Source organism: Molossus molossus, unplaced genomic scaffold (assembly GCF_014108415.1).
Source record: "Molossus molossus isolate mMolMol1 unplaced genomic scaffold, mMolMol1.p scaffold_m16_p_9, whole genome shotgun sequence".
Classification (NCBI taxonomy): Eukaryota; Metazoa; Chordata; class Mammalia; order Chiroptera; family Molossidae; genus Molossus; species Molossus molossus.
In genome coordinates, this window is record NW_023425403.1 from 55,862,770 (window position 1) to 55,924,754 (window position 61,985).

At 40.2% G+C, this 61,985-nt stretch overlaps 1 protein-coding gene across 1 annotated transcript; it reads right to left on the reverse strand.

The window, feature by feature from the left end:
• Positions 1–11,654: 11,654 nt before the first annotated feature.
• EFNB2 (ephrin B2) lies at positions 11,655–56,889 on the reverse strand. The gene is made up of 5 exons (XM_036250036.1): positions 56,110–56,889; positions 34,317–34,600; positions 17,661–17,753; positions 16,834–16,947; positions 11,655–15,365 (listed from the first exon to the last, which is right to left on the reverse strand). Exons 1-5 carry the CDS (start codon positions 56,229–56,231, stop codon positions 14,977–14,979), a joined length of 1,002 nt encoding a protein of 333 aa, XP_036105929.1. The 5' UTR covers positions 56,232–56,889; the 3' UTR covers positions 11,655–14,976.
• Positions 56,890–61,985: the final 5,096 nt, after the last annotated feature.

Consider the following 61,985-nt stretch of genomic DNA (forward strand, 5'->3'; position numbering starts at 1 on the left):
AGTAGTCACAACAGACACCCTGTGGCTTGAAAAGCCTAAGATATTGACCATCTGGCCCCTCACAAACAACTTTTGCCAACTTCTGCTCCAGAGTATGTCTAGTTTTCCACAGTAGCATCTTTTTTACTTACACCGGCTGAAGCACATGGCTTTGGAAGGCAGGTGACAAGGAGTCTAGAAATTTCTTTCAGACCAATAACTAATTGAGGGAGATATTTGATGTATTAATTGGCTAGGGCTTATGTAACAAAGAATCAGAGACAGGGTGGCTTGAACAACAGGTATGTGTTTTCACACAATGCTGGGGTCCAGAAGTCTGAGGACAAGGTGCTGGCGTGACTGGGTCCTTCTGAGGGCTGAGAGGGAGACTCTTTTCCAGGACTCTCTCCGTGACTTGCAGATGGCTGTCTTCTCTCTGCGTCTTTCTAACCTCTTCCTTCTGTGTCTGTGTCCCAATTTCCCCTTTTTAGAAGGAGATAAATCATATTGGATCAGGGCCCATCCCAATGGCCTCACTCTAACTTGGTTATTCTGTAAAGACCCTGTCTTCAAATATGGTCACATTCCGAGATATTGCAGATTAAGACTTCAACACATGAAATGGAGAAGGAACACAATTCAGCCCACAGCATTTGGTTAGAGGGGAATTTGTAGACTCTTTAGCTGTGCTGTGAAGATGGTCAGATTCTCCACCACTCTGTGAGAACTACAGTATTGCGGCTGTCCAGATGCAGAACCGTCACCACCCCACTAATTCTGGAACTCAGTGGCTATTTGTGAACATCTCTACATTCGTCCTTACCTGTGTTTGAAAAAGTTTTGCTCATTGGCTGCAGCTAGCAAATGCGGGATGCTGACAGCAGTGTGTTCTATGTACTCCTTTATGTTTTTAGAGCTACCGTGTATCTCGGTTTATTATCGTATAAACCAGGAAAAACAAGGTCTTACTTTGGGTCTGAGTCAGTAGCACCTTATATTAAGTGTATTTTGGCATTAGCTTAAATAATAAAGGCAGAACAGTGAGGTGCAAAGAGAGTATGTTCTTTTCTTACTCTGGAAAAAAATTTGCCAATGGTTTTCCTCTTCATTTAGAGACATCTAAAGATGCTGTATATGTAAATGTTGCTACTATTAATACGTTTCATGTCTATTAAAAGAAGTATAGCTTAAAAAAAAAATCAGCAACATGGGATGCCTAGTGGTCAACAGTAAAATCCATCACAAAGCCAAGTCCTGAGATCAGCTATTTGAAATATAGACACTCTGTTCAAAGGTCATTATTGAGTGCCTAATATCTTCTAGGCCCATTTACGTATGTTACTTCCACTAATTTTCACAACAGCTCATCCAGGTGGGGGCTAATCGACCTCTGAAGAAACTGAGGTTCCAGGAGGTTGAGTAGCTTCCTCAAGAGCTGGTAGTGAATGAGCAGCGGGAACCGGAGTCTCCCCACCATCCGTCGCCAGTGGATATGCACATTCAGCCCTGTCTGGAAACTGTCCCTGTGCTGGCACCGGATTTCTGAAAGAGCCCTTTACAAACCAAATACGGCGCCGTTTGGATGGAGCAGGAAGGCCGCCACCTGCAGACTTAACGCAGTGCGGGGAGCAGGGAAGAGGTGGGATGAGCACATTGCACTGAGCCGCAAACCACTGGATTCCAGGCTCAGAGGGAGACATCACCGGCTGGTCCAGCCGGCTCTTCCTGGCAACAGGATCTTTTCCGAGTGTGTTTTTATAATGTTCTGATTAAACCTCCTGCTGCTCAGATCCACAGAGGGAGTTATTTCCCTGCATGTGGAAACTGGCAAAAAGAAAGAAAAAGAGCCTGGAAGAAAACAAATGGATTCCATTTTCCCCCTCCTTGGTTATCACCATTAGCTATTGATTGTGTTTACTGAAATAATTAAAAGCCTCACCCAGTTTTTCAATGCCTCAAAACAAGACAACAACAACAAAACCACACAAATGGAGAGCGGTCATGGTCCTCGCTGTTTTGGGGAACTAGAGCCAAAGCCGATTCTACATCTGGACAGAGAAGGCATCATGTGAATGTTATAGAGAAGCTTTTGTTGCCAAAAAAATATTTCTATATCGACTTGCTATGAGCTGACATTTTATTAAGAAAAATGGGCATTGTCTTTAGAAGGCCCGAGTTAAATAAGCCATGTGTTTCCTGAGCAAGGCCTTCTAACCTCTAGAAACTGTTCATCAGATTAGACAGTTAAAATTTGGGGGTGGAGGGACTGAGATACTAAGCAGGGAGACTTCGTGGGTGTGGTTCATCCCGAAGCAAACTTTGCAGTTCAGTGAGGAGATGAAAAGGGCCTGCCAGGAGGCTGCCGGCCTGGGAGGGCACCCGCGGGGGCCCCGCCACATGTGGGCTGGATGGTTGGGAGGAAGAAGAAAGCAGAGGTGCATTAAACTCATTCAAAACCAACTTGACCATTTTTCTAAGGCCTGGTGCTTTTGCCAGCTCCTCTGCTTAAAGTCTCTGATCTGTCGGTTTAATTTCCATTCTGAAACATCTGTAATATATGCAGATAAGCAAGGCCCCAGTGGGCATTAAAGAGGCCTGGAGAGTAGGTGTCTGTTCATAAACAGTGGCTTTTGAGGATTAGGAGAGACTTGCCCAAGACAAAGTGGATAACCACACATGCAATCTAGGGAGATAGAGAGCTGCGTTCTAGCTCTAGCTCTAAGCAGTTCTAAATTACTGGCCAGGGGGAAATACACATACACCCATACCTCCTCATCCCCATTCCTCCTTCTTATCTGATTGGAATTATGTGAGTTTATGTCCTTTAATTGTAGATACCGAGCACTGTTTACAAAGGAAATACCCCTACAACAGGGAAAATGTCAAGCTATTATCAGTCATTTATACGTCCACAATCTTTGATGTTTTTGTGGGGGAAAAAGATTCTTGGGTCACACTCCAGCCCTTTTAGAACGTGGCCCTCTGGCTTTGGATACAGGAAGCTCTATTTTATTTTATGTTTTCTAGCTTCACTGAGGTATGATGGACAAAAAAAAAAAAATTATTATATGTTTAAAGTTTACATTTTGATGATTTGATATATGTATAGATTATGAGAGTATTCAAGTTCTACTCTCAGTAAATTTTAATTTTACAATACAGTGTTATCAAGTCTAGTCACCGTATTATTCATTAGAGCCTCCGCACTTTCCATCTTAGAGCTGAAAGTTTGCATCCTTTTACCAACCTCTCCCTAGTGTTTCACCCCCCGCCCCTGGCAACCACTTATCTACTCTCTGTTTCTGTGAGTTTGACATTTTAAAGAAGCTTGCACGTGTAAGTGGTACCATGCAGGATTTGTCTTTCTCTGTCTGGCAAGAAGCTCTGTTTTAAAATGGGACACCAGCCATGGCCAGTGTGGCTCAGCTGGTTGAGCATCATCCCATCACCGAATGGTCACTGGTTCGATTCCTTGTCAGGGCACATGCCCAGGTTGCGGGTTCAATCCTCGGTCAGGGTACATGTAGGAGGCAACGGATCAATGTTTTTCTCTCTCACATCAATGTTTCTTTCTCTCTCTCTCCCTTCCTCTCTCTCTAAAATCAATAAAAACATATTTTTAAAAACCAAAATAAAATGGGGCATCAAAGTTTACAGAACTAGTTTAGTGGAGAGCTATAATTTTTAGAACAATTCTTTATTTTCCTAAAATCCTATTTTTCTTAAAAAGCACAATTTTTTACCTGAAAAGATTATGTTCCTCCTGAAAACTGAGATTAAAGTACTGGGCTGTGATTGCTACTTTCACAGCAGCTTTATCTGAGGTGCTTTCTAGTTCCCCTGCAAAGCTTCTAGCACCGTTTTTGGCAAATGAGCAGTCATTTGGGGAGACACTCAGTAAATAGGAGGTGAACTAAAAAAAGTCCGTGTCTCTCGATGTTTACACAGAAGTATTAACACATCCTCTTTCGGCTTCCTGATCCCAGTCCATGTGCATATAGTAAAAACAGAGGCAGAAGTGAAGTGCATAAAATTCATGAGAGAAGCACTATCTAAATCTTACTAGATGAAGTTTCTATTAGACCCTGGACACACTGCGGTTTGCATTAGCAAGGTAACTGACTGTGACTGAGTGGCTTTTGCTTGACCATCCCCTCTACTAGAAGCACAAATATGTGTCTCCACATTATGATCTCAGGTCTGCAGTTCAAGGGAACTGGTGGTTCTGGACACATTGGGTCCTGTATTAGTAGAGAATATACTAATGAACACTGATACATATTTATGTATGTGACTTATTCCTTCCCAGAACTTGGCATCAAAGTGATGCATACCATCTTAACAATTGCTACTTAGAGGTAGTATTTTATTTATTATTTAAAATATGGTTTTATTGATTTTTTTAGAGAAAGATGACAGGAGAGAGAGAGAAACATTGATGTGAGAGAGAAGCATCAATCAGCTGCCTCCTGTACACCCCCTATTGGGGACAGAGCCCACAACCCAGGCATGTACCCTGACTGGGAATCAAACCAGGACTTCTCAGCCCATGGGATGATGCTCAAACACTGAGCCACACCAGCCGGCCAGAGATAGTACCTTAAATACAACACACACACACACACACACACACACACACACACACACACACTGCTGTTATTAATCATTTTCATCCATTTACCTCTTGTAGGTTTTACAGCTTATCACAGAGTAAACATGTAAACAAACTGGAAAAGGGAGGTGATGGAGTGGAGCAGAAGTTATATATTTAAACCGGAAAAAAAAAAAAAAGAGAGAGAGAGAGAAGAAAATTAAAAGGCAATCGGCAATCTCTACAAAAATTTCAAATCTGCATTCTCTTTAGTACAGAGATTCTACCACTAGGAATTTACCTTAAGGATAGTCTTAGTAAAGTAGCTCCAGAGGTTAATCATGTATGAGATAAGAGGTGGCATATGTCACGGTAACAAAGAACCCCCTATAACTTCTGGCTTAATATGTAAGTTTGATTTCTCAAGGTCACACGGCAGAGGCTCTGCTCCACACAGCCACTCAAGGACACAGGCTGACCAAATCTCCACCACCTTGGAGCTACACACAGCCTTTGAAACTTGTGACATCCTCAGTCACAACAGCAAGAGAGGAGAGGAGCTTGGGGAGCCTAGATCTTCTCTTTTATCCTTCACACATCCTTCCCATCCTGGCCCCTTGCCCTTAACTTAGTTGCATGTGAGGCTGGGGGAAATAGGGGAGTACATAAATTATCCGAGGAGCCCCACTGTCTCTGCCACTAACCATGAGATGCTCATGAGGTACCGTGTGTAGAAGCTTAAAAATCAAATTTTGCTAGTGGGTGATGAATTAAATAAACTGTGGTATATTATGTGGTTGTGCTTTTTTTCTAAAGTAGATCTGAATGTACCAATAAGGAAAGATTTCCAAGATATATTATTTTCCAAAAAAAGCATGATATAGAACAATGTATTGAGGATAATCTCTATAAAGATCATTTTTAAAGAAGCATGTATTTATATGCAAGTATGTGCATATAATCTTTTTCTGAACCAACAGACAAGATTCTATTTATGATGGTTATTTTGAGGGATGGAGGAGGGGATGGGAAAAGAAACATAATTTTCTGCCAATGCAGCTACAGTACTATTTTTACCCAACATTTTGAAAGATAAAAAAATAAATTTAACAGACTAGTTGATTATATCATGGCATTCTCATTAATGTTCTCAAGATCAATAATGATATTACGCTTATTTGAGGGTGATTCCTTCTCCTTAGGTACTAATATGTGGGAAGAAAGTTTCATGAGGTCTGCAACTACTTTTAAATGCTTCAGCCAAAGAAGTATGGTGTGTGTGTGTGTGTGTGTGTGTGTGTGTGTGTGTGTGTGTACAAACAGAGAATGCATGTATGTGCAAAATTTTAATTGTTGAATCCACACTGTGGATACATGGGAGTTCATTGTCCTGGTCTTTCACATTTTCTGTATACCTGAAAATTTAGAAATTTTCAGGTAAGGGAAATAAAATGAAACTAAATGACAAAAAGCAATCTACTGTAAAACAAAGAGCTGCACAGATCTTCTGTCTTTCTACTTGAGGGTTGATGTAGGTGGACTTCAGAAGTAGCCACATTAAAACGTCAGAAACAGACATCAACATCTGAATTCAAGACACATCAGAGAAAGCGGTGGTGATGATGGTCTGTGGCAGAACAAGTTCTCTAAAAGCATTTCTGTGCAGGCCTATAAAAGGCCAGGGCAACCTTATTAAGCATAACCAGACTATTTAAAATGCTTAATCACTGTCGTAATCACAGTACCTGCTTGGCTGGTAATGCCGTTTAAAAAATTCTGTAGCGTATTTCAAACACTTTTCTGGAATCTGTTCTTCAAGTTAGCATAAATGAGACTCTTAAAAACAATGCACAGGGGATGAAAAGCCAGATGACTCCAATTCATTCTCTCCAGGTCCTTGAGGTGGTGGTGACTCAAGAAGAAAGCATGTCCCCCCAGGCCATTCTTTGGGGGGCCAGTTATGCTGCCATTACAGTTGATGGCTGCCTCTCCCTGTGTCTTGAAGGATCACAGCACACAAAAGTTTATGAGTCCTGCCCACTGCGTCTCGCATTGGGCAGTTCCCTAAGCCAAAACCCTGTCCCTGGGGAGTGTGGCGAGGGAGCTTGGGAGAAGGAACTATCAAGGTGTCTTTTCCATTGTTTGACAAAGTAAACCATTGAGCTTCCTTTTTGGAAATGGGGAAGAGGGCTTCTGCCACGTCCAGGAGACATTTTTTATAAACACGTATATGACTGCTACAAACAGTCTGAACTTCTGACACTCCCGCTCCTGGAAAATGGGGTGTTCCAGTCTTCCTGACAGCCAGCCAACACTATGGAGAAATAAATTGATGTAACTTAAAGTGAGATGAACACAGTCGTTATTTTTATCTGAAATATTTAAGGGAGTTGGTAGGAGCTCCTTATCTTCGCTCTCCCTTTACAAGGAGGGAAATTGAAAGGCAGAGACCGGGTTCTGCAGGAGGAGCCCGCGCCTGCTCGGCTGAAATGCTCACACGGCCTGTAACTCGCGAGTCACCCTGTTGAACATCCAGACGCTCAGACTTCCTTTTTTTTCCTGCTGTTTTTGCGCTCAGTGCTAACTACTATTAGCAGATATAAAGCTCCCTGCAATTCCTCCCTCAGAACCAGCTACAAGAAAACTACCAATTATAGCCAAGAAACAGTCTTTCAAATACACACACACATTGTAATGTGGGCTGGAAACCAATTGGAAAACATTTTGATTTGCCCTTTAAGGCCAGAGACAGGCACTTAAGGCAAGCTCCTAGGATGTTCTGAAGAACAGTCATACTAAATTTAGCTTCTAACCAGCAGTTGGTATATATGTAATGAAAGATTTAAAAAGGAAAAAATTCAACCCACAGCAACAGAAGATATAAGTGGATAAAAACAAGGTTCCTTATAAACAACTGTTTTTTTTGTTGTTGTTTTTTTAAAGATATTCCAGGAATAAATCAGACTGGTTATAATCATTATTACTTCTTATACATGCATCTCAGTTGCCTAATTGTTATTCACGAACGTTTTTAAATTGCTGACTGAACTGTGAACTCCCTAATAGGAGGAATTCAGTCTTTCATATCATCTCTGGTGCTTAGTACACTACACTGCCTGGCATATGTTAAGTACTAAATAGGTTCATGTACAAATTAGTGTGTGTGTGTATGTGTGTTCACGGTACAGAAGCTTGTGGACCTGTACAGGAGCATGAGTCTGCTTGGGCGGGCTGGCTGCCAGCGTTGTGGACCAGCCTAATGAAAAGGCTCAGGGTGTGTGGCTGAAACCAGTGTTTCTGCTTCTACATCATCGATCTCTACTAACCTGTAAGTGTGCACTGCAAATAAGCTACACTGTCAGAGATAATATTTTGGATCTGCCATGTTTCATAAGCTACACTTCAGAATGAGATGCGTGTCATCAAGTTAAACCTTAGGAAATCTCCATGAATGTCCCAAAGAACCCTCGTGGGGGAGCAGCTATGCAGTTTGCCTGTGGTCATGGATGAACCAGCAGCTCCTGATGGAGGTGTCCCAGATGCTGGGGGTTGTATGCTTTCTCTCTGGGTCAACTGACCCTTCATCAAAAGGATGGACAGGAATACAAACAACACTAAATTACACAGTAAAACAAAGACATTTGGAGCTATGTTTATAGAAACCTCTCACATCTTGAGTAATATGCAGATTACCCAGATGATAAAACACTAAGAGACCAAATACTTAACAGATCTGAATGAAAGATGAGCCTTGAATAATTCCTGTAGCTGGTTTTTTGTTTTTTTCCTTTCTCTACTTGATGGATCCTAGAGTTAGACATTAATTTCTACCATTTCTTTTTTTTTTTTTTGGTCTTTTAATGTTGTGTTAATGAAGCCACTTAACAAAAATGATATACCTGAAGAGGAATCATGTAGTGTTTGGTTTCAATTGATTATAAGCGATTTTCTTTGGGGACATTTACTTCCCACACTGTATGTGGACTTTTTAAGATAGGCACCATAGCTTTAAAAACAAAACATACACATAAACTCTAGTCTCTTTATTAAGCACAAATGGCACTTAGGAAATAATAGCACTATGATCAACTAGAAGATGTTTTTCAGTCATACAGTTATTTGCCACAGAATACAGAGTCAGAGGCATAAATAATAAAGGAGGTATAAATAATAAGGATGCGTTCCAGATACCAGCATGAAAAGAATTAACTATTAAGTAAGTATATTAGGCTCAAGTCTACAAGGAAGACAAAGTGAAGCTGAGCTAAGTTAACTGGTGGCAGAAACCACCACCAACACCCAACCTGTTTCCTGGCTCATGGTGAGTTCTCACGAACATTTAAGTAGAAGATGGAGCTTGCTTGCACAAAACTGAAAATGTTTTTAAATAAAGAAAAAGGATGTATTTAACAACTATGCATAAAAGGCTGGAAACACAGGAGCACGGCTCCCACTTTAATATATATAAATTGCTAGTCATTGGATTTTCTAAATGTTGCTGCTAGAAGAGTAGGACCAACAGCAGAGCTCTGAGCTTTGATGTGCTTGGTGTGGGCTCATGGCAGAGGCAGCAGGTGAACAGTCAAGTGCAGCCAAAGTGGGGTGCGGATGGGGAATAATGGGAACCACTCTAGTGGTCTTCAGAGCCTTGCCTGGGGGATGCCAAGATACATAGAAGTTTGATCAAGATACTTTTGTACAGCTGCAAATGCTGATGGCTTTGCTTCAAATCCTGGAAGAAGGTAAAGCCACCTTCTTAGAGTCCCACCCTCTCCCGTCACCGGTGAGACGGAGGCACAGACCATGAGGGGTTTGCTGAAAGGCCATGGGGCCATCTGCAGCAGAAAGAGAGATGGAAGCCAGGTCTCACCTTCCATTCATTTAACATTTTGTCAACTAATGCTTTACACTTACATATGGAAGTTTTTTAACGAAGTGCTTGGTTGTTTTTTAAAACATAATTACCTTCATATGAAGAATTGTTTTTAGAAAGATTCTATTAATTAATTTACCATTGTACAAAAAATCTCGAGATGGATGAATCTACCTTTAGCTTTTGATGCAGTTTAATCACTGACTATTGTTTCATCTACCTGGTGTGCTATACTTCATTACAAATAAGTATAGTATTTTAATATTCCCCAATCCATGCTTCTTAAATGAGGGGTAGAACATACTCTTTTCCATTACAACACTGAAAATTTGCCTTTAAATACGTCCGTAGAGTAAATATCACAAACATTATGTCAAATCCACTGAGAACAAAAACAAAAGCAGAACACCCACACTGGTGTCCCTTGTACTGCCGCCACAGTTCTGTCTCCTTTCGAGCCACTAAAAGGCCTGTTTGCTACCCAACCAAAAAATAGGGTAATCAACCTTTTCTACCTGCATCAGGAAACCGACTTTGAAGCCTCTGAACTTTACTTTTTTGCTTTTGCTGATTCTTGTCTGGGTTAGATGTAGAGACTGACAAGAATCTGCACAGTCCAGTGACTGATATTTTATTGATTTTTGCCCCCTCATTTCTATAGTGAACCTTTATCACAGTGTTTGAACAGGCAACTGCTTTACCAAAAAGGGAACCGACCGCAGTGAGGGCTGCTGTGATCAGCCAGCTGGCGAGGACAACACTCAGCAGTGCGGTGTGGTGCTGTTGTGACAGCGGGCTCACCTCTCGGAGGCTCCAAGGGCATCTGGTTCTACAGCCTCTGCGGGAGTGTCTGCGTGAGACTCCTCACCAGTTGAAAAGAAAAACAACTGGGCCCATTTCGTCTTCTCTTCATCGAGTTTGGCTTACTTGATTTGGAAAATGTTGTTTCGGAAACAAAGTGGAAACAACGACCTGGTGTGTTTGGTCATTACATTGTAAGGGAGGCCCCAAAGTAAATGTTGAAAATGCAGTACTTCTGTTCTTTTTTAACCCAGACTAATCATGGGTGATCTCGGTATATTGAGTACAACATTCAACTTAGTGAGAGCGATTAAGTGCAGCAGAATAAAATGCTGAAGATGAAACTACTGTTTCAGCATCAAGGCCTCTGGAGTGTTTGTCTTCTCAGAAGGAGAGCATTTGACACGCATTTCTTTGGTACAAGTGCTGTGCTGGGCGGAAGTAGCAAAACCCCTCCCGCAAAGCCAGCCTCTCAGGAGACTCTCCCAGGGATTTGTGAAACATATGCATCTTCACGTACTGGCACTGTGAGCCTGGACAGTCTTCTGGATTGCCCCCTCACTTCGGTGGACTTTCTCATGCCCCCACCTAAATACGCCACTCCTTGTGGTGCGGATTGGCCTGAAATCATGTAGAGATCTGAGCACTTTTCCCTAACTGGTAGCTGCCTCTCCAGTCCTGCTGGTGATAGGATCTCCCCTGAGGGAGGGGAGCCTGGTGACCAGTCCTAACACCTCCAAGCCCTCCAGAGCCAGAAAAACACCCCTGACCATCAGCGCGCGGTCACCGCGGTCACCTTCCCCAGGAAGCCGGCATTGAAAATGTGGCTGAATTCACTGCTGGCCTCTGGCTTGCGTCAATCCAGTATCACAAAGCACACTTTTATCAATGTTAAAATTTTACAAAGAACATTTGACTTTTTCCTTCCTCTGGGATTAGTCCATGAAGAAAAATGAAGCTGCCGAGAGCAAACTGCTTTGCCTGAATGGAAACTAGATCAACGTGGATTACGTGTTGCGATAACAAAAATGTGTTCCCCTCCTCTCCTCCCGCAGCTCACTCTTTCGGTCACTACTCAGACTGTCGATCCAGGTGACACTACAGCCATTTTCTGTTGGGGTGGCTAGGGCTTTATAAAACTTGATGATACAACACTACTTGTCAAGTGTGAGTTCGGTAGTTTCATGGGGAAAGCCACGGGTTCACGGCTCTTTGCAAGAGTAGCACTACCACTATGCGCATGTCTGATGTATAAAAACGGGCACAGAAACGTCCACGGCAGAAGGGCCCAGATAACTGTCGTAACAGAGGAAGAGTCGAAGGTAAATTAAAGTAACAAACAAACAAAGAAAAAAAGAGAAAGAAAAATGAAAAGAAAAAAAGAAGAAAAGGAAAATACTTTGAAGGCGCTTTTTCCATAGGAAAAAAATATTTTATTTTTTTAAGAACAAATTCAGTTTGAAACAGACGTGGAATGTGACTTCACGGATTTCATTTTCTGGGGGCTAACTGCAATGTGGAACTAAAGCAGATTGAAAACCTATGACAGGCTATTAAAATAAAACAAAGAAAGAAAAAAAATATTTATAACTCAAGCATAATACTGTGTTACTTACAAATTGGACAACAAAATTTTAAATAAATATTCATGGTACATAATTACGGCACAAATATGCAGCAATTTGGCAACCTTAAACCATTTTTTTTCCTCATTACAGTGCAAAGGGGAATGACACTGCCGTTTAACAAGCTGTAGCTAAATACATTGCAAAATTCAGATTTTATACAAAACATCTTGCTTAGACTTTATAAAAAACCAACATTGCTCTATGTACACAATCTGGGTAAGAAAAGCCATTTCTGTCTTGTTTGCATGTGTATTTTTATTAAAAAGGTGAATAAGGCTACTGTAACACCCCAAATCCATCTACAGTAAAATCTGAACCTATTTACAGCATCTTCACTTAAACATTATGGTGCAAATTCCAAAGTCAGGTGACTACGGATGATAATACAAGCAAGGCATTTACAGTAACTTTTCCAAAGCTGAACCAACTTCAAATAAAGGGACAGTTGGTAGATTGTCATATTCTGCACCAGACACAAAACAGACGCACAGAACACTTTTCAATTGGTCGCAGGTAACTCTTCATCAATTCATCTGATTTTTCACAGTTTAGCATGTAACCAAAATGTAGCCAACCGAAGATACACACATTTGATTTCATTAAAATCACACTATTTCCCATTTTCCCCCTTCTTGCCCCTCTCCCCCATACTAAAGGTAATTTTTGATGGCTTACAAGAAAATCTTGTATGAATGCACATAAAGGAGAAGGTTGGGGTGATGGAAAGAATTACATATGTACTGTGGCTGGTCACCATGGCAACCTTCCACAGAAATATGATATAGATATATATAATATATATTGCAGATATATATTATACATATATGTACACATGTATACCACACACCCACTCATACATACACACACACACTTTGGACCAACATCATTTTCAGGTTCAGGAAATAGAGAAGAATAATTTCTGTTGCAACTCATTTTTGCAGGTATTCAGTGAAGGTTTGAGAACCTTAAAATGCTGTTGCTACATTTTTTTCCTCCCAATTCAGAAAGCAAAGTGTTACCATAGTAACAGGACTATGTTAAAGATGTCTATTTTGCATAGCACATAAAAAGTAGGTTTCCTGTTTACTCATTTTGTGTCCCAAAAGGGGGGGGGGTTGAAGGGAGGGGGAAGGAGGAGGGAGCTAAAGCCAAACTTTCAGCTGAACCCCCACGATGTGACCCGGTGGATTCTAGTGAACACTTCAGCCATAAGGCAAGGGAAAACACAGCACAGAAAATAAATGCCGGAACATCTTGTCATTGTTAAATATATGATGCAGTAACATCGATTTCCTGGTATTTGGGGCTTGCATTTCCTAGTCTACAGTTCCGTGAGATGCCTTCAGAGGACTTGGTTATTTTTGTATTTGCTCTCATTATTGTTATTTTTGGAGTGATATTGTTTTTCCCAGAAGTAGCTGTCCAATTTTTTTTTTTTTTCCTTTTAAAGCACTGAGCATTGGGACCACTTAATTGCCACAAATGAATTTCACATCTTATGGTGTATATTGTGTGCAATCTTAAAATATATATTAGTAAAAATCTTTCGCTCTATATCCCTTGTGTTCTATATACCTATTATAAATATGTCCTATCCTCCTTCTCCCCCTTGACGTCATAATTTATTTCCGTCTTAAGGACTTGAAGAGGTGTGCCATATGCGCTTCAACTTGACACAGAGCACCTGCGTGCGGCCTTGCTCAGTACCTACGCCGCGGTCCCGCGGCTCGGACAGCACCACCATAACCAAAGTGTTGTAAGGCTCGATCGGGGAGGAGGGGCGGGGAAGGGGCACTGGGGGGACAGGGGACTCTGACCTACCTTTTATATATGAGTATTCTTTAATAATGTCAATGATGATGGAATAACAGCCTGTTTGACCTTTGGCTTTTAAACTTCTAGGTCAGATTTGGCTCTCTGCTATTCTCCTAAATGCTTTCCCTGTGTTTAATAAAATGTGATAAGTATAGCAGCTGAGTCTGCTTTAAACATCATCCAAAGCAGACCGACTTTCCTACAGCGTCGGAGCTGTACATCTTATTGCCAGTACCACAACAGTCCTGCGGGATCTCAAATCGGCCCCGCTTTCTCCCTTCCCTCTGCAAGCCTCTTCCTCTACCAACAATGCCCCTTTGTTCCACCCAGTGAAGAGGGACTATTTTTTCCTGCAAGTTGCTATTTGATAAGAGTGAATTCCTTCAAATGCACCCTAATCCACTGTGTGTGTGTTGTTGTGTCTCCTACTTGCCTCTAAAATCTTAGCGAAACCAAAGTGCTGTGCTACCTAATTGGGTTTTTTCTCCCTTTCCCAACTTTGTTTCAGAGGCAGCAGCGTCAAACTGCGTTTGCAGACAGCCCTTTCCCCAGGCCCATCCCCTTCCACCAACTCCTAGTCTTCCTCGCTGACAGCCTAGCGTCTGGCTGGAAGGCTCCTTCTTAGCAAACACAATTTGTATTAATGTATTATATTATTACCCATTCAACTGTAGCTGTTGTTGCAAATGGATGGAGTAAGAGACCCCAAACGTTAATGTTCCATTAGGGATGCAGAATGTGGCGTGAGCGGAAACCTCATGTGAAATACGGCAGAGCCCTGGATAACGGGAGTGTGCAACAGTGAGGCCTAAAAGCTAGAGCTCTTTCCAAGCCCCACGTAGCCGGAGGTCTGTGTGACAAGTCGAGGGGCAGACCGGGGACAGACCCGAGGCAGACAGCGGCGTTTCCCGGCATGGCATCCCAGGGCATCTGGCTAGGATGCTGTCTCTCGTCCACCAACCACTCTGCCTTCCCTTGGCTGCTGTGTAGGCCTGAGTGACTGCGGCGCATGGCTTCGAGGATGAGAGGTGTGAGGCGAGCACCGCAGTCCCAACGGGCTTCTTCTGCACAAGTCTTCCAGCTGTCGGTGAGCATCTGTCTTCACCACGGCCAAAACGCTACAGACTAGGTAAGCTGTCCAACTCAACGGGGCTCTTCCGAGAAGGAGTGTTCCCTCTCCCCCGCTGTGCTTCAGTCCACTCGAGACACAAGGGGTCAGCCAACCCTCCGTGGGCTGGCGGCAGCGGGACAGTAAGTTTCCTCCGGGAAAGCGAAGGCACCGCCACGTCTCAGACCTTGTAGTAAATGTTCGCTGGGCTCTGGGGAGGCATCTCCTGGACTATGTACACGGGGTGCCCATAATCCCCGCTGACCTTCTCGTAGTGGGGGCAGAAGACACTGTCTGCAGTCCTCAACGGGATGATAATGTCACTGGGCTCCGAGCCGTTGTTGTTGCCGCTGCGCTTCGGCGTGGCCAGCGTGCTCAGCGACAGCGTGGCCGTGTGCTGCGGCGAGTGCTTCCGGTGTCTTCTCCGGTACTTCAGCAAGAGGACCACCAGCGTGATGATGATGACGATGAAAATGATGCATCCTGAAGCAATCCCTGCGAATAAGGCCACTTCGGAACCGAGGATATTGTTCCCAGAATGTCCGGCGCTGTTGCCGTCGGTGCTGGAACCTGCGTGGGCGGAGAACACACCAGAACCGTTATCGCGGCCCCGGCTGCTGACAAGCTGCTTTTAGGGCCCTCGGACACGTGAAAATGAAGCAGGGCCCAGGATGGGACTGGCAGCCAGACTTTGACAAACCAATTATCTCGTTGAATAGTGAAATGTAAAAGGCAGAAAAGGCAGCGGTCGATGTGAAAGGAGATGTGACTCGAGGTCGGATTTTCACGCTGCTCCCAAATCACATAGTTTCCTTTTCATACATCATCATCCGTCAGCGCGTGGACGGGCTGTGACAGCCAGCCCTTGATCTTGCTCCATGCATTAACCCATGTCAGCCAGCCTGCGGCCACAGCAGGCCGAAAAAGGAAGTGGCCGAGGCTCTGGGCTGTCAGTGTCTCAGGCTGCACTGTTCTGCTTTTCTCAAGACATGGAGGCTTCCTGACAAGCCACACCGCCTGCCTTCTCCAGACAAGCCTGCCTACCGGCAGAGCGGCACAAGAATGCCAAGGGAGTGATGGGGCCTGGGAAAATGTTCAACTCGAGTAACTCGTTTGTATTATTTGATTTACACTTAAAATATATTTGGAAGGCAGCAGAAACTCTCATGCTGAACAGACTGCCAACCCAAATGTTAAGCACTAAAAAATTGCCTGGCATCATTATATTATCCATTTATCAGTTTGTCACAAGAATTTGACACATCTTGTCACTGAAAGTTAGAAATAACAACTTCCCTCCTTGACGCTTGGAAAGAGATGGAATATTGCTGCAGATGCTAAATTCACATGACTACCAACCAGGCATACAGATCCCTCAGACCAAACTGCTGACGTCTGCTGAACCACCACCACATTAAAAATTCATTAGCATGGTAACAAATACATAGCTGTTTGTTCAAAGACTGTTAAGAAAGTGAAGTTAAATGACAGCCAATTTAATCTGGTATTTTAAATTTTGCCAGGGATCTGTTTAATATTTTATATTACACTGAATATGTAAAAAAAAAAAAAGTTTTTCATTGATAACCACCTAAAAAACACGGCATTAGGTAATATTTTAAGACGTTAACATCTAAAATGTAGAAGAGGATCAACCAAGCTCTTTGTGGATTAGCTATAATTAGATGAGGGATTAGAACGCAAATTATATATACATTAGCACCCGCTTCAAGCTAGTGTTGCAACCAGCATGATAAAGTGTCAGCCAGTGAAAAATAACATTGTTCTGAGAAAGCAATGCTAATAAGTGGCACTTACATCCAATGAAGTCTACTCTTTTGAATGCAGGACTTCTGTGGGAATGAATTATTTTGTTCTTACTGAGTAATAACTGAAAGTTAACTGAAAGCAAAGATGACTGACTTCAGTAACTACCAGTATTCCTACTGGTGTAGAAATATTTTGACTCTGTTCTACCTCTTGAGATACTCAGTGTATGTGGCACACGGACCTGCACACACAGGTCATGCTGCCATACCTGGATTTGGTTTGACAAAGGGACTTGTTGTTGAACTTCTCCCATTTGTACCAGCTTCTAGTTCTGGACGTCTTGTTGGATCATTATGCCTGGTTGACCCAGCAGAACTCGCATCTATGTGAAAAACAAATGGTTACTTACAGCACAGACATCTGATAAGATTTAGCTTTAGGATCTGGATATATATCTCAAGAGGCATGAATAGCAATGAACATAAGAATCTTTATGCAAAGGACTATGAGACACAAGAATATAATGTTCCTTTTAAAACGAAACGGTTCTACTAGTTATTTCAGAGGTTTAGATTGTGAGGCCATCTGTGGAAACTATAGGGATTCTTGCATTTGGCAGGCAGAGCATTGCAGATGACATTTCAATTTAACTGAGCAAGTTGATTGACTACTACACCAATTTCTAATTAGAATAATTCTTTCTGCACAATAGGTTATCTATAAGTGAAAAGGCTCAACAAGCAAGTCTTCTGTAGTCAAGATGCAGAATGGGGAACACTGCAGAAACTGTTTTCATTCTGGATATTTTAATTTTGAACCATAGAGGTGTTCTGCTTTTAAGAAAAAGATATATATATATCTATACATATATAGCAATAGACATTCTACCTGGTTGACCTTCACTTTTATCTCCAATAAAAGAAATCTGTTAAAGTGACTTGAGGAAATCTCAGTGGCTCAAGGTGCAGAGAAAGATTTGCTTTCAAAACTAAACTGAAGAGTGACTGAAGGTGAGTGATAGCAATCCTGCCGCCACACTAGCTCGGGGGCTCAACCAGATTACAGTGGCTTCATGAAGCAGCAGATGGTCTTTACCTTGTCCAACTTTCATGAGGATCTTCATGGCTCTTGTCTGGCACACCCCTCCCTCCTGGTTATCCAGGCCCTCCAAAGACCCATTTGATGTAGCTGATTGAAAATAAAATGGACAAAACAAAAAAATAAAGAAAAATCAGGAAATCAATAAGCCAACTTTACATGAACATGAAATGTCTGAAAACAATTTGAAAAATAAGAATTCACTCTTAGTCATAAATTTTCTGAAAGTATGGGATGCTGAAAGTCAAAAATAAAAATAAAAAACAAATAAAGAAAAATGGATACTGTCAACACTGCCACAGGTATGCTATCTGGTTTCAAATTTACGTAAGCATTTTCTCCTTCCTTCATAATCAACTGATTTAATAAGAGTATACAGACAAAAGGGACAGCATCTTCCAAAAACCTTACTGACTATTTTGGGGTCAAACTCAAAAGAGCAAAGTAGTTCATATAGTAATTTCAAAACGTGGTAATCATCACACAACACCTGCTTCCTCTACTACAGATTTCCTGCTTCAAGAACAATTAGCTTGATGCGCCCTGTTTGTCAAGCATCCAAGTCCTATAAACACTAAAAGACAGACTCCCATACCCCCTTTATCTTTCCACAGTCTTACTCGAGCTTAAGGAGTACACTAGAATTCAGTTTTTCAAAATCTGACCTGTTTACCCCTCATTCTGTAATCGGCCAGAAAGAAGGAGTGTGTTATTGTTACCAATGTCGACCTTGGTCAAACTCTTCAACCAAGCTCCCTGTTTTGGGACAGAGAGGGACCCACACATCCCACTGCTCCATTCAGGCCTGTGGCAAACCAGGCTCTATGGCGAGGGTTCTAGCAGCTGCTCACCTTGATCCCTTTCCATTTCAAGAGGGACAGAAGGAGGAAGGTCAAGAACATCTGACCACTTTCAGTATTTCTTTTTAAACAGTCTATGCTCTGTGTTCTACTCCATTTAAACACATTATTGTTCTGTCCTTTTAGGGCAGTGAGTTCTCTGAATTGCTTTGTAACTGAAACTGTAAAAAGAGAGGCTGCCAGGTACTTTGCTGAGGAACAGGATTTAAATTACAAGTCAAGTTCCAGAAGAGAATAGAAGTTGGGGAGCACTAGACATTTTCATTCCTCTGAAGTTCAAGGGGCAAGGAACAGAAGTGTTTCATAATACAGTTCTCAATGTAAATCATTCTCTACTTTGATTATCAAAGTCTTGCCTACTAACATTATACGTTTCAAAGGCACTGAAAAGGGGACAGACTTTCTGGTAAAAAAAATAAATAAACCCAAAAGACATTTTTTTATATGGGTTGTTTATTTTCCAAATGGTGGGTCAATAAACAAATTCTGGATGTGTGTACAGAAATATGCATGCCATGGATATGAGCTGGAAAACAAGACACGTATTTATTTGTCTCTGTATTCTTGAGTTATCGACTTTTACTTTCACGGTTTTCCTTAAAAACAATGGCTACCACTTGTGTGTATAAATATCTCTTTGCTTATCTGAGTGTTTCCTTAAACTTCTCAGTCTCACAATCATATCTCACCCTTCTGCTATTGCTGACACGGAGTTTCTCTTGGGAAACTGGGCAAAAGTTGCCATAATAATTTTGGGGGTAGAAAATAGATAGTAGTCTCTTGCAGATTGTTGAGAAAATGTTTGGCAAAAAAGCTAAAACAAATGCTTAAAAACTAAAAAATAGGAATCTAAATAAATAATCCCCCCCATATGTTCATTCTTCTCTTTCCCTTTTCCCTTCCCAAATATGTGCCTAAATTTCAAAGAACCGTTTTCTCTTAAAGACTTAGAATAGTATGGATATCTATGAACAGGCACTATTTCTGGATGATTACAGAACAATGCTATAATCTTCATTTAATTATTTACAGTTTTCTCATTTGATCTTTCTCAAAAATTAAAAAGTTATCATACAAGAAGAAATCTAGAAAATGAATGTCTTTGGGGTGTGTTTGTTTGTTTGTTTGTTTGTTTTTGGTGGGGAGGGGCTGCTGGTTTCAAAAGTTTAGTTTACGTAGTTCAAATGACATCTCAGTGCTTTCTAATTCATATACACATAAATGCACCCATAGGTAAAAGTACCCAAACCCAAAGTTAAATGACTAACTTTTTCTTGCTTAACACTAATCTGGCAAATGATAAAAATAGGAGCTGAAGGGTGGTGTATAGATTAAAAAAAAAAAAAAAAAAAAAATTAGGAAAATATAGTTATTTTAATCTTGAGAAGAAAAGGTCAAAGATTTAGGTCTAAAAGAAAAAGTAAGTAAACAGCAGAAAGGATAAGACAAGGTAGGGTAGAGAAGAGTCTCTGGCAAATACAATGAAAAATGACATCGGCTAACCATATCTACTCTGTCAAACTGGAAGCACAAGAGATGCCCATAATTTGAATGACTTTTTCTTTAGAGTTTACTTGTAGGTCAATGTCTTTCCTCAATACTAAATCCTTGGTGCAGAGAGCTCCCTTTGGTTTACCCAAAATGATGTCCAAATAACCCGCAAACACAAAGAACTGTAAAAGTATTCAAATTAAATTGCAATCTATAATATAGCATCCACAAACTATGCAACTGCACTGCATCTTTAATAGTTGAAATGTTGTTTACTCCTTGGGGGGAAAAAGCCGTGGTGTTGCACAGAGGGAAATCCATGGATGCTGCCTTGCAGGGGTCTTCGACAATTGAAGCTGCTGCTGATCTGGCAGAGGGTGGGGGTAAAGGGAGGATGGGGGTGAAGATGGGGAGCTGGTCAAGAGGCAGAACACTGAGTGAGGACAGTTTTTCTCCTACATTCTGCTTCTTTCTACTTTAAGTCAACTTGGAAGTTGTAAAGGTTACTGGAAGATATTGAAAAATTAATTACTAATATTAAAACAGTACCCAAATACTTGGCTATTTAAAAAGAAGGTAAATTTTAAAACAGATATTCTACCACAAAAAGATTTTTGTCCTAAATTAGGAATGATCTAAATTGTCATGGAAAACCCTGTTTTAAGATGTTACTACTTTTGAAACTTCAGCAGGTAGATTTTAAAGCAAGCATAAAATAAATCAGAATAATTTCAGCTTATTTTATATTGGATCCCACAATAAAAATTAACCTCTCTCTATCCTACTACTTCCTCGTGAGGGAGTGTAGGGGGTGTGGTTCTCTAATTCTAGAGATCTCCCTGTCCCCACCTTGAGAAATTGCAGAGCCAAGTGTGTCCTGATTATGTCTCTGTACTGGCAAAGAATGCTGAAATAAAGCCACGAGAGTAATATTCTGATTTCTCCTGCAATAGCCAGTCACCAAGAAGTTAGTGGCTGACTTTGAAAAACAACAAGACATTGCTAATGCTTGGGAATAAAAATCTGTTTCCATTTCAGGAGACAATTTTGCAATTATTTTTATTGTTGATTGGAATGTCCTGGGAATTTTTAACATAAAGAAAGAGTAAAAATACATTGTTACCTCAATATACATTGTTTTTCTTTGTATCTCTCTACCAGCATTATCTAATCCCACCATAATCAGTATTACTAAATGGATGAAATGGCATTTAATCATGTAGAGGCAGAAAAATAACATTGTTATACCTAAGCTTTTAGTGCCCAGACATTTTTTTCTTGGCCCAGGGAAAAAAGACTTTATAAAATTAAAAATTACTAGGAAAGTTTCTCCATCTAGTTAGAAAATAGGTTTAATAAAAATGCATGGGCATTTTATAGCCTGCTTTTAAAAGCTTTTGCTTCAGGGATCTAATTGCATGTAGTGAGTATACTGAAAGCACTATATTGTTCCCCCAGGACCTAGTTTTCAGTGGGTGGAGATCTCTGCTCAGCAAAAAAGTACCCCAAGTTCACACTGCCTAAAAGTTCTCTTCACATTTTAAAACTACACAGCCAACATCTGTGGTTTCCCATTAATTTGCACACGAACTTATCTGTAGTTCTTACTCAATGGGCATAGTATACTGGTAATCTGAGTAGAAAACAGAGAACCAGTGAGTAAAGCAGACTAAAAGGGCAGGAATATTTCTGGCTATGTTTTTTAGACTGTGACCGGGGAGAGGAAGTAATATTGCATTTAAACACGTCTTCATTAGATTGTTATTGCTCTGCACCCCAGGAGGTTAAGCTGCAGCACTGGATCTTGGCTGTTTTCAGTCTATCATATCAGTAACGTTGTGTTAATCAGATGGAGAATTCAACTGCTGGACTGGTGCCGATATATGGGCCGCATTCACAAAAAGGTTAGGAATGAGGGCAGCGCAAAATTTTCTACAGAATCATAGCTTCACTATGAAGGAAAATGCTTAGGTTATAATGGAAAGAATGAATCATCAATATATACTAATACTTTGGAGGATATTTCAAACTACTTTAAAATGTAGCTTATTGTGATGGGGCTGCGATGGGTTGGGGGGGGGTGGATGGACACTCAAAAGCAAATATCTTATCAGCTTCACCACAGAAGTCCGCCAAAGAGAGAGAGATAGTAAGTATACAAGATCAGGAAAATCAGAGGTCAGTTTCTAGCAAGAATGAAAACCTTGTCATTATATAAAGCTGCACATGACATATTCACTCATAAACAGTATTTTATGAAATTTCTTTATACCTACTATCTGTTTCTTGACCATGTCATCACATGCTGGCCCTACTAATTTTGACTTCTTAGGCCAGCCTTCCTACACATTAGGCTCCTTAAGCTTAACACAGTCTTCTGAAAACCAGAAGCTATTACTTGGCAAGCTTAGGAACTGAAAAATAAACATGACACACAAACTAGGTGACTGTTTCCTCTACCAGGGTTAATAACTCTTGGAGTGTCTAAAAGAAAAGAAAAAAATAGAAGTGAGATATGTAAGTTGAAAAACAAGGAAGCTGATAAAAATATAATTACTAAATGAGAACATACAACCCAAGAAACTAAGCTCTGTCTAGTTAACACTCTGATATCAGTTCAAATTCAAATGTGTGATGCAATTCAAAAGATGTACTATAGCCCTGGCCGGTTTGGCTCAGTAGTTAGAGCAACGGCCTGTGGTCCAGAGAGACCTGGGTTCGGTTCCCGCTAAGCCATGTACCTCGGTTGCAGTTTGTCCATGGCCCTGGTTGGGTCATGCAGGAGGCAGCCTCTCGATGTGTCCCTTTCATGTCAATGTTTCTCTCCCTCCCTCCCACTCTATCTGAACAAAAAATGGAAAAATGTCCTCAGGTGAGGATAAAAAAAAACAACAAAAAACAAAAGATGTACTATAGGAAACAGAGATTCAATTTCTATAACTCAAATGAATGCAGTCTAATGCCTTGGGTATCATGGTTCTCCTTCCAGACACCAACTTAAAAGAAAAAATAATCTAACATAGAAACGATAATGTTCACTGAATGCCAAAAAATAAATATATTTTTTTAATTAATAAAAACTTCTGAAACAGAAACACTGTATAATGTGCCAAAGGGAAGAAGAAAAATTCACTTCTTCTAACTTCTTCCTCTTAATGTGTTTTTCTTTGTGAATTTTCAGTGAAAGAAATGAGGAATATACCATCATGACTTTTAAAGGGCCCTGTTATTTTTGCTTGTCGTATTATAAAAACAAGCTCATCATTCTTTCAAATAACATGGCATTTCATCCCACAATGTCTGATCTTAGGGTAAAAGTTTTATAAATACTTCTTAAATTGCCTCACAGAAGAAAAATACGAAGGCAGATAGTTTCAAAAAGAAATATATATCCACAAAAGCTTTTATTGTTTTTAATTCTCTACTTGATGAGATAGCTCTTACTGGCATTTGATGAACTGATTTCAGTGTGTGGGGAACGGTCCAGTTAAAACACTGGATAAGCTACTAGTGATATAGGATGTGTGTATTTCTCACACCGGAAACAAAGTTCCAGGGTGAGATGAAGAATCATTTAAATTTAAAGCACATCACTATGGTTGTGTTTTAAAATTTTAAAGCAGTAAATCAGGCATTAAGAAGTAATAACTGGCTTAGCTCCAGTGACTTCTGTACAACATCATTAATTATGTTTCTCTGCTAGAGAGAATTATTTGGAAAAAATGAATTTTAAAATGAAGTCACAATTTAGATCTCTCTCTTTATTTTGGCATTAAAATATAAGTAAAGATACCAGGTATCAACTATAAATAGATGCTCTTAACAAAATGGTACAATTTTATTTTCACAATTTCAAATGTTCATCATGAACAATAGGATATTATATTGACAACTCAGACAAAAAGAGGAGTTTTTAAAAAATGTAACAGCTTTAGAACAATTTAGTAAACTATCTTGGTGTGTTCACTAAAAGATTTAATGACACATATTACTTTGCCATTTAACATTATTTTGGGGGGAAGATAGGCGATAAGAGGATACTATGTAAGGTTTAGCCTGAAAGTACCAATATAATATATATTATTATAGAGCATATCTCATATATAGTAACAATATAAAGAAATAAATACCACATCTAAAATGTAAGAAATTCTGTCATAGCTTACTCATAAAAACTTTTCTTTATCCTCACCTAAGGATATGTTTATTGATTTTAGAGAGAGGGAGAGAGAGAGAGAGAGAGAGAGAGAGAAACACCAATGTGAGAGGGAAACATCGATCGGTTTCCTCTCATACATGAGACAGAGGTCTGTGCCCTGAATGGGAATTGAACCCGAGACCCTTTGGTGTACAGGAGGACGTTCCAACCAACTGAGCCACACCAGCCAAGTCACTCATAAAATCTTTAAACCATTAAAACTGTATACAAAGATCAAGTAAGTTACAATCATTGAAGATACTATGAGCCAGACAGTCAGCCCTCATTTATCACGGTAAATCAGTTCCAGAAGTAGGATTCTTTTTTTTTTTAATCCTCACTCGAGGACATTTTTGCATTTATCTTCAGATTCAGATAGAGTGGGAGGGAGAGAGGGAGGAAGAGAGAGAAACATCGATGTGAGAGAGACACATCGACTGGCCACCACCCACATGACCTCAACCAGTGCCGGGGACAAACTGCAACCGAGGCACGTGCCCTTAGTGGGAACCGAACCTGGGACTCTCTGGTCCACAGGCCAACACTTTAACTGCTTAGCCAAACTGGCCAGGGAGCGAAGTAGGATTCTTTAGATAACTACAGTCATCCCTCGCCACTTTGTGGTTCGACTTTCGCGGCTTCACTCTATGACAGTTCTTTCCATTATCTTTGATAATACAGTTCTGAAAAATCACTGATTCTATACAATCCAAGTGAAAAAGTTGGAAAAGAAGTAGTGAATGTGTGTGTGCATGTGTGTATGAATAGAAGCATGTGCAGAACTAGGGGGTATATTTCACTGAAAAAAATCAAACCCGCCAAGCATTTACACTTTTCTGAGAAAGATCAAATAATCCTGGCAATAAATGACCTGTCCTCCACCCTTCACACCCATTTTTTTGTTTTGTTTTGTTTTTTTGTATGAGAGGTGTGATTAAATACATGAGTATTTCTGAGTGGTTTACTTCATTTCCCCTCAAAATATTGCTTGCAAGATGTGTTGTCTTGATTTTAATGAATTCTTCTGAGAAAAAAAAAAAATCCCTTGCTAAGTCTAATATTTTATTGCTAAAGATTATAATGATTTTATGCAGGTGGAATTTCTCATTAGGTAAAAAAAAAAAAAAATTCAACATGAATCCATAAAAAATGCTTTTCATCTAACATGCTTTAAGGGAGTTCACCTTATTATCACAATGATTCAGATAAAATTACCATCATGAGAATGTGCTAATCAACAGTGAAAGAATAACTACCTTTATATATGAGTGTCAACCTTGACATGGGCCAAAAACTACTGAAAAAGAGGAATTGTGTTTTTAAAATAGGTGCCCAGATGACTACTTCAATATAATAACCACACTCACAATTTTTTTTAAAAAAAAGAACAATGTAAGAGTTCTAAAGATAAAACATAATTCCCTATTGTCTTTTTAGCTTAATTGAAGTACTCAGATTTTTACAAATGAGACTTCTCGGTCAAAAGAGAGTGATATTATCTAGTAAAAATATTCCAAAACATGAAGAAGCATGTGTTTCAGTGAATAATTATTCCTAGCACACAATCCATCACTCATTTCTGAGTTTTTAACAGTCTTAATCATTAAAATATCTTTGTGGAGATATGGAAATGTCGAGATAGCAAAGGGTCAGAGTAAAAAGTTCGTGGTGGGGAGGGGATGCACATCACACAAACCTCTTGCTCAGTCTCCTGTCACTAATCGCATGCAATGATATTAATGACCCAGTAATTGCCAGACCGCAGCACTGAAGTGGAAAACATCCATCTGAGGCAGAGTTCAGCTCTGGGTGGTAGGACTTCACCAGTGACTGAATTAATGTTTGCTGACAGTTTAGAATACAACACTGCAGATGAGAAAATGTGCCACTCTCATGGCATAATAGTTTAGATGGACATGATGTTATTTGCTTTGACCATCTAGACACCAGTGGTAACCCCAATAAAGGGCCCTGTCTCAGTCTGCCCTACACATGAACCTTATTTCGTTCAGGGGCCATGTTCTCTCCTCTAAGAATCCAGAGTAATTTTCCACATGTTTGCTTCAATAAAAAAATACCTTCATCTCCTGGTTTAATATCAGGAACAATAAAACGAGGCTACCTCACTAATGCAAAAAGCCATTTGCTAAGCACATCTGTCTTTTAGCAACACACAGCTGGGCTCCTCTGTAAAGCGATCAGTTATGCTCCTGCCAGAGGTTTTGCCAATCCATCCATCCATTCATCCAAACTGTAGCACCTGTACTTGGCTAAGGAAATTTTTAGTCTCTTAATCCCTCTACTTGAGAGATTTTTATTTTTGTAATTTTAATATTTAGCAACTTTCTATGAAGGGCCTTAAAATGCTTGGTAACATTAAAAACAACAACAACAACAAAAACCCCACAAAGTAGCAGAGTCCTATTGAAGAAATGGAGTTGATGAATAGATAGTAAATCTTTAAAAGGATCCCCAAATTCAGAAGATCTGTCAAATTGCCATTACAACCACGTTGGCCCAATGGTTCTCTCCTTTCCTTCTGTTCTATAGGATGTTCTTCGGATGAAGAACTTTGGGGCATATGATTGAAGTTAGTTATTACTGAAGTTAATTACACACTAGAGGACAGAGCATCAGGCCCAACATGTTTCATACAAGCTAGAGTTCATTAGGTACCCTGCCACGTGAGGTTCTTTGCTATCGCTATAGATGTGTTATGAATGTACATACATATACTCTTTCATGTAACCCTGTATGTGATGTGATATACCCAAATACTATCTTTCCTCTCACTGTGTATGCATGTATATGCTGAGTGATTCAGGAAGCACTGTCATAAACTAAGGACATTGGTTTCAGGGTCAGATAGCCCTGGTTTGAGTTCTGATTTGAACATTTCACGGCTGTGTGAACTGTACTGAACAACTCACATGTTCGAAGTTTCCGTTTTTTCTCAGCGACAAAAATTTCTCTATCGCCTATGTTTCAAGACGCCAAAGGGACACAGAGGATGTGCGGCCACATCATGTCCCCCTGAGTGATCAAACACCCAGCCTGAGACTTCAGAATGTTGGGGAAAACTGTGTGCCGCTTAGGGACAATGTAAATAAGTTTTTCCAATGTAATATTTTGTGTCTATGTCTGCTGGCTATTTCCTAAAGTGCTTTATTTTGCTTTAAATTTTGATCTTCATGAATATTTAAAGGCTATTAAGAAAGAAACTTATTCTCTCCCAGGCTTGTACTAAGTCTCCAGTATTGTTCAATTATTTAAAAGTCTAAGTGAACTCTTAAAAAGCTATCAATACAGGTACTACAGATATTAAGATATATTTTATGGAACAGTGGAAGCAGTTTTATTCTGAGCAATTCCTAAACAATTTCTTTTTTTTTTTTTAAGTAATCTGTTTTCATTTCTCACCTGCTCTTGCTTTGCACTTATTTTGCATATGAGGTACTGATGTCTCCCATTGCTTTGAGAATGAGGGTCATCTTATTCTTTCATTGGTTATTTTGGGGATTAGGAATAGTGCTCACAGGGCTCCGTCTACCGTTAAATGAGATAAGCGGTCACTGCCTACAAGACGCCATGGAATATAAGCAATCTCTCTCTTCAATAGCCTTCTCCCTCTAAGCCCTGAGTGAGCTGGGAAAAACACCCCAATGGCCATGACTCCATCAGACCCACAAGCCACAATTTGCTCAGCACAATCTCCAGTTAAGCAGAAGCTAAGGCTTGATTTCCTTAATGTGAGGAACTGAAGCTCTATTCATATTAAATTTGACAAGGAGTCTTCCTGAGATACTCTGGGACAGCCTTCAATATAGTCACAAAAGGACTTCATATTATGTAAAATAATAATAGAAACAACGCTTCTTCTAATTATCAGACTAATGAAATGATGTACTTTCCCAGCTAGTCTTGATGACAAGGCAACTCTGACACATTTTTTTTTTCCCTCTAGAAGAACATTTATTTATACTACATTAGGATGGTGCTAAAATTATCAATAAAAACATAGTATTTCCTTCGTGGAATAGGAAACTGAGGAAAAGCCTGGCAAAATTGGATAAATAGCACTTGGGGAAAATGATTAGGCATTAAGAAGACTCCTCCCTATCCATCTCCTTTGGGTCTTACATATGCTATGCTAACAAACCTGGGTAATTGCACCAAGAAAAAGATACAAAAATTCCTGTTTCCTCATAAGGAAAGCCCAAGGACAAAAGGACAACTATAACACTCCAGGAAGACAAAGAGGGAAGATCTTATAATTAAGTTGGGCAGCATTCCTGAAACTTGTAAACTTTCTGGAGTTTCACTTTATGGCTGGTTTTCAAATAAATGATACTTTCTGAGCCGGACTTCCCCACACCTAGCTTGCAGGGAAGCACAGGTTTGTCTTGTCTTCTGTCTCACACATCCTCCCCCACTCTGAAGAGACCCTTAGCCGTAGGAGTAAGCACGTTGTGCCTATTGCCCCATTTAAACCCGTAGCATTCCCAGAAGGTACAGTCATCATCCCAATTTACAGATGAAGAATTGAGGCAGAGACTGGTTCAGTTACCTGTGGAGGGGGATTCAAGAACCAGGTCTGTCTACCTCCAGACTCTCAACTACTATGTTAATCGTATGTGTGTGTATACCTCACACACCATGACTTTCATGAACATTCTATTACAAAGATGTCAGTTGTAGGTTAAAAACAAAAAGGTGTTTAAATGCTTGAATTCAGCAATTATATAAAAGGTATCAAACATAAATCCTCACTCTAAAGTCAGAGGACATAAGTGACAAGCTGATGTAGCCATATCACTAAACTTGATGGAAATGTAGTTTTTGCTATATTTATCATAGAAGTAATTCATCAACTAAAGCATAAAATTACTTCACAGAGGCCACACACTCTTACATATTGTAAAAGAAATCTAGATGTGCCCTGGACAGTTTGTCTCAGCAGTAGAGTGCCAGCCCATAGACCAGAGTCGCAGGTTCGATTCTGGCCAAGGGCATGTACCTCGGTTGCAGTTCGTCCCTGGCTCTGGTTGGGATTGCGTGGGAGGTAACCAGTCGATATGTCCCTCTCACATTGATGTATCTCCCCACCCCACCCCCACTCTATCTGAAAATTTGAGATAGATATTTGAGAAAATATTCTTGGATGAGGATTAAAAAAAAAAAAGAAGAAGAAATCTAGATGTAAAAGGATATTTGAAAGCTTCCCTAACTACTTTGCAAGGGAAAACACAGTACATTCAGTACCATTTGCTCTACCTATTCCCCAGATACAATCAAAAACAAAAAAGAAGAAAATACAAACAAACAAATATATGGACACATTCAACAAAAATACAGAAATGAGCCCTGGCCAGTTTAGCTCAGCGGTTGAGCGTCAACTTGTGGACCAGAGAGTCCCGGGTTCGGTTCCTGCTAGGGGCACATACCGCACACATACAAAAAAATACAGAAATGAAATCCGTTCTTCTGTTTTGATTCTTTAAAAATAGTGTTTCATTATATTTGTTTGCACGTGTTTTAATTATTTTGCAATTTTGCTCAGCAGTGGAGTTTATGCCTAAAAATAGCAAAGCTGACTGTGGAGCCTTCCAATTTTATATGCTCTGATAAAAATTTAAAAATGCTTTGGAGAACTAAACCAATGACGGGCCGAAGAATGGTGACTCGCTCTATCTCATCCAGTGTTTCTCAAGGAAGAGTTTCCCAAGGAACGGAAAGTGAGGGATGGCTTTTGGAAGGATGACTCTGAGCATGGCAGGGTGGACCTTATAACGTTTAATAAACCTTATAACGTTTAATAAAAGCAGTCATTAGAAATGCTGCCCTTTAGACTATTTTCCACAAGTCCATATCTTGGCTACAGATTTTAAATAAAATAACATAAAAGCCACATAAGCTAAACTGGGAGGTGGTCTGGGCATGCAGTGATCTTCGTCTAACAACTCTGTCCCGGCCACAGTACTAACACAATGGCGTTCATTTTCATTGATCTCTGACGCACACAATTTTGTTAGTGTGATGAAAACCTGTTCATAGCTATTTTGCAAGATTTTATGCTAAAGTTGGTTAACTAACCCACAGAACCTTCATAAAGCTGGATATGCAAAGGGCCAACACGCCAAAATTGTTGACTCATTCAGCTCTGTCACCTCTAAAAGAAACTGTAAAGCAAGCAGAGAGAGCACCTACAGGGAAACATTATGACACAAACATGGATGAAAACTGAGAACAGTCAGGAACGCTCTCCTAATGGTAAATGAAGCATTTACCAAGACAGAATGTCCCTTGACAACAGGCAACTTCAGAACAGATAGTTATTTCATAAACACTTTTTAAACTTTGAAGATATAATAATAATAATAATAACAACAACAACCACAGGTTATATAAAATGATTACTATGCTTTTAAGGTAATTAAGAATCTGAATGTAAAATAAAACAAGGCTTTTTTAGACCAAATGCTCTTAACATCGCCGCCACCTTTGGATCATTTAAGATTAAGAGATTTTTATTATGCAAATTAGGCCCAAGGCTAATTACTGAAATAAGCCAATTGAAAAAGTAAATTCTAAACATTAAGAAAACCTACATATATCATTTTGCCACATGTTAAGGCAAATAACCATCTATGAGAAGCATTACTCACGATTCATAGTATCTTGTCATGTCATGAGTGGACACTCATTTAGTTTAAAATACACTTCCAATTAAAAATTAATATTTATTTCTGAAACTCAAAAGTATGATGCCTGTATTTTAAATCTGGTAACACTACAAATCAAATTAAATATTTTTAAAGAATTTACAGCAGATCCTGTCTGTTTCAATGGGAGAAAAGCCATACTAACAAGAGATCCTATATTGGATGTGTATGTCCAATCATAATTGGGAATTGGAAACTTCCATCATTAGCCAGAACAACAACAGTTTCTAGAGAAGAAATTAAAATTTAAAAAATAAATAAACTGACTTTCTTGGTAAACTCAGGCAGCAGGACTAGAACCCACATCTCTGGGCCCATTGTTCCTTGAATCAGTTCATCTAGGGAATACCAGGCACCAATTCAGTCCATTAGCAATTTGGACTATTCCCCTCCAGGGTAATGAAGCACTACTCCAAACTATCAATTCTCTTCTTCCTCCCATGGAGAGAAGCCAGCACACAATAATTATGATTTTCATACTGATACTCTTAGTTATGACGGTGCTTACAAAGTAGATGCGAAGATTTGGAATTAAGCACATGTAGTATACATTGTAGCAACTCAAAAATACCAGTATTATTAGCTGTCTCAAAATGAATTGATTTTAAGTGTTAAAAATATGTTATAAACTTTAGTAATTTTCATGCTACCTAGTACAGTACTATTTTAAGTAGAATGTGACTGTGAGAGAGAGAGAGAGAGAGAGAGAGAGAGAGAGAGAGAGAGAATGGGATTGCAACTGTTTGATGTGGAAAGTAGTCACTTTCAAAAATTTCTTAATTGTTTTGGTGCCTTGGGATTCTTGAAGAAGCAAAGAAAGTCAACATTAACTTTTTAAACTATTTTAAAATTTGTTCTTCTCATCATTAAATTCTTTCCCAGACAAAGCTATATATCAATGAGCTTTGCTGTAGGCTGGGTGAGAAACTGGTTTCTGCATTTTCCCAACTTCTGAAATGTCTTCCTATGTCTGTGACGTGGCGGAAGTCTTTCAACTCTCTGTGGAGAGTTTGCATGGACTTCCTGGCACACTTCTGGGCCCTTTATCCAGCCCTGTGACAATCACCCAACCAGCAGCATTCAAACAGCCTCTCATTGTTTCAAGCTCAACTCTATTTTAAGAACAATTCTTTTATCCCAGGCTTTTGCACTATAGATGATAACTCTAAGGAGAGTTCTGGAGGCCAGCAGAGCTTAGCTACCTGCTAATGAACCTAACAATGAGTTTTGAGAAAAAGAAAAATAACAGATGTCATTATTGTGTAGATTAGTATTATAATTAATTACAAATTAAACCGTGCTTCTAAATACAAACCTATTATGTGTTGATAATAAGTCATTCATTATTAAATGCTCACTACATTAAACAAAAGGATGTTGCTTATTTAGTATTTATTTTTATTTCCTGCATATTACTTCAGACTAAAGACTAAACCATAATGCTTGAAATCCCACCTGTACTCAGTGGGGGGGGACTTAGAAATTAAAAACTATCTTCATGAAATCATAAACTAAAGTATATAGAGGAGAGAATCTGGGTCAGTTGACTGATTAGCCTTGAAGAGCCAATCAGAGGACTTGGGCTGCAGGTACAGTTCTAGTGACATACATCTAGCAGGAACATCTGATACTCTAGGGCAGCGGTTCTCAACCTTCCTAATGCCACAACTGTTTAATACAGTTCCTCATGTTGTGGCGACCCCCAACCATAAAATTATTTTCATTGCTACTTCATAACTAATTTTGCTACCATTATGTCTTAGGCGACCCCTGTGAAAGGGTTGTTCGACCCCCAAAGTGGTCGCAACCCACAGGTTGAGAACTGCTGTTCTAGGGCATGCATCCTCTTCAGGTTCCCACCCCCCATGTTCTTTCTTTCTTCCACCCTACCCAGGGGCAATAACCCTCCTAATAAATTCATCTGAGGTCACTTTCACTTTCCTATAAATGGTATGTGAAACATTAGTGTCCTTGGTAAACAATCTTACTTAACATGTCTCTTTAAAAAGATACAAACCTCTAGGCTTCCAAAAGTTTAGTTTCCATTTATTTTGCCTAATAGCTATTTTATATTTTCAAAGATTCCTCTATTATTTTGTACACTTTGCCCCCCCCCAACTACTTGTTTCATCCCTCAGAATGCTTTTATTTTCACTTTACGATAATTATTTCTTTATATAATTTACCACTTCCTCACCTCACTTTTGTTGTTGTTACTTATTCTTGCTCAGCCACTCTCTGTGTATCAAGTTCACTTAAAAATAGGTTTTCAGTCTCTGTGGCATTTCAGGTTCGCAGCAAAGGACAACAAGATAATTAGATGGCTATGACCACTTTTGTTTTAATTACTAATGTAGTAAAAAGTAATATGTTATTGAGCACTAAGTCATATTCAGTGAATTACTGATTCTGAGCTTTAAAAAAGAGCAGCCAGTAGGTTGAAAAAGTAGTTTCAATCTGGTCACCAAGAGATGGGAGGGTGCAGCCAATGGATAGCAGTTGAGCGTTCCCTAAGGAATTGAAGTCTATGATAACACATGAGTAGAGACTCCAATTCAGCAATGAGTAAAATTTTAAACCAAAGAAATTAAGGAAAAAAGACTCCATTGCTCGAGTGACATGAAAAGCTGCCTCAGTCACCCAGACTGCACTGAGTAGGCGTGTGCTCAAGGGGTTGCACCATTTGACTTTACAGCTTCACAGACACCAGTTCAGATACGATTCAAATGATACATAGCATCTGTTCCTGAAGCAATGTATGAAAGTATTACATAGCTTTTAAAATAGTAATTAGTTGAGCACCCCCAAGTTTTGTCTTATTCTTTTAAATCTGGTTTTGATTGTACCCATGTACAGTTGTGGTTTGCCTGTACTGCCCATCCTTCGAACCCATGAGCTCCACCTCATCGATACCTTCATGAGGAGAGGGAATCATTATACCATCTTGTTACTGTTGAGTTCCTAGTACTTAGGCACAGTTTCTGGCACAGAAGAAATACTATATGAACGAATGAATAACTAGATGGATGAATGGATGAAGAGAAAAGTCATAGCACAAGAGTTACCCATCAAAATCTCACCAATGGTCTTTTTAAACATGCTTTTGTCTGTAGAGATGCTGAGTATATTCAAATATATTAATTTATTTTAATACTGTACAAACTCTAGGAGGTTTTTTTGTCTCTTTAGGTATTTATATTTAATGAGTACTATTAGTACCAGGTCCCACATTTAGTTAAGGTTTCTTTAAAAAAAATGGACAATTTTCAGCAAAGATTCTCACCAAATATTTGCCACAATAATTTTAAGGAAGTAAAATTTGATACAAACCTATTTAGCTTATCGTAATTTTTATAAAATAAATAAATATAATTATACTTACATATAATGTAATAATCTTTGTTCTTCTGAAATTCTAGACCCCAAAGGTTAGGGCTGAATTCTTGAAACTTGATAGTGAATTTTACATCTTGGTCTGGTCTGGCACAGTTGAGGAGAGGGGTATTTTCCTTTTTAATAGTGCATCTGTCTGCTTGGTCTTTATCAACCATATAAACTTTATAGTATTCATACTGGCCAATAGTTTTAGAGTCCACTTTGGGGCAAATAATATCCAATTTGTCTCCTATCTGTGGGTATAGTACCAGTCCTTGTCCAGGTAGAAATCTAAAAGCATAAAACAAACAAACAAAAACAACAACATTGAATTAATAAAAGTTAACAGTATTAATAATCATAATATAGCCAGATGATATCAATAATTCCAAACTACAATTTCATAGATCCACTTTTATTTTCCCAAAGTTATCTTAGTTCAGATCAGCATGGGATGAATGTATTTAGAAATTAAACTATAAAGGAAAGAAAGAAGAAAGAACCATCTCCTTACTCTACACCCGTGATTTTCAACCTTTTTCCATCTCGTGGCACATATAAACTAATTACTAAAATTCTGAAGCACACCAAAAAATATATATTTTTTGCTGATCTACCAAATAAAAAGAGGTTAGTTTTCATTCATTCACCCTGGACGACTACTGTGTTGGCTGTTGTCATTTTTGTATTTGACAATCTAAGGGAAAAGAGGTCAGTGCCCCTGACTAAATAGTCCGGCATAACACGTTTTATTAATCCTTGTGGCACACAGGTTGAAAATTGCTGCTCTATGCAATGGGACCAGTCAGCCTGGTGACATTTCTTTACTACCCTCTCGCTTATAATAGTTCAGAACTCCTTTGTGTAACTTTACAATAACTTTTCCTCCTGGTGAGTCAGACCTTCCCACCTGTTTGTTATTTTTTAACTATTGGCAGCTTTCATTTATTGGGCATGCCACAGAAAGATGGCATCAATGCCAGGGAACAGTGGGTGCACTAATACTTTGTTGTCTTGTTAGTTTCCATTGGCTGTTGATGTTAATTAACAGACAAGTTTCATCAAGAATGTTTCAAATTACTTATCATAATTAGTCAGTCACTGATCAAACAATGGGTTTTTTATTACACTGAACAAAAGAAATGTCTTACAAACCTATAAAAGATAACTAGAAATAATTAGTTGCAGTATTGATTCAGCTGCAAGATGAAGAGTCCCTGCCTTGCAAGGACAGCAGCTACTGTCCTTGCTCCACCAACCTTTCTTCTCCTCCCTTGAGATGTATTTGCTCCAATTAATTCTTAGAAGCAAATCTTAGAATTAAGACAACTGATACAATATCCCCTTAATGCTTACAGCTAAAAGCTTTCCCCCACCCCTTCCTCCTTCTTGCTAGCTATACCGCTGAAAGATCTTTCTTAATGGGGAGTTTCTCTGAGAAACTGAAACAAGAACTTCCTAATGAACATCCCTCTACAAGTGCTAACACTAACAACACACTTAGAAATCCCAGCTCTTTCCTCTGCAAGCAGCCAAGCCTTCAGGCTCATTAAAATATTAAAGCCCAAGAACAAAGCATCATGTCCGAATCCTTCCAATGCAAACCTTTATTTAACCAGGGAAGCCCACCAGCCATGACAATTAATGGGTCGTAATTAACTGAGAGAAGGCCAGGATGATGAGGCACCCCCAATTTCAAATTCATACTGAGGAAACAGGTTATGATTTATGCTAATGAATGGTATTAATTTTCTGAAAATTGCATGAGGGTGGTTATGAAGCATCACAGAACATAACAGAAATTACATTATAGATTTATATTTAAAACCAATATTCTTTATGGCAGGAAAAATGCATGTTGCAGACAGTGGTTTGTCATTTTCCTTGGGAAGGCTATTATACAATCCCAAAGAGAGAGTAGGTGCCCCTACGTTTTTTACTGAGTTTTTTTAAGTCACGACATTTGAAACTTATTCATTAACAACAATAAGGGAATGAATGAAAGAAAGAAAGTGAGGGAGGATAAAAATCATCTAACAAAATCTCAAAATGAATATTTTTTATAACAATGACGAATTTCATACAAACATGGATACACACTTGAAGAATTTTCTAGATCTTTTGACAAATGAGGATTACCATTTAGTAAGAGCCTCTCTTTGACCTTGACCATTCCTCCAGTTTTCTGGGGAGATGCTTTGAAAAATTGACTCCAGGAGACTGAAGGACTCCCAGGGTATTCCCTCTACCTCCTGAGTGCCAGTATAGTCTCTCTGGGCAAGTCTATCTTCTTTGTAAATAACACGAAGACTCTGGGTTCTGGTGGAGGGACGGAGGGACTGAATCAGAATGTCTGTGGATGAGGCTTTCTCATCTTTACCCTTGCCCCCCCCACCCACCCACACAGTGACTCTGATGTGTCCCTGGGGTTAAGAAGTGGGGGCAGGATGCCTGGTGGTCAGCACAAATGAAATATGACGGGCCCGGCTCACCTGCCTGACACTTCCTTTTTCTCAGTTGTATTCCTTAACTTTCTTAGGAAATCTTCACTGCATCCAAGAACCAGAGGCCAATTCCTGCCTCGGGTTCCAAATATTTTCTACCCTAAACCTTCTCTTTTGCTAGTTGGCAGAGAATGATCACCACATGTAAGCTGTTGTTAGAAGTATTCGTAAATCACGACCAAGGCCTGCAGCCTGCACGCCCGCACCTGCCTCCTCTCCAATCTCTGACCTTCACACTCATCAGTTTTTACCATGGACTCATTCCCCAGAGCCTTGCCCAGGCTTCAGAGAGCAGGTCTAGCTGCCAGATGGACCCATCTTCTTGTCCATCCAGTCAATTAAAAAAAAAAAAAATGCATCAGATCCCCCACAAGCTGTATATCATCTCTGCATATCTGAGAACTCTCCCACATCACACCCTATGTCTAAAGTTTGGCTCACTAAGCTCTTTCTTCATTCAAAATGTTCCCAGGATCCTGTTTCCTTCATGAGATAAATTTTCCTCTTCTTAGCCGAAGACTCATTGGCGATTTCCTCCCACCCATGTAAGTAACTCATGACTCTCTCTTCACTCACCAACTCTGAGTTACAGCTTTTGCTGGTGCTGATGGGTGAGGTCGAGATGTGGGCTGGTGTGATGACAAGGACTCCACGTTCTAGACCATATTTTCAGAGGGCACAAATCACATGAAAAGCGGTAACGGTCAGTGACTGGGGAGCAACGCATGGGGAGGGTAACCCATGGGATGGCTTATCAAAATGAAAGGGAAGGAGAGGGACCTCAAATTGCAATAAGCATATTTAACATACTTATGAAAAGTAAATCTTAATAAAATCCGCTATTTCTAATGCTTTGAGAAGAGTCAGTTCACTTTTCAGAATATACTGTAGCAAAAAAGTAAAGCAAGAATTTTATCCTTTTCCTTGAAAAAGTAATTGTTTCAAGAGTTCCTTAAAAATAATATTGCTTCTTTATTTAAATCCATAGAAAAAGATCCAATACTTGAGTGCTTTAGAGGTTTACTTTTTAAGCATGTAGATATAAACTGGTCAGCATAGCAGTGACTTTAATTGATGACATTACGGTTTCTCCATAGACAAAAGGTGTGACTGAGTTTGAACCTGAATCACAGATTTCTTGCACATGTCACCACTATGTACAGTCGAGCCCCTGCAGCCTTTTCCTTCCTTCCCAGGAACCCTCACAGTTTCTAAGGCAACATGGGAACAAACAAGAGTAATGTGAGTGTAACAATTAAAGTGATGTATTTTGTGCCAGACTCTGAGAGACCAAAACGTAGAAGAGCTTGATCACCAGGAATTCACAATCTAGCTCCCTGAAGGCAAGCAGGTCTCATGTGTGTCTGATTCAACACGGAGTGCCTGAAAGCTGACAGACGGTGAATGCTCAATAAGTAATGTATTAGTTGAAAAAAATATGAAAAAACAAATGGAAGCCAAAATAAATGGAATACACAAATAAAGTTAAGCCAAATTAGGTGCCACAACTATTTGCAATTACAGGCATGGAAGGAATTCTCAAGTTAGGACCACCTAGAATTGGGACAGGGCTGTGCTGAGAGCAGCGATGAGATTTCCAGAAGACATCATGCCAGGCACGGTGGTGTTTCTGGAGAACGGGGAGCCATGCAGATGGCGTCTCAGACCTGTTCTCTCTGGAAGGATTTATGAGTATCAGCAGTCTTCTACAATGGCTTTCTATTAAAAATGCAAGGCAATTAACCACCTCCAGAACCACTAATAACAAAAACACTGCTGCTTTTGAGCACTTATTCTTTGCTAAGCACAGATCAAAGCACCTTACATCACATTATCTTCATTTAATCACTGCGCACGTACCCAACACGCAAAACAGATGAGGATACACCTGTGCCAAACATGAGGCACAACAGGAAAAGCCCCCTTTCTCTGCACACTTTTCAGTTCTCACTGCATTACATTACAGCATAAATCTGGTTTGTGAAGTGCATTTTTTTTTTTTTTTAAATTGAGCATTTCATAGCTACGCCATAAAGTTAAGGAAAATCAACATACATGTAAGCTCATGAGCATCACAGATTCTAGTTCCATGCCAATCACCTTAGTTGTGCCCAAAACTGAGGCTGCTTTTGAGGTAAGAGAATCTGAGACCACGGCTCACAAAGGCAGCAATCTCTGCCTTTTCCGAGGAGGCCAAGAACCAAAGGGTGAACCCCAGGAGGCCAGGAACCAAAAGAAACTGCCCCAAATATTTTATAATATTTAATAATACACTTATGTTGACCAAGGAAGTGTCAAAAATAACTATGATGGTGACAACTAGCTGATTTTAAGTTACTAAACTGGCTATCCATAGTGAACGTCAAATACAGACTTCTTTTCGTGCGCTGAAATAATGTTCACCTTGTAACCGGAAGGAATGCAGAGGGAAAGCCCCGCAGTTGCCACACATACCACACAGGTGAGGTTTTTTTTTTTAAATTAAACTATATCCAAAACAAAAAGTGGTCAGAGGTGTCATTTAATAAAGTCTGCTGGCTTTTAAAACAAAACGAAAAGACAAAGAAGGTCAACGGGGCTTTCTGTCCTACATCGGAGAGAGAACACTGCCAGGCCAGTTTCTTCTCTGAACCAGGCTACTTAAGGTCAGAGCAGTCACCTTGCTGCTTTCCTGAGAGGGGGAAGCAGAATGTTGCTCCCCAGGAGAACCTGGGGCCCAGGACTGCTTCCTGGACACTGGTACTGTGACTTCATGCCTCTCACGGGAGGGCTTCCTCGGGAGGCCACGAGAGTGGGGCGAGCTGAGCAGAAACAGGCAACTCCTGTGGTTTTTCCCAATGAATCATTCCCCCAAAAGACAATAGATGTGATGATTTTGAATCTAATATACAGACAGTCTAATGTGGAATAAAATGGAAACCCGAAGTAGGGTTCCAAATTTAGCCAGCCCAAAATGAAATGATTTGATGTATGTTTTTATCTTTTGATTCCCTATTGAACTTAATCCAAGTTTTTAAAAGTTACTCTGAAAACTAGACTGTAATACTTCCACAGTGAATACTTGGAATCAATCTAATAACCCAAATGAGACATTAATATTTAATAATTCAAATCAGATCTCTATTAATCTAAATTACAGATTTCAACTTCATGTTTATCATTGTAGAAACTTTTTTTTAATATTATAACCACTATGTGACATGGTATTCTTTAATGTTTTAATCTACACTAGGAACCCATGCTTGTTTAAAAAGCTAACCCAATGCATTTAAAGCATAAACCGGCCACTTAAAAGTTTAAGGATTGAACCTGGCCAGTGTGGCTCAGTGGTTGAGCATCGACCCTCGCACCAAGAAGTCGCCGGTTCGATTCTGGGTCAGGGCACATGCCCAGGTTGTGGGCTCAATCCCCAGTGGGGGGCCTGCAGAAGGCAGCCAACCGATGTTCTCTCTCATCGATGTTTCTTTCTCTCTCTCCTTTCCTCTCTCTCTAAAAATCAATAAAGAAAAAAATTTTTTTTTAAAAACAGAGTTTAGGAATTGTGACATGTAATTTTCTTTCATAGAGCAGAACATCTCACATTGTGATCTCAAGCCTGGATTCTTCTATTGATTAGAATTGCATTATCAGGTCTCGCAGGATAAATCAGATGGAAGTCATGGTTACCCGACTGACTTGTGAACCTGGCCCAATGGAACAAGAGGGTCCCTGGGAAGCTAGGAGCTGAGATGCTTCAGGACAGCCATGCAGTGGAACCACGGTGGCACATCCCAACCCCTACAGAGGCCCCGTTTTCTCCGCTCCTCTCTTCTCTCCTACTGGCTCTTGCATTGTCTCTGACCATAACATATGCACCTCAGGACAACCATCCCAAGGCTTCTTTCACGTTTCTACAAGGTTGCCTAAAATACGTAGGTTAACCTAGAAGAACAGTCAAATCACTGAGCGGCCCCTGAATGTTGATAATAGTCTTTGAAAATATACATGAAATGCAAACGACCTGGATGTTCTAAGAAAGCAATATGTAGAGGTAAATGATAGAAGAACATGCCAAACTACCTTATAAACAAGGGCAAATCAATCTGTTGTAACCAAATGCAGAAATACCAAGCTGACACAAAATAAAAGAGATCAGAATAAAAACATGTTGACAAGAATGACCAGTTTCTGTGTCCAAACAAATTACTGGGTCAGGCAAAGCCTCTCCAGCCAGACATGACAAATGTGTTTCTAATTTAAAAAGTGTCAATGCAGACCCAAAGCCATTTCTATTTACCATTATGCACATAAAATTCTATTTAAGTATAGAATATTTCTGCATACTTATGACAAGTATTATCCACTTGAAAATGGAACAATGGCACTCATGAAATAGAACCAATGTAAATCCTGCCAATATGCAAATTGAGAGGACAGGAGATCTACACACGATGATTTGTCTCTGGAGCAAACTGCCAAGCAGAATCAAATTCATAAATACACAGATATTCCTTCTTTTTTTCCTCACAGAGAATTGCTTTTATTTTTCCTTTCATTTCAAGATTACATCATTAGAGTATATACTTTAAATTCCAATTTTTAGCTTTCTGTGTTTTTCAGAATGCCCTGCAATAAACACTACAGGATTTTGTGATCAGATTGGAACGTTATTTTTATACAGTTTCAAAGAAAAAACTATATTATATTCTTGAGCAATCTTTCATAACTCTGGTTTTTAAATTAAGCATTTAAAATATTTAAAGCCTATAGACTTTTCAACTTTTTTGATGCAATTCCTTAGAAAGCTTAAACTAAAGAGTTATTATAGTCTAAATTGCAATCTAGTTAATAAATCCATTTTGAGTCCACAAAAGCTATAATAACAGCTAGTATATAATGTACAACTAGTCCATTCAAATACTTAAAAAATATGGGATAGATACAGTCTATGCTTACTCATTGAACTGCACAAATTTGGAAGTCATCTAACAGTTTAGAGACTCTGAACGCCAACCTCAGGAACTTTAGGGGCAGGTTTACCTCGGGAGTTGGCACACCAAAAATCGCATCATATCATAAAATAGGTTTATTCCTAAATCAAAGTTTTGTATTTTTAACACATTTTAGAAAGCATGTGCTTTTCCCATAAAATGCTTTGATTTTCTTTTTAATTAAATGTGAAAGGCTGCAGGGAAGAAGAGCAGTCAGTTCATCAGCTGGGGGAGTCTGAAATTCTGAGTGAGAAAAAGCACTCCGCTGCTTTGCTGTAACTGGCCAGTCTTTCCAGTTACCTCCTGACAAAAGATGCGCGTTGCTCTAGATAAGCCCAAACCCTTGACCCATAACTTCACAATGCACTCGGGCCTTGCATGTCTACATGGAGGTAGGCTAGGATTAACACAGAAGCCCAAGATTCCTTTCAGAAATGCTCTACACACTCGGGACTATAAACACTCTGGAAGAACAAATTCATAAGTGTGTGAATTTGATGGCACATTTCATAAACAGGCAGCATAGTCAGTCTTACATTACCTTCACTTAATGCTAGATGGCTGCTACTGCTTAATAAGACATTTTCTAAATGCCCCAAACAGGAGAGTTTGTTATAAAATAAATAAATAAAAGCAGGGCCTCCAAAAGACTTCGGCAGTATCGGCCATAAGAAATACTTGGGGAGAATTTTTCCTTTTTTTGTGGATAGCACTTTACTGCCCCCTTTTGCACTTTAACATCAGAACAAGTTTCTATACAAACATATTCTGAAACCAGAGAGACAGTGGGGTGTAGCTATAGGGTGTCAGGTTTGTACAGAATTAGGTTACCAGATCCCACTACTCGGAGTAACAAGTAATTACCTTAAAACTTCCAGTGAGTGCACCACTATCTTCTCTGTGGCTTTAAACCTCCAAGAAATAAGGTAGTAATTGGAGGCTGTAATCAACATTTTCTGCTTTAATTCGAATGTGTATGTGTGCTGCAGCAATGGCCTGTTTTCACAGGTGCCCCTTCTTTCGCACTTTTCTGAAACAAATATTATCTGCAACATGAACCTGACTTATTCAAGGAAAAGAAAAGGGGCATAAAAGCAAGCTACACAATTTGGGACCATTAAAGTGTTATAAATCCGAGAACTAAGAGGAGGGGTGTGCATTTCAAACTTCACACCAATGACACGCAAAATCTTTTCAAGAAGGGGAAAGAGGAGAAGTGCAGGTATTCAAGTGCACTGGGAGCCTGCAGGCACATAAACCAGTTTAGCAACTCTCAAGGTGAGGCGCTACACTGTGCGTGCCTCTTCATCGAGGCGGACACTTGCAAATAGCACTGAACTAGTCTGAAGAGAAGTTTTATTTATAAAATTCTAATCTGCAATACATTCTTGGCCCAATGACCTCAGCTTGCATTTAACAGTCTGTGTGTGCAGATGTGTATACTTTTATTTAAACTTAATCCATTTCCCTCTGTCATTTTGCAATTACCATACAAGTCAAAATAATATTACATTTCACAGCCTACAGTGCTGCACAATGGAATGAAAACTGACTCCTTTTGATGTTAATCTTGTCTTTTATTTGTGATATAAAGCTCGAAAACACTGGTGGCCAAAGTAAATTTTATTTTTAAATCCTCAAAGGTAATCTTCTTATAGCTTAAATTTTGTTTCAGGAGAATAACATAAGTAATTATTTAATTTTTATCCCTACCATGATTTTCACTGTAATAAAAACCTGCAATTCACAGAAGGACAGCCAATAGAAAGGTGAGGTTGAAAAAATTACCTTCATCGATAACTCAAACTTTAAGTGTGTAATACACAGATATCATGGTTGTCTTTTCACAGGTTCATAGAGACCAGCTGCACCGAAACCACCTCCCCCCCCGAACTTTCTGAAAAAGAAACTCATGCCATGAATTTTGTACTTAGGTGAAAAAAAAACGAAGGGACTTGACTAGTAAGTCTGGGATGTGATGATGCACAGTGGGAAAGTAAGCAAGGGAGTGAATCACTAAGGCCAACCTTTGTCATGCTAGCTTGACCACGCTGGCTCCATTATCGAAACAAGTATTTCACAACCCTCAGAGGCAAGAGACAGTGCAAGCTTCTTTCCCAACTGTAATTTGTTTGCACCTGTATGGTCTTGTTCCAAACCATGCTTTTAGCAAGAGTCTATAAAGGAAGGTGGAACTCTCGTTATTTATAGGTGAGGCCCCAGAAAGAAAAATGGCTTTCATATAGAAAGAAATTTAAAGGGCATTTCCAGCTAGTTCTCTGTTGTTTTAGATATAAGCGTGGAGATCTATTTGATCATCCACCTGAGTGGGGAAATCACAGAGATGAAAGGCATGTGTAAATCATACAGGGAATGGGTTGGCATTTTAACAACTCAAAGAAATGGAATTAAGGTCCTAGCACATAGCAATATCACAACCTAGGATTTGGGTGTATCTGTTCTATCAACCCCTCTCATCCCTTTCATTCCCATCATCATATGTATATTTCTTTTAATTTCAAAGAATTTTGCCTATTTAGAAAAACAATTCACCCATGTTTTATGGGTGAATAAAACTTTGGTGGGGCAAATAGCTCTGAAAGAAAGGGTGTGCACACCAAGGGGTCCAATGCTTTGTCTCAAAGCTGAAGTGTAACTTCAGGACTGAGCCTTTTGCATTTACCCTTGGACCCCAGTCCCCTGCACAGAATGGGTAGTCAATAAGTGTCTTTGTAAATAAAGAATGAATACTTCAATAAGGTTTAAGAAGAGACAGAATTCTCTTAGTTCGCTCCTGATGTAAGACAAGATTCTTCTTGCTAGCCAAGCACAACACGTCTAAGCGACACAATTTATAAGACTGTGCGTAATCACTTTATAGCCACCTAAATGGCTGCCTCCTGGATACTTCCTCCATCCTGGGCTCCAGAGCAGGGTCAGGGACAGGTCTGTGGTGAACATATGATGGGAGACATTTTCCTGCACCTTTCATAGCTTGGCAACAGAAAGGGGGAAGGAGAGAGAAGAGAAATAAAGCAGATTCCACAACCACCAGGTCTGCACTGCTGATGTGTGAAAAGAGTAAAACCAATTGGGATACCGACTCCCATAAAGATCACTCCAAAACTGTGTATGTTAGAAAAATGTGAATGTCTCACCATTGTAACTTGTGGACAATATAGTCTCTCTTCAGTCACCACAAGCAGCCTGGAATTACCTTGACCCCAAAACAAAAATACCCCAAAAGTTAAATGCTCTAAGTTATTCAAATAAGCTACTACTGAACTAAAGTGAAGGAAATTGGACAGGAGGAGATAAGAGGATGTCTTGGGGGCCTCTAAAAGGAATAAAGATCTGGTGATTTGGCCCTCTGGCTGGCTGCTTGGTCTACAGGTATAAGCAGATGACAGATAAGTCCTGGGGAAATGCCATCTAGAGAGGCTCACTCCAGAGTCAAGAGAACCCCAGGCCCACCAACACTTGCCGACCGGCTTCCTGAAACAAACTACTCCAAACTTGCAGAACATCAAAAGCCAGATGGGCTATGCTGAATGAACCTACAGGCAAGAAGCCAGAATCCCAGTTTGCTGGAGAAATAGGCCTGGACTTGATTTGAGTCTTCTCAGCTCTGACAAGCTGGAAGCTGGCATCACTCCCAAAATCCAAAATAAAATGGCATTTAATTGTGACTAGACTCTAAAAAAGATGTCATACTATCTCCTTCGCTTGACAAATGCTCTGCATCTAACCAAATGCAGCTCTCCTCGAAAATCTCACTTTATGTCCCAGCAAACAATGAGACATTTAAATTTTAAAAACAAAAGTGTTAATCAATGGAATAATACCCAGTAAGTGCATTAATAGTACACACTTTCATAACTGTCTAGTCTCTATAGGGTAGAACCTTGTTATAGCAAAGATTTAAAGGATCAATTTAGAATTGTATGCCCATCAGAGGAAAGACTATATGTCAATACGAACAAGGGAAGAATTATACCCCAAATTTTCTTTTTACCCACCTTGTGTGTACTGCTTTGAACAAACACATACTTAATTTAGTACACAGTTTCTGCTTATTCCATGCCCGAGCATAAGAAAGAGAGGTGGGGAATTAGGAGGGGTAAAGACTGTGAAGGCTGAATGCATCGGAATTTGTCAAGCAGTCAGAATAGCAGCTGGCACATATTAGTGTTCTATACAACGTTGTTAAATAAAATACAGCATGTCCACCAGGTAAGTGGGTTTCTAAAAACAAATATCATTTAATATTAATGCCCATCTCTACAGGTCGAACTTGGTCTTCACTCAACAACCCAAGCTCTTACTATATCTGTAGAACAACACACAGTGAATTCTGCCTAGGCCCTCCTCCATCCACGGTGAAGTTGAACAAGCCCATCCAGGGTTACAAATGTCACAACACAGCATCAGGGTTACAAAGCACAAAACAGAATATCTAATTTGGTAGTAGAAGGGAAATAAAATGGTGCTTCATGGAGCAGAAAAGTCCTAAAGAATGTATAAAAATCTGGCAGCTAAACAAGCACAATGCAACGTCAGGGCCTTTAAAAGGTGGAAGTACCATGTTATAATTTTTATTAACATTTTACCTTTATTTATTCTGCATTTGTATGTGAAAGGCAAATTGAAGCAGACCTAGGCACACAGTAGACAGTCAATTAATTTTAGTTAACAATAGCTGACATTTATTGGCCCATTGTGCTAAGCACAGAGCTAAATAAACTCTTTAAATCCTGACCACAATTTTATTACTTTTTAAATTCAGTACTATTAGATTATTGTCCCCATTTTACAGACAGGACAACTGAGAGACATAGAGGATACTGCTCCCAAAGTTACACAGCTAAAAACTAACTAAACTGGAATTGGGCTCATCTGCCAGATTCTAAAACATGTACTCTGAACAAAACTAAAATAGCACTTACCCAGCTGTCTTGCTAAATGGAATTGCCTGACCCTTTCCATGATCAACACGAGCCTTTTGAAATAGGGCACTGCTAATTCTTATATTAAAAAGGTAGTTGAAAAATCACTGGGTTTGCTATCCCACAAGTCGATTTGTTTCGTTTGGGGGCTCTATCTTTGAGCTATGCTCAGATAAAATAATGTAGATGTTTACAGAAGTATACTTTATAGATAGAGTGCCCTTAGCTGAAATGTTATGACTTTGAGTTGCTTATTTCAATTATCTACAGTGACTTCTTCCAGATGCCTGCTGTCTCTCTAGACTCAGTTTCCCCCTCCCCTGGGCTGCTTTTCTGGACACTGCTCCAGAATGAACATCTTCCCGTTTCTTTGAGTTCCCTATGTACACAGTACCTATGCATCACAGCATGAAATACCTTTGCTTCCATCAGAATTCCCTCTACTCCCCTTAGGATTCAAATCTTTTGAGGGTAGAGATTGTTCTTTGTATTCTCAAAGCCTAGTAATAGACCTCACAGCCTATAAATGCTTGTTGAATAATCAATTATCTACCATCAGTGAACCAGAATCCTAATTGATCTTTTATGGCCTCCAAAGAAGCAAGAATGGGGGCACAGAGCAGTGAGGCAGGGCCACAGATTTTTTCAGAGACCCCAAAACAGCCTTTAAGAGAATGATGATGATGATAGTTTTCCTAAAAGGTTGATCAATGACAAAGGTTCTCATGGTGTGGTCTCAGACCAGCATCAGCCTCAATTGAGAGCTAGTTAGAAATGTAAATTTCAAGTCCTACCCAGACCTCAGGAATCTAGAACTCTGGGGAAGGGCTGGCAGTCCTGTTTCCACAAATCCTCCAGGTGGTTCTGATGCCCTAAAGTTCTAGAGCCCCAGGTCTAAAGATAGATCTCCAGTAGCAGGGGACATGTTAACACAAAGTAGGCAGCCATAAGCATAGATTTGGGTTGTGTCTGTTCATTCAACTAATACTTACTGATGTCAATGCTAGCTAGTAGATAATGGTGAAAAGAAATGATTCCTGTCCCTGCCTTACAAGGATAGGGAGGGTGGTGTTGAGGGGGATTAAGATTTGCATATGAATCATGACAGTGCAGTGTATAATGATCTTCCTATCCCTATGTATTTAACTAAAACGCTGTGGGATTACAGAGAAAACATTTAAAGAAATTATGTTTGATCTGCTACATCACATAAAGAGGGGGCACTCATCTAGGGGAATCTGTGAACTTTATGGACAAGTCCATTATAATAAAGATCTATTTTCCCATAGACAAAGGGGGATTTGGGAGTGCTTGTTTTTATCTAAAATGTACCCCAGATATAGTTCTGGTAGTTAACTGAAAACTGACATTTTCTAACATCTTCTGCAAGTTGATACATTCTGAGCTGACCTTGAACATAACTGGCCCAGCCTCACTCACTTATTAGGCAGTTCCTATTCAGGGCAAATGTTTTCAGGCAAGATTCAGAAGCATTTCATCCGGTGGTGAAACCACGCCGGGCCTCAGGTTCCTAGGCTGAAACATGAGAGGCTGAAGAGAAGCTGGAAGGAGACATTTCAGAAACTCTGGCTCTGTAGGTCAGAGATTCTGATATGCACAGATGTTAGGTATCCTGCAAGGAGTGTAGACTGGAGAATCACAGTAGAATAGGCACACCCCTACCAAACAAGCAGAAGCCTAGGACTGTCAGTAATCACGTGTTTTCGTCCAACACAAACACACTGACACACTGGTTTAAAAAACTGTGGGTAGCATTCATAATTATTCTGGGGTGACACAGAAGTAATCCATATGTAAAAATAGAGTAATGCCTCAGGTGCAGTAAGTACTTAACTGGCAAGTATGGACAAATGATACAAGGACTGTAGTCAAAATTGGATGCAACCAGACTTAAATGGAGAAAATGAACTGGATTGTTTAATAATTTTGTATAGAAAGTATGAAGAATCTATAGTACCTGCAAAGTTTTCAGAGCAAGGCAGAGCACCAGTGGTTCATTCCCAGCATCCAGAATGTCTGCCCACTACTGCGTATAGTCAGTACATTTATCTATCCATTCTTTAGAGAAAGGAAATAGCAAACTATTAATTCTTTGCTACTGTGAATTTTCTCTATGTTTTGTTTAGAGAGTTACTAAGAGCAGAAACAACTTGTTTTTCTTTAATGGAGCATTCTCCTACGATGTTTTTTATTTGAAATCAGCAAGCATGCACTCACCTGTCACAAACTGCTTTGGACTAGAATTACATGTTTAAATTTGTACATGAAAAGGAAAAGAAAGAGCCACTGCTGATTTGCTACGGGAGCAACAGAAATAGGTTTACCTGGCATTCAGTGAGCACGGAAAACATTTCATCAGTGATCACCTATTCTTTTTACTGGTTAGCTAGATTCAACCATCTGACCTTTAACACTTCTGAAATATGTTCAGAGCAGGTAGAACAAACCTAAACGTTGGAGGATGGTTAGTAAACAAGTGGCAGGGCTTTCCTGCATCATTTCTTTAATCACTTTAACCCCTTTCCTAATAGAAAGCTGGAGGCCAGGGCAATTCAGCTTCTTCTTTTGTCATCTGCCTGCCATAAATATGCACCAGTCTGCAATTGAAAAGCTGAAGGAGGCCGCAAGCTTGCTGGACATTTATCATGCTCTGTTCCCTGTTAACAAGCAAATACTTTAGCTGAATGGGCCATTAGCAATCATTGTCAAATGTAGAATGCAAGGTGCTTGGATGTGACCAGCTTGTAAATTAGGGGTTGTCCCTTCTTTTTGATGAATCCAGACAAGTGCAATGTATCTTTTGATATAGATTACTGAATTAAGTTAGAAAGGAAGGTAAAGCAGTAGGCATTGGGTATGGCAGGTCTATGTGCAATCATTTAAAAAAAATTTTAAATCTATGACAGCCACTTAATAAAGACCAGAAAAACAGGCATCAAATGCAATAATCTACACCCCAAAACAGATGGTCAAGCCAGCTGTCTGAGAATCAGGAATAAAATCAATGAAATGGGTCTGAAAGAGAATTTTTAGGACTAATGAAGATCTTCAGACACTCACAAAATGTTAGTCTAGAAAGGCCCCATGTTGCTGTAAAGAAAATAGGACCCTTCCCCTTGAGCCAGCCACTCCATCACGAAAGACACTTGGGGTGTGTGTTGCTTTCTGTGTTGTCGAGGTCTTAAGAGTTCAGAGTCTCCTAAAGAACTGCTGAAACTTTTCTTCCATGCCAAATAGGAGGCAATAAAGCAAATATTTCCTTTCTGGCTTGACCCAATTGCGGATGTCACTCTGCATGTAACCCAATCATGGCTTCAATGGCTTATTTTGTTTAATGACTAAAATGGAAAGTGTGGAAGGCAAAAACAAAAGTAGAACTTATTTACAAGGTTGCTCAGTGCAGGGGGCAATTAAGATTCAACAGCATGATGATTTTGTTGTTATTGTATTTAACTGTAAAGCTGGGCAGTGCTAACACTTTTATGAGCTGCACAAAGGGCACCTATCCCATGCAACTCAAAGGTTAAGTTTCACATTTATGAGTAAAATATCATCTAGAGAGAGCCCACTGGTTTGGGCACATTAGATTACTACTGAATGGAACGGAAACTAAATTCCCCCTTTTATTTGTTTTATTATGTATTTTTTTCCAGGGTGGGAAGGACAAAACTCAGAGAAGAGCTATCTGGCTGAAGGAGAGGGACAATACATAATGTTTACCTTCTCTTCTCCCACTCTGTGCGAGATGGCTCAGGGTCTGAGACAAGGCTGAAATCAAAAGGTCTCTGTTTTATTTTCTGATAAACTCCAGCCCTACCTATCCCTTCTGGTTTCTGTTCCTTCCCAGCATGTCCCTGCCTGAAGCCCAAAGAGATGAAGGCTGGGACCGCCAAGTGCAGTTAATCCTACAGAATGGCTGCCCCTGTTAGGCCAGGAGTTAAAAAGGAAAATCTTGCAGGCCTTAACGACTGCAGTGATCTGAAGTTTTAATCAGCCCAATCTCAATCTCTAAAAAAGGCAGTCAATGAATCTACCTTTGCCATATTATCCGCCACCAATGAGCAAGAACTGAGCAGCTTTTCTTTCCTGCTTTAACCATCCCAGGCCACAAGTAGGGCTTTCATACTTTCTAATCCGAGTTTCCAAGTCTGTGTGGTTCTCACATAATAGCCAACAGCCTGGAGCAAGGGCCTCTGTTTCTACACCCTTTTCAGAGACGTGTCATTTCCAACATCAAGCTAATCTATATGTTGCCATGGCTTCACCCTTTATCTGCCTTTACATCTTATGAACTGCATGGATTTACCACATTATTTTTATCTGAAAGACAGAAAATGGTGGTTTTATTGCCATACAATCAGATTACTGCTGCTAGTTTCTCTATGCCTTTTTACCATACTTCAATCAAAAGGGATCAGTTTCTTTATACTCTGCCCTTGATTTACATTACATCTGTAAAGACCTAGTCTGGGTTGTAATCCCCTTATTAACTATGACCAGGGTTGATTTGCCTAAAAATAAAAGCAAATTGTGTCAGACCCTTTCACTTTGTTTTTGATTCGGAACTACAAAATGGATTACTCAAGAAATCTTCAGAGTTCACACGGCTAGTATAGTACTGAATTTAAAATGAGAATTAAACAAGTTAAACAGGGGAGCCATGTCAACGGTTTACATTTTCCATCATGGGAGAAGGGCTGAATTGCTTATGTCTTTGTATTATTTGGCTTTGGAGAGACAATGAAGCCACAGGAGTTTTTCCAAGCTGTTCGGAACACTGTCCCATTCGCTAGCCTACCTCCTTTGCTTTTCTTATATTCCTCTCCCAGCCTCATTCTGATTCCTCCCCTAAAGAGGGGGGTGGGGGCTCTTCCCTGAAAGAGCTAATTCCTAACTAGAAGCTTATAGTTCTATGGGTTCTGCATATTTTAATCAAAATATTTTAAACAGTTGAACACTCCTATTTAAGGCTCTCCTCTTCCACACAAAGGGTGAGCTCATAAGCAAATCTATGTAGATGTATGATAAGTGACCTGAAAAACAGGCTCTTTATGTCGGCAGCAAATGAAGGCTGAGATTAGGCAGAGCAGGAGTACCATTTTAATCATTATATATATTTTTTAGAAGAGCACTTCTAAAAGTTTTCATAAAGTGTTCAAGAAATATCCTTCTTTAAAAATTTTTCTCTCTTGATGAGGGTCTACAGTATTTCCTTCCCCTGCCACTCCCATTCCTGTGACGCGTCACTGCAGTGAGGCAGGGATCTCAAATCTTTTCCTATTACAAGAACACACTGGGAAACATTGCTCTAAGGTAGATGTTCAGAGTCAACCTCCTGGGAGCTACCTGAAGCATTTCAGTGGAAGGCAAGGTAGCAACGATTTAATTGCTCCATTTACAATGTTGATTTGAAGGAAATTATCATGGTGATCCACCAACCAATGGATTTATCTCAGTACATTTACACAGAAGAGGTTTTATGATAATTAATTGAAATATACCCATTATTCTTCAGCTGATTCCATATAGAGAAGCCATACCAATCTGTAGTTTTTGTGTTTGCTTGTTTGTTTTTTAGCTGACCAGAGAATGGTGCTTAATTCACCTGTCCTCATACTTTAGCCTAGGAGTCAGAAACACTTAGGAACGTTGAAGTCATTTGCATTTCTTTGCATCGGTTGGACAAGTGTCAACAGCTATGCTTTGTGAAAGATTTAGAACCAAGTGCTTAACAAATCATCTTAACCTCCAGCTCCCGTTTCTGAGGCTTGAAGCTGTAATTGCTGAGGTTAAAAAGTACACTCCCTAGACACAGGATTCCCAAATAAATTCTCTTCTCCTCTGAAAGAAGGCTACCAAGCATGTTGTGAGCTATCGCTTTAGCTCCGTCTTTGTGCTGTCTCGCTCAGTTGTCCTGTGGAACGAAGACAGTCCATTACCTACAGTTTATCATTCTGACAAAATGTGAGGAATGTGGATGTGAAAGCACTAACAATTCCACCCCTGGTGCTTTGTGCTTTTTTCTCTCTATATTAAAACCGACAAGATTAACCCAAATGCAAACTGTGGAGCATAGTTCAAGGGGCTATTCAATCAGTGCTGAATGTGCATTTGTTTACTTACAAAAATAAGAATTTCAGACACAATGGAAAGCAGGCTGGCTTATATGTGGTATTGAATGGACTGTTTAAATAGCACTATCCATTGTAGTTTATTTTATCAATCTCTGACAGGTCCGTATTTATTCGGAGCCTGACTGTGGTGGAGCCCATGTATTATAGGTTATCTGGATATTATCCGGCCATTCTTTTCTATCAAGTCAATCAATATCAGGAATTTAGTATTATGTAGGGAAAAATGACACGGGAAAAGCAAAGTGCTTTGTTAACTAACTAGTATGTGGTGCATAGGCAACAGCACCCCTAGACATAAGAAATTAATGCTCAATTAAAATTTTCAACAAAGTCAATGTAATTCATTCCAGAATGCCATAGCAATACAGACCTGCTCATTCTAAAGTGAAGTCAATATTTTTTTTTAAGAGACAACTATTTTATTTTGGCAAATACATCATGTTTGGAAAAAATTTTTGTAACTGAAATGTTAACTAGAAATGAATGAAAGCCAGGTTTTGCTATTTTCTCCTGAGATTAAAAACACACACACATACAAAACTGCTTAAACAACCTAAATGTCTACAACTGACCCAACTCTACCAGAGCATATAGGTGCAATGTTAATAATCAGACAGGGCTAATGATTCAGTATCTAGAACTTCTTTCGATTACTGCGAAAACTCTCAAGTATGGGAGCAGCAGGCAGTGTGATTAAAGTGGTTATGGAGGCAGTGAATTTACAAAGGATTTTCTGGACCCTGTATCCAAACAGCTGCTGCATGTTCCCTATGTTCACCACCTGCTAAAAAAGCTGACCCCTGAATGAAACAAATCTAATTATTGATAGTTGCTTCATTACAAATGAATTGTTACCCAGTTCATATTAACTGATGTGAAACTTCAATGCATTTGATTACCTTCCTGCCACATCACATTGACTGATAAACTTCTCTCTGGAAATAAATATGCAACTTCCCCAAATAAAGTGAACCTGTAACATGAGGGGTTTTTATTTATTCCTTCAGGAAGAACTCTTTCAAGCTAGCATTCAGCTACATACTTTGTTAAGTAGACCTTTTCCAGGGACAAATTACCCAGTCCTCCAGGCAAGCCATTATCATGAGAACTATAAAAGAAATTCTACTCTTGAGGACTGAAGCAATCAGGCCAACAGCAACATCAGCAGTGCAAGGAGGCAGGCTTCTTTCTCTAAAATTCAGGCCTCCAGCAGGTCTCTAAATCTGTGGCCACAGCTGGGAAAAACAGACTAATGCTAATCATCAAGACGGTGAGTAAATAGCAGTCATCCCACACACATTGGGAAAGGAAATATTAATGTATAAACCTTACACTGAAATAATTATTGCTCTACGTTTTTTTCCAAGTAGGTATTTCTAATGCTTCTCCCGGATACACACAAACTAGTAGTTAATAATGCAAAGACACATATACAGAGCTGAACGCTGGAGGGGTTAATGGGGGTTCTTTAAACTGGATTTAATATAAATATTAAATCCTGATGGGGGGGGATCAACCCCTAAAGAGTCCGTCGGAGAAAGTGCAAAGTGGAGCGGAGCAGGAAGCCTGGGGGAAGAAGTGAGGGCTGGCGCCGCGAGCATTGCGTATGGAAGAGTGACCTCTGTAGGCACAAAGCGAGCACTGGCTGGCCTCATCCGGGCTCCCCGCCCGCTTCGCCTGGACACCGGCTGCTGCGAGCAGGTCCGAGCCCGGCGCTTTCTGGCACCACCTGGTGCCCCACCGTTCGGTATCGGTGTCAAGATTTTACTGCCACTAATTTCTCAGCAAATACAGTATCTTACATTAAGGAAAAACAAAAACAGCAGCTAAAAGACGTCCATACAAGATCAGGCCAAATGGAAGGAGGTTGCATTAAGTAACTTTTATATATGAGCAGCGTTGTTAAGTGCTATCTAGCATGATGCATGAATTTGTTTGATCCAATTTACAGCTGTGACGTTTCTCGCCCTTGTAATTGGAGATTTTTGGTTAACGTATTAGTGAATTTGAAATTGATCACTTTTAAAGGAGTGGATATAATTCTTTAATTAAGATATGATTTCCAAATCAATCCCCCATCTCTTTACTCCTAAATCCATGGCCAACTTGCTCAACTTCAATTAGGCCACTGATTTTCCATCTGATCTCAAACGCTTACTCCAGAAACCAGCCACTGTCTCCACAGTTTTCCCAAGTTTCCCAAGGCTAAATAAAATTCCATGATTCTGTAAAATATATTTGACTGTGATTCAAAATGCATGACTGCACAGACGACTAATTAAGAGTTATTTAGAGATGTAGCGCCTTTTCTAAATTCTAAATGTACTCTGGTAGCTCACACTGAAAGTTAATATCCACAAGGCCTGGTTTTCTCCCGACTGCACTGTTTGATAAAAGCCAAGTCGGATCTAAAGATCCCATTCCTGCCCAGGGTCCCCAAGCGTGAAGGCTTCAGCTAGGTCGACTGTGCAGGGCCTTAAGCTTTTACAGAAAGCGTCCTTAAAATCAACTCAGCTATCGCAGAGATCGGGGCCACTGGTTTAGAACCAAAGGGGGAGGCCGGAGTGCAGAGGGATCTCCAGGGAAAGCCTAAGGCCCTTCTCGCCGGCGGGGACCAGAGACCTCACCCCCGGAGTTCTCCCGCTGAGCTGGCGAGCTCTCCGCGCACTCTCGGGCAGGCAGCGCGCCACCGAGGCGCGCGGGATCCAGGGCGCTATGGGCGGCTCAGGCACCACAGGCTCCCTTTCCCGTAGTGCGCCCCACACACCGAGCCCGCTGTCCCCGTCCGTCCGCCCGCCCGTGGGGCCCGGACACTGCTCCGGCGCTCATCCCCACCTCTCTCCAGAGCCCGCCAGCCCCTGCCCGCCTGCCAGCCCTGTTTGTGGCCGTGTTCTCCATCCTCGAAAAGAAGGAGTCAGGTATTGCCACCGGATACCTTTGCGGACGTGGCACCAGAGCCGCCAGGAGCTTTTAAACGCCGGGGAGCTCCTGCGGGAAGGAAGGCGGGGAGGGAGATCCTTAGGGCTGGATCTCCGACTGGAAAGCCGAGCGAGGACACTCTATCAAGTTGAATGTGACGTGAATGGGGGACGGGAATCTGGGGAGGGAGAGGACCGAGGTTCCAGAAATAGGCTCTCAGGCTCCGCGGCCCGACCCTTCCTCCCGCACGGACCGCGCGGCGCGGCAGCCATCGGGATGGCGAGGGTGATCGCGGATGCCACTTACTTGGAGTTCGAGGAATTCCAATAGATGGGTTCTAAAACTATCGATCTGGAAATCGCACTTCTGCATAAAACCATCAAAACTCCCCAGCAGTACTTCCACACGGAGTCCCTCCTCGCGGCCATGGCCAAGCCGCTCCCAGCCCCGCGCACCCGGGACGGTGGAGGGACGGAGCGCGGGCCGGAAACCCCAATCCTCCAGGCAGAAAATGGGAAGACAGCAGGCAGCTCTGGGGCGCGCCGAGCAGCTCCAGCGGTCGCTGAGGCCAGGAGCGCTCCCCTTGGGGCCTTCAGGGCGAGAGATAGGAGCGCACACGCGGGGCGCGGCGGCGCGGCGGGCTCGGAGCTCCGGGTCGCCGCGCCGGACCCAGCTCGAACCGCCGGCTCCCGTGCGGCTCCAGGGTGCCGGGCACGGAGCGGCAGGGAGGGCGCGCGGCCGGGACACAAAGGCGGAGAGACGACTTGGCGCGGGCGTTGGGCGCTGTGTTCCGAGCGGGTCTGCCTCGCACTATAGATCCAGGACGGGCAGGGGCCCGAGCGCACGGGCGCCGCGTCGACGCGGTTCCATGTCCCGGAGCGCGGAGCGGCGAGGGATGTCTCTGGGAGAGCGGAACCTCCTCACTCCTCGCGGCTCTCAGCCTGCAGAGCAGGCAGGAGGGGCTCGGTCACAGCCGCGGGCGCCAGCCGCGCGCGGGCCTTTGTGTGCGGGGAGGGCGCCGGGACCCGCTCTGCGCGCAGCTACTAGAACCGGACGGCGCCGCTGCCCCTGCCGAGGAGAGTCAGCGCGGCCGGCGCGCTGTCAGAGCACTATAAACGCGGGACCCCGCCCCACAGAGCGCAGCCCATTGGTCCTTTGCATGGCAGCCGCGCGTTGGTTGGGCTGCTGGCCCGTCGGTCATCCGCCCAAGTCCGACATTGGGCGCCGCGAGGCGGGGCGCCGGCTGACAGGTGAGCCCCGCCCTCGGCCCCCAGTCGGCTGCGCGAGCGAAGCGCCGAAGAAATCCTTGAAGGAGAGGGGCCTGCGTGTGTGCGGCGCCGCCCGGGAGCGGCGGGGCGGGGACGCTGACAGGGGCCGGCGGGGGGTTGGGAGGACGGACAGCACGAGTCACCTGTCCCCTTTTCCAGGACGCGACTTCATTTCCTGACAAGTGCCCTAACTTTGAAAAAGGGAAAACGTCTAGGGCGAAACTTTCCCTGCGGAGTCAAAGACTGTGCGTTTCCCGGTGCGTCTTCCTTCTTTAAATGAAGTGTCCCCCCTGCAAGGTCTGACACATCCCGCACGTGCATCCATCCTTCCCTGCCTCCACCTGCTCTCTCAGTAATGCGTTTCAGACCTGATTTCGGTACTAAACGTTAGTTGCGGCCCAACCTAAATCAACGGGAACGGGATATGCAAAATGATACCCGGGGACGAGGTGCCGGCGGGGAGGCAGACATTGGGGGCAAGGACGTCCTGGCCCCGCATTCTCCGCTCCTTGCTTAGCACGAAGGCAGCACTTCTTGCAAGTGTCGCCGGCACACCCGCGCCTGCTACAGGACCTTCTCTTTAGTATCCGGGACTCACTCGCGCCTCTCCAAGGTGACTGGGAATTTAGGCATGATGTTATCAAATATAGCCCGAACGGAGAGGTGAAAGGAATTCTTGGGTTCTTGGCGAAGTGCTTTCTTGAACGACTTGGACAAGCGCCATCGTATCGATACTTCCACGGACCCACAGCGCCCACTAGCGGCCAGCTTGACTTCCCTGCGTGAGAGAGCACAATGGTCTACCCATCCGAACCCAGTACCCCACCCCCTCTTCCCCACCAATCTAATCGCGCAGAAAGTCCAAAAGAGAATCTTTCTTAAATGACCAAGAGGAGAGAACACGGTAGAAATCAGACACAGTACAAATGTAAAATTCAGTTTGGAAAAAAAAAAAAGTATGCCGTATATCCACAACATGCTTTCAAAAAACTCCAAACCCTGTCTACTGCAGGATTTCATGTTTCAGACGCAAAGAACCGGGCAGTATTCCTACAATTGTATTTCTTTATCCAAGTTATCCGCTAAGCTAAGTTTAAAAGAGAAAATATGTTAAAAACATCTCGTTTAGATACTAGTTTTTTTTCATTCTTATTTTTAACATTTGAACATTTTATGGTTCATTAAAGTATTCCTTTTTATTGAAACATTAACCATAAATTAATATACATTTCAACTGAGAGTGTAAAAAATTTGTAGACTAGTTTAAGATAGAAAACATTATTTAGGATACACGAGGTTGTGAATACTTTTATTTTATCCCAAGTTGATCTTTGAGAAAACTTTATATTCCTAAATTGCTAGTTTTAAACAAGCCTCCAACTTGAGGAAATAATTTTTTTAAAAGACTCAAAGTTGTTAAACCGATTCCAAGCCATCGGCCGATTCCCAGGAGGACTAAAAAACCAGGAAGTATTGTTCCTGGTAGGCAGTATTGTTCATAATTTCACAAGGGTAAAAAAATATATATATCATTTTAAATAAGCTTAAAACATTTAAGAAACTCATTTCTTAAATATTTTTTCTTAAATTTCTTTAAAATGTATTTAAAAGCTAGCTTGAAGATCTTATAAAAGAACTAAAACTGAGTATCTCAGTACCATGTTTTATAATTAGCAAACTTACACTGTGAAGTTTAAGTTGTGACCTCTTAGCTCCTACATCCTCTCTTCAAGTAAACTAGAGGAAATAAAGGAAATTTGCATTGTCTGAAAATAACATGCCTTCCATTTTTAGTAAATCAGATATTCTCACATCCATAGCATTTTACCTTGGGAAAAATGTAAATGTATATAGAAAAATCGCTTCCTACTTTTATTTAACCAAAAAATAAAATCCTACACAAAGGATTCCTACTGAATAACTTTAGAGTATGTGAATATGCATCAACTTACTTTCAGTAAATATGTAATAATTAGGTGCACAAACTATGTGGAAAGCATCAGCAGTAGCAACTTCAACATGCTAACATTCCACTGCTGTTTAGATAAGTAATTTCAGTAATTAAAGGTATCACCTCAAACCATATATCATGCCAGGCAAAAAAAAAAAAAAGTCGTATCAGCATGTACAAAAGACAAAGTTGAGTTTTTAACCATGCCAACTCAAGAACCACCAATCACATCAGTTAAATACTTCTTTTGCATTTGGACATTTTACAATTGTTGGAGAAATATAGTTATTTTTGAAAATCTGTAATTTACCAGCACATAATTAACCGCCAATCAAAAAATAAATTTTATTTTAGCACAGGAAGTTAAACTATTTCTAGAGTTAAGTTAGAAGTTTCTAAAACTAAAATTTATAAATTCTGTGAATTTCAATGATAAAAATTGGTATAAATTTGAATAAATGTCAAACGAGATTGCAAATGTTTGTTAATTCCCGTTTAAAAAACAAGAGGGCAATCAATTTTGCCCTTATTAATTAGGATTCTACCCCTTTAAATTCCTGAGTGCGCACTAAACTTAGGTTTCTTATATATTCCTTGCATGGTAAATCTATCCATTCTAATATGTACTTCAAAGGACATCTAAATTTAACAGTACTGAAAAAAATTGCTGAAATTTTATGTACATGATTAAATGTTGCCCAAGCCATGAACTTTCTATGTAGCTCCAAGTTTCTACTAAAATTTTTTCTGGCATTTCATGCAGTTTGTTTCATTGCATACAAGTCAATTAAGTTTTTAGAACTCTTTTGCAAATGACATTTTGCTCAATTTACTGGAGAAGACTTTTTGAAACTAGAAAATAAAAGCCTTTCTTAGATCAACTTTGTCATACACTCCTGCCCCATCCATAAAGCTTCTAAAATTCAGTTTACACACTGAAGCTTCTTAAATATACCTCAGTTTGGTAGGAAAAGTATTAATTACATTGCATTCTTGGTCAAAAGAAAAATTTTCCCTTTGGGAAGTTTAGTGACAACTCATACATTATAGACCATATAACATATTCCTTATGAAACCAAAATACCATTACTTTCCACTATAGTAGTCATTTAAATTTCTAGCTCGATCTATCATTGCTTTTACATTAACGCAAAAGCAGTACACGTGGAAAGAATAGTTATGGCTCTATCTTGGGCACCTGGCATGAAACCTCATTTCCTTATTTGCAAATGAACAGGTTTAGAGGACCAACCAAGCTCCACTCACCATTCCAAATGGGATTAGTAGTATGGTAAAAATACACTCTAAGATAATAGCTAGCTGTGCAGTTTTGATATTATCACTCAATTGTAATCATTTAAATTCTCTACATAACATTCCCATTTTATGAACTGATATGATATAGACTTACTGTATATTATTAAAAAGTTAAATTCTGCTCAAAACATTTAAGGGATATATTACTGACAGCAGTCATTAGATAACGGATTTCCTAAAATGGGTTGATAAGATCACTTTTGCTCCCTCTTTAATCCACACTTTACAGTGACATTCAAGAGCATTTAGAACCAGCTGCAATTATATATTCCTTTAATTCCTTATGTTACTTGTCATTTAATCTATAGTGAAAACCTAAAAAGTGAAGGAAACAATCTTTACCCAAATGTTTTTATTCTAATGCTAACAAAGCCAGGTTTAGTAATCAACAGTATACGAATCATAGAAAATGTTACTGACACTATTAAACGCACACACACACAACTTTGCATGGGTGATAGTGAAACTGCTGGGTCAGTGAAGTTGTACCTTTAAACTTACTGGCTTTCAGGCATAGAAAGACAAAAGGTGTATGTATAAAAAATACAACTGTTTTGAATATCTGTGATAGACTGAAGACTCAGGAAAATAACAACCTTCTTTTCAAGACTTCCAATTAAGTTCAATCACACATACATTTTTGATATTGGGTCATCTGTATCCCTTTTCCAGTGTTTCCTGGCTGCAGATCAGTCAATCTAGTAACTACAGATACTAAATAGATTAGGCAATGCAATCTAATCATATGAAAACCAATAATGGCAAATCTGCTACAAAATGTATAGTGCAGTGTAATAGCAAATGTTAAGTATTCTAGATTACTGCACCACTAGCTACACTGAGATTATGGACAAGTTTTGTTTTGTTTAAAAAAAAAAAAAGAGTAAACAAAAACCATGAACAACAGGTAATGGCGAAGGAATGAAGACCATTAATGGCAATTCAACAAATAAAAAAGCTGTGTCTACTGCTTGGGCTTTTAACACATATTCTGGATTTCTAGATTGAGGCGTTCAATTCTTTTACCATGAGTGGTCCTTTAATTATTAACACTCTGGTGACTGAGTGTTCGTAAGACTGCTGAAGTGACAAGTCTCAAAAATTAAGATATCCTATTTTCAGAATTTCTCATGGCCAGTAATACAAGACAGATGAATGGTTCTTGGTGTAAAGGAACAGAAAATTGAGAACAGATAACAGAAGCTCTGGTCAACAGTAACAGTTTTGGAGAAATTTTCAGTGACAAACGGAGGATCCTTAATATGAGGCATTAGAAATGATACACAGGATTCAATTAGCCAAGATTCTATGCTTATTTTGTACTCCATAAAATTAAAAAGTACTAAGCCACTGAAAATTCTTAAGGTACTGGTGGCCATACAAAAAAAAAAAGCTATGTACATATATTATTACAAGTAAATGAGTCAGCATTTAACTGATGACAAAACAGCTTAAACTGCTACATCGTCATAAGGTAAACTAGAGCAGTCAATCTTTAAACACAAACCCCTTTCCCTCTTTGCAAACATTAATGAGTCCTCACACCAAACTAATTTAAAGGTTTAGTTTATACAACTGATTTAATTCTGCAAATTTCACAATATAAATGGCAATAGCTACATTTAAAATAATGTAATAAACAGTCA

Coding starts and splice junctions, on each gene's coding strand:
- EFNB2 (XM_036250036.1), bottom strand. CDS start 56,231: ATGGCCGCGAGGAGGGACTCCGTGTGGAAGTACTGCTGGGGAGTTTTG. Junction 34,601..56,109: donor TGGAATTCCTCGAACTCCAA/GTAAGTGGCATC, acceptor TTATGCTTTTAG/ATTTCTACCTGGACAAGGAC. Junction 15,366..16,833: donor CTTTGTCAAACCAAATCCAG/GTATGGCAGCAT, acceptor CCGCCCACGCAG/GTTCCAGCACCGACGGCAAC.